Source organism: Rhipicephalus microplus, chromosome 8 (genome assembly GCF_043290135.1).
Source record: "Rhipicephalus microplus isolate Deutch F79 chromosome 8, USDA_Rmic, whole genome shotgun sequence".
In the NCBI taxonomy this organism is placed as follows: domain Eukaryota; kingdom Metazoa; phylum Arthropoda; class Arachnida; order Ixodida; family Ixodidae; genus Rhipicephalus; species Rhipicephalus microplus.
This window is the reverse complement of record NC_134707.1, coordinates 64,870,452-64,936,905: the sequence shown is the minus strand read 5'-3', so window position 1 is coordinate 64,936,905 and position 66,454 is coordinate 64,870,452. Positions and strand designations below refer to the sequence as shown.

The 66,454-nt window shown below is 47.1% G+C and overlaps 1 protein-coding gene across 1 annotated transcript; it reads right to left on the bottom strand.

The window, feature by feature from the left end:
- Positions 1 to 5,862: 5,862 nt before the first annotated feature.
- Positions 5,863 to 16,985, bottom strand: fj (four-jointed box kinase). The gene has a single exon (XM_037416751.2). It carries the CDS (start codon positions 16,381 to 16,383, stop codon positions 15,160 to 15,162), a length of 1,224 nt encoding a protein of 407 aa, XP_037272648.2. The 5' UTR covers positions 16,384 to 16,985; the 3' UTR covers positions 5,863 to 15,159.
- Positions 16,986 to 66,454: the final 49,469 nt, after the last annotated feature.

Sequence of the window (66,454 nt, the reverse complement as noted above, 5' to 3'; positions counted from 1 at the left end):
TCCACTCCTTTCAAGTTAAAGGAAACTTTCTGTAAGAGAACGTGCGAAGTGTTCACGTTGCACTCTGGATGACTTCACACCAGAAAACATATTCGATTCGACACAGCTGCAGGTTTGACCCGTCAAATAGAAGCGGTCGGCTTTCGTGCTCCATTGGGCTCGAAGTCGCATAGCTACGCTGGGCATAAACTTCTGGTGCTGAAATATACACGTGTTGTTGCTGGTTCCAAATCTTATTATGCAAAGTATTCCGCACTTTTATGCCATTTCTTGTCACCATTTTAAATCAGGCATCACACAAAGAACATGCTTCTGGGTGTCCGAACACGTCGGCAAATACAGAAATACATAAACTTAAAACTCGACACGTCTGTGAGGTTGCTATCGTTGTTTTTAAAACAGGGGATGGTTTTCTTGCTTCTGAAGCGAAACTGTTCTTAGTGAAGGCTTTCATGTTCGGGTGCTTTCATATCAGTTACTACGTACCTTCCACAGAAAGTCGATGAATCCCGCAAGATAGATGTGCCATCGCTGCTCCTAACACTTCGACTACTCATTACTCTCACGACTCACCACTAAGCCTACTACTACTTTCCCAACTCCTCCCATCCACTCCATTCCAACTTAATTCTACTCCACTCAACCCCCCTGAATTCCGATTACCTAGCCACCACCTCCGCGGGGCCTTCCTACAAATCCTATTCCATTCAAATCCCACTTGCTGCATATCCCACTTCGTACAACCAGCTAAAATATTTGGCGAAACGAAGGCGTCTTTGGAAGCCACCAGCTTTACTGTTTCATCAGTATTCGCCAAGCAAAAGTGGCTGAATTTCTTGTTGTTTTAGCATGCCGCTTTGACAGTATCCACGCTCTTCACGTTAATTCAATTGTTCTGTGCATGTATACTTGCCACAACGTCACCGTTTCTTTTTCTTTTTTTTGTTTACTTAAACATCACTTCACAGCTCGTTAACTGGACTCCGTCCATCTAATGGGCTGTTTGCTGCTTATCAATTCTTTTTCGTTTTACCGAAAAGTACGGAAACTGCTCTTTATAACATCACCAATATCACAGACATGGGTGAGCTATAAATGAGCCAGGACCTGTTCCCGACTCGGTGATTATGTTCTACGTTCGTGATACTTTTCCACCGCCAGCCGTTTGTGTATCTGACGATTCTGACTGCTTCATTCACTGAATACCCATTCGTTTCTGCCGCCTGACGCGAGCAGTGGATGTTGCGATACCGGTGTTGCTATTGCACTTTTTTCTTGCGCGCACGAAGAAATAGGGAGGCCTTGCACCGACGTTGTCTTAAACATGGGGCACCGTAAAGCGAAATAGTACGTCCAGGTAGATCGATGCGATGGTAGATTGCGAGCGCGTGTCAGTGTGTCGCTTTGTTTGAGTACAGAACATGCTTCAAGCATAACAATAAAAAGTCGCACTCTCCTACGTTCACCACACCACACGTAACGCTTGGGTACAGTTGAAACATGTCCTGTCTGTCCGTCTCCATAACGGTGCATAACGACAGGAAGAATATATTCTGAAGGCGGCACTTTGTTTGCAACGCGACGTCAGCTTGGAGCAGCAACAACGCCTCGACGAATTGTTTGCAAGATATATCGCACGCGCAATGCGCAACACGAAAGTGCGCGCTGTTTGAATTTATGGTTGACTGATTGATTGATTGAGATTTGATTGATTGATTGATTGGTTGATTGATTGATTGATTGATTGATTGATTGATTGATTGATTGATTGATTGATTGATTGATTGATTGATTGATATGTAGCAGTTAACGTCCCAAAAATACCATATGATTATGACAGAGTTTGAGGGCTGCTCGCCTTCACAAAACTTCGTGAATGACCCTTATGTGCATATATGTTTTTCTGTGACTCTATGTATATTTGTATAGGAAGGCAGGAGGGCGGATCAATGTATAAATCATCGCCATTACGCGACCCTTGAAGCAGCAAGTAAGGCTATATAATCAAGTTAACATACCCTGAGATAACATTAAAACATGCTTCTTCTCATTCCTTTGATGTGCCCGTGCCGCAACGAAAAATTTAACGTAGTACGTAATAGACTAGTGACCTCACTGCGTTCTGCTCCATGAAAATATACCGGCTGACTTCTTGCGAGAAGTTACACAGTGTAAAACAAGCGACACCACTGTTAGTTGATGTTCATCAAAGCCTCGCTTACGAAAATTTATCCCTGTGCTACAGTGAAGTTTTCGATACGACTGAACATTATCTTTCTGTGTCTCTGTAGAATGCGGCTCGGTCTGAACTTAACAGTTTGTATGAGCAAGGCAGCACATCCTTGCCGATAGTTGTCCCTGGCTCACAACACTACAGGGCTTACGAAAGAAACAGTTTCAGTGGAATATTCGTGATCTACCTACATATACTGTTACAATGTGAGGTCAGTGTGCAAGGTTGTGCAAGTCATCTCAGAGGGACATTTTTGTGTGTATAAATATACGTAAAGGAGGAAAGAAAGCAGGTATTTTTTTTATGCCTGGCTCATGGGACAAGGTTTCTGTGGTAATGTCACATGCACTTCAACATACAACAAAATCTTAAACCTCGTTATTTAGGCTTCAATATATACCAGACCAGAAAGCTGCAGCTCCTTCAGCTGCCTGAGAATGTAGAAAACCACAGAGATTCCTGTGGCGACATGAGTGTGGCAAATACAACGCTGCAGTTGCAGTGGCCGACGTGTTGACAAGTCCTGGAACCGGTATGCTTAGCTGTATAAACGTCAGATCATATGGGTATATACGCGGTGATTGAGAAATCTGTAGATGAATAGCCCTCCAGCCTTTCTGGATTGCCTTAGTGGGACTCTCATAATATAGGCACTCTGCAGAAGCGTGGAAGCTCACGTGCTGGCAAAGTAGTCCGAGTGCATTTTCTGTGTAGTTTTTTTTATTGTAGTGACCTAAAAATATAGTACAATTCGAAAACTCGATTGTCATCTCTTAGTTCGCACCACATTATCTGGACTCTCGACAAGCAACTCTATGATCTATCAGGCTGACGAGGATCCTGGCATACACAGTCCCTTCGTCAAGTCCTAAGTAGGAAGGAGTCTTGTACAGTAATCTGCCAGTAATTAAAACTACTTAGCTCACTCTATATCTGTGTAGATGATGTTATCCAGTGCTGCATTTCACCATTGGGTGTTTGCGATTTCACCCCGCGAGATAATGAATTCCTTCGACTCAATTGGTGGCTACATTTTAGTCACACTTTGACGTTATAAACGCTATGGTGTGCATCATGCCCGTTTTTGGAAACTGTAGCCGCAACTGCATATATATAGCTTTTCATGTTACGGTGGTACATCTCATTTTCTTACTTCATTAGGAAACAGCCGACGGGCTTTAAAACGCCTCCAAAGTTTGGCCGCAGGTACTAGGTGAAGATTGTCGGAGAAGCGATGTGCTCCCAAAATGACAGCCTTGCTTCCTAAACAAGTTCGCATCCATATAGGCCAATAACATCGTGGTACGACCAAGCACTCCTTCTGCCTCGAACCTGCCCTGCATATCGGCTGATGTGTCTGTACTGCCATCTAGCTCAAGGTCTATCACTGTGTCCACCGAAGCGTTACGTCCGGGCTGTCCCAGTTCAGCCGGTTATACCCCCGTTAGCAGCGTTTCCAGCAAAGCTGGTAATAGCATATAATACATCCAATCACCCACTTCGCGTGATCTAACGTCGCACGACCGTCTATTCCACAGACTGCTCAGTAACGACTGGCCCGAAGCTGCCTTCATTCTGCAGTGGTGCCGTCTTTTGCCCGTGATGTAGAGCGGAGCATACAGGATTGGCGGCCGATTTTCCGTTTTGCGTTCAGTTCATGGTCATCTTCTCGCATTGATTGTTCACTTGATGCAGTCCACCTGGTGTGCTTCCTACTGCCAGAAAACACGCTTCAGTCTGCTACTCGAACAATGATAGGAAAAGAGTACGAAAACAAAGCTGAGTTGCAAGACAATTACGCCACCCAAAATCATAACACAGGCACCGAACGAGCTCATTAAGATGAATTGGCTCACGAGTTTTTTTTTTTTATGCCCTACTTGTGTTTTGCGCTTGGGCGGCTATTAATCATTGAAGAGGTATTCGCGAAATAATAATTACAAAGCGATAGTTCGTACAGGAAACGGCTGTCTCATTTCCGGGATGTGCCTCTGTCGTAACAAGCGGGAAGTTATTACGCCGAATGTCGTAACAATCGCCTTCGCGTTGAATCGCGCCGATTGAATATGCCCCCGGGATTGAAAGACGGCGCGTCAGGGAAGCAAAATTGCCGAGAAACTAAATAGAAGACACCATTTCAATCATCGGGCAAAGCCTTCCATGATGCGCACGGTCTTTTTCTGCCTCGTAATGGCTATAGTTCTTTTTCAGATAAATAGCAAAATACAATAACAATGAATGTGCAGCGGGCCAACAGTATATTCATATGCACTAATTGCTGCAATCAATAGAACCTGCACTACCAAATGTTATGTCGTTTAATTCCATAGTCACACTTATGCCATTACCAAATTTCAAGGTCGTGCAAGAGTTCAGGCTCTTTCGCGTTGTCTGGCGCTTACAATCTATTTTACAACATTGCGCGTACACGCGAAGCTTTCGACCAAACTTATGCAAACAATATACTACTGCGAAAGTGTCCGAACTTGGCAACAATGATTTGATCCCTATTGATGCATCCGCAAGGGCCGCATCAACTACAGAAACTTCACAGCCACGTTTGTGGGAACCTATTTTCAATTCTGCTCCCCGTTCCAATAAATTGAGAACTGTGGGGCATTCGTTAAAGAATAATATCAGCAACCGATTCATGCGACAACTCAGTAGTTTACTTAGCCATTGTTGCAATGACGGTGTTTTAATTAAGTTTGTGCAATACTTCGTAAACACTGGTACATCTTCATCTCGCTTATTGAACATAACAACGCCAACATAATTGGATGTTGTTGTATTTGTTGTAGATCTGCGCTTTCCGTTTAAGGTATGTTTGTGAAGCAATTTTAATTCTGAATAATACCTTCTTTTATGCAAGTGTTTCAGACAGTTCCTAAAGTAGGTGTTCTCTTTGTATAATCAGTGATGACCAAACGTTTTTGTGAAGGCGACTCGCTTGGTCGACACAACTGAAACTTGAAATTTGAGCTCGCCTCTCTTGAGGCGTGCAATAGGCGTGCATGTAGTTATGTTTCCTGTAATAGCTAAACACGTCAACTACAACTGGTCACGTTTAGTTTTCGAAAGCTCTACTGTATCCACCGTGTCTTGTATTCGCAAACCGACAGGCTCAGTCACAGAACACAGTCGCAATTCGTTTGAAGACTCATATCGCCATCACCGTAATTTCCTTACTTTTTGCAAGTACGAAACGCTATACAAAAGACAAATTCTTACTTAACACAATATCTATGAATATGATCGCTTTTGAATGTATTCAAACATAGACACAAACGCTCTCCTTCGTATACTCTGGGCCAGGCAGTGAGTGAAAGAGTTGGCGTTTTTCTATAGTTGCTTTGCATTTCTCTCTCAAATTTTCTGTGAATCTTTTTTCACTCCTCTTTGGCTTCTTCTGCTCCAGGTGTGGGCGTCTGGTTTCAGTAATATTGTTGGGTATCATACGACTTCAGGTGTTGCGGTTTTGGCTTTCTGTCTGTTTATTCTGTGCTGATCGCTCAATGATCAACGAGCTTAATGAAATCAAGTCACCCAATTGTCAACGACGACAGCTAAAACTCCTCGAGTGGGCACGTTGCAAACCGACAAGAGGGAATGAAGATTTCCATGCTCAGTTTGTCTTGTAAAAAATGTTGATTTTATTTTGTTTCTCATATTTACATATAGTTTAGGAAAAGAAAAATCTTCCTTGTTTTTTTTTACAATATTTCGCGGTATAAATTATACAGGACAAATACATACCCTTCAGAACAATGGTTTGTTTCACTGACGTACAGTCATCTCATGCGGATGCGCCCATTTCGACCAAGCACACTCGCGATGCCCAACAAGTACGTAAAGAGGAACAAATGTTCGTGCAAGGACTGAAATACCACGTGACGTAATGTTATGTACAGGGACTAGCACATTTTTTTTTTCTTGCGTGGTGTCAGCCTTTGCATGAACGTATTCGCGGCAACAGGAAAATACGTATATGGGTTCCTTTCAGTCAACGCTGCCCTTCCAACAACGCATTCCGGTAACTCCCAATAGAGGTCTCCACAGTAGCATTCTGAACAAACAAGTCAATCGTTTTACTTCGCATGTCACTTAATTTTAAGCCTACAGGAACCACCAGAAGTACTTCATCCTAATTGCATGCAGAAGCATTGATTTCTACTCTCGTACAACATAAAATGATTTCTGGTATGCACTAATAACGTTATGACGATATATTACTTCGACAGTTCTGTAAGGAACTGCACGCTTACATTACCGCAGTCAAATCTTACTTTTGTACGCGTGAATCAATCGGTGAATCAGCAGAGTGCAGACCACAGGCTTGTAATAGTTTGTTAGACTACTATAAGATGCAATTTGATATCATCTAATACACATAAAGCTTTTCTGTAAACATTCTCTCATTCCTATATAGGCAACAAATACACTGGCTATCAACTGCAACTGCTCTACTCTAATAACATCCAGTTACAGCTGACATACAGCTCAAGGTTCTGAAAGAATGTGTGTAAAAAAACATTTACAATCCCACATTTAGTACATAGAAGTGCTTACAGTTTCTGCTGCAAGGCTCCAAGTAGGCTTTTACTGCCAACCATTGATAAAAGTAACTTCTTTAAATGTTAACCTCAGCGGTTTCTTGTGCTAAACTCACATGATAATGATGTATGCCAATGTCAGGGATTCCCGATTAATTTTGACCACCCATAAAATTTGTTTCAGCGCATCAAGGTAGACAGGAACCTTTTTTTTATCTTTTGATAGACATATGACAGTCCCAGCCCGTATCGAACCCTTCACCTTGAGGTCTGCAGAGAAACTGCGCACACTTGACAACGTCAAGGTCAGCAGAGAAATTGCGCCCAACTGACAACGTCGAGGTCAGCAGAGAAACTGCGCACACTTGACGGATCTCCACTCAGCTGTCATGGCAGATAATCGAGTCACAAATGTTCCACCAAAGACGAAAGAAATACTGGAAGGACAACATCCACGGGGCATAATTTTTCGTCGTCATATTTTAGTTATTCAGCACAAAAAAAGCCGAGTCTGAAACTGAATGCTCGCAACCATTGATCAAAGCTACAAATCCCAGCCGCAATCCCTCAATTACAGTTGCTCCTTAAATCAGTATAGGTAGGTAGATACTACACCTTAATGAGGTCCTGAAGGACTCATCCCTTAGTTTTCCTTTAGGGACCACCGAAAGAATATTGATGCCTTGCGTAACTTGGGCAATGAAATGAATGTGAGCTTTGTATTCTCTTCCGAGGAGCAATTGTGAGAAGTCAATTTGCTATTGCTGCGTAAGATGCACTGGACAAAGCTTCCTGTAATGAGATACTAAAAAGTGGTTCTCGATCAAATTTCTCATGGTTAATGAGCATCGTGGTTTCCTATGTCAATTGGTACAGAAAAAGAAAAAAAAATGCCATCGAAAAATCACCTGTACAAGATTTCTTTAAAACAGGTCATACCATTAATCTTTTTTTTTTTCAAATTTCAGAACAGTAATCCCAGACCTTCAAACGCACAGGTTCTTTTTTTTACACCGTCTTTTTACACTTGTTCACTGCTTCCAAGATTGATGAGTATATTCTAATTTGTACTGTATACGCCATGTCAGTAACAGTAGCAATCAATTTTTCAGCTATGGGCTGAATCTCAATATTTTTCATTAAAAAATTCTAGTATTACAACAAATTTAGAACGGCGGCGTTTGCTTGCCCATTGGGGTACGAACGAGTAATTGAAGCTTGGCCATGTTTTTTTTTTTTTAGTTGTTGTGCCCGCAAGTATTAAAAAAAGACATTTGAAATTCCCCAGCCCTTTCTTTTTCCGTTTTGTCGCACTTCATCATAATTGGAGCAGTGCATCTGCGTAATCTAAATGTTTTATCGTGTTTGCTGCAGCCGTCCGAATTGGCAATCGTCGATTATCTCAACGATAAGATCGCGTTTGTAACTCTACTCCCCTGCAAGATAGAGGTTCGGGGCAGTACAGTAGGTACGCACGAGTAAGGGCGACGACATTATGAATCTTGATGACGCGTACTTAGATTACCACCACGCCTGTTCTCATATGTTATAATGTCGAGAAGCTGGTCACGCATCACACATAGTTACAATAGTTTGTTTTCTGTATACGAGGTCACACTAAAATCAGTTCTTATATTTGTATTCTCCATCACTAGACCTGTCATCAGTCATGTTTCCAGTATGCCTGCTTGCATCGGTTTAGCTGTTAGCCCTTATCTGGCAATGCTAGTAGCACAGCGGTAAAATTTCTCCATCTTCCGAGTTTGAACCCGGCCATTTGAGCCAGTATATGTGATTCTTTTTCGAGAGATCGCCTCGTACTTGAAAGCAACACATCAACTTCCTAATGTTGTAAGGCTCAATACAAAACTTCCCGAGCGAACGCAAACTTGAAACAATTTAATCTCGTTTTCCTGGACAACGTTGCAGCTTGGGTAAACGTATAGCGCATAACGACAGCTGCATTAAAGATACAGCGCTGTCCCGTATCTTCATTATCCATACATTCATACTCCCTGTCCTGCCCAGTTACCCACGAACCAACTTGCTCGAGCCGGAGACCCACTCGGGAACAGAGTAACTCTTTCGCGTCATCGAATCGGGAGTACCGGGAGTCGCACTCGCACGCGTGAAGAACGAACGGGCATCTCTCCGCATTCAGAGTCGCCCCGAGCGACTCAACGGTATGCGAATGAACAAGGTGCACCGCGGATGAAGAAGGAGAGCAGGAACAAGCGCAAAGGAGAGACGAGACGCGAAAGTAACGAAGTGCTACAGCAGCCAAGGCTGTGCGAAGAACGAAACAGGCAAGTTGCGAAGGAGAGGGGGGGGGGGGGGGGGAGCCCGTCGGGCCGACACCGAAACGATTAGCGCCCTGCAAAGGTGCGCTTGCTGCAGGCTTGCTCTTCGAAAGCGATCAAAGAGAAGCGTTTGAACAAATGAAATGGCGGGAGTAGGAAGGTAAGGGGGTGGTCGAGGTGAGGTGAAGGCCTCGCCAGGAACGTACTAAATGAGCCCGGCTCTACGTGGGGTCATGACGTGCTCTTTTTATTTGTTTCGACCACTCCGGGCGGGCCGAGCGGGAGCGGGTGGTGCGGAGACGAGGAATGCGCAAAAGATGCAACGAGGAAAAAAAACGAAGCAAAAGGTATGTAGAGGGTGGGGGGGGAGACAACGAACGGACCTTCGGAAAGAAGAAAGGTTGTTTCGGCGCCAAACAAAGACAGTCAAAATGAGCAACAAATATTCGGAGTGGCATTTGAATTGCTATAGACGGGGCTTTCGCGGTGTTCTTGCGGGTTTCTCGCCAAGAGCGAGCGAGGCCCATTAATTCTACCACTCCCCAAAAACGTCTCAATTTCTGTCGAGTTTGGAGCACGCCTGCCAGGTGATTGAACTGAAAAGCAACAAAAAAAAAAGGCCGCCTGTTATAAAACGGGGAGTCGGGTGTGACAGACACAAACCACATGCCGGTGTGTCGTTAAGTATCAGCAACTAATTAGGAAGCCTAGTTACGAATGGTAACGCAAAGATGTCGCTACGGTCGCTTTTGAAAGAGCACATGGAAGTGAACCTTCAAAAACTAAACTGAATGATCAGGCGGCTGTGAACCTTCTTTCAAAATTCTTGCTTCTAATTTCACCATTTTTGCTGCTGGCTATGAAAATAAAAACGACGCTTCATTTCTGCGCCTGGATCGCAGCACCACTGCATCGCAGTAACGTCAAGGAACTATAACTACCTCTTCAGGGTTTCCTGTGTTTGCAAGCCGTCAAGCCAACGGTCTCATTGAAGATGAGCGATTAGCTGCACTCCAAAAGGTGTTGTCTACTTGATGGCGTTACTGCGAGTAGGAGTGAAACTTTTCAAGACTGCCGTCTCCACATCAGTCCTTTCTTTCTACATCGCATCTCGAGTATTTATCCTCGCCTCAATGTAACAGTAAACGAGCTTACTTTCCCAGAGGCGTAATTTACCCGGCAGCTAACTGTAATGATGCTCGTTGGCATCACCCAAGAGCGCTTATAAAGCACATACAGCTAGGGCTACTGTCCGGTCGGTAATCCACAAAGTCGCACGCACGGCGCGTTCTCTTTCACTCTTTCGGAGGCTGTAAAGATGACAATCGCGCTATACTGCGGTTGTTTACGACCCGGCGATGCTTTCGTCGAGCCGGCCACTGCGGACGGTTGCAGTTTTTACGACCGTCGAGCGAGGCTCTTCCGCATCCGAAGCCGCGCGAGCTTGTTAGGGAAGGCGCACTCTTAACTAAACGTAGCCATGGCTAAGGGTTGCTGTCTCCTTAATGGGCACCTCGCAATCCCCCGTGAGGTATGTATGATGCCAGCGTATTGCATGTTTACAAAGGAAACGCACTTGGAAGTGCCCGAAGACGGACGAGCAGCGATATTGTCTGCAGTGTCTGCCATCAGTCTGTAGTCCTTAGCTGTGTCCTCAATTTGTTCTCCGTTTTTTTCGGTCTAGGAATCGAACTAAGCAGGTATACCGGCATCCTCAAAACTGCATGACCTTTGCGAATATGGCTTGTGAACAAATTTGCAGCTTACTACTTTGGTTCGCCAGTTTTTTCTTGCTTTTTTTTTCCTGGTTAAAACTCTCGAACCACTTTTTCACTGGCGACCTGGTCAGAATAGTCTCAACAGTCAGGCATGACAAATGACAATAAAGGCAGCGCGAGCTCCAATGCTGAGTAAATGACAACGCGACGTTTTCAGTTCCCTAACTTATTGAGAACCCTCAGATGCTTTTAAGTTTACGAGTTTTCGTAGAAATGTTGCGCTGTGTTGTCTGCACCAAATAAAAATGTTCCAGCAAAACGTTTACCCGGTTGTTTAGTCTATAATCAAATTTGTGGACATGCCTTAGATATTCTGAACACATGAAAGAAGCTGTCTTTACCGCTGTCTGAAGTTACCTATATATTTTCTTATGGCATGTGAGGCACTAACGACCACATAGTAGCAACAAACCAAGCATTTTAGTTTGTTGTCCGAAAAACGAATAATAATTTACTGAAGGTCTCGTAATGCATCGAAACAATGAGCTAACCTAACGAAAGTTTGACGCCCCTTTACGCTCCTTAACATGGTTACCGTAAAATGTAAACTTTCTTGGAATGAATGTACTGTCAGTGGCAGCCCTCTTTTTTAATAAACAAAAATTCGTTCCGTTATTGCTACCATTATGTAAGTGGTCCTGCTTTTCGATTCTCAGTGATTACTAAGAAATGTTTAGCACCAGCACTCAAGCGAACACAAAAGAGACGCAGATCTGGAGAGGAAACAATTTTTCTACGAGATATAATTTCGAAACCTTTATATTTTCCTTCTTTCTGGATGAAACACACCTTTATCACGAAGTTTTGCCCTTCACTGGACAACGCTTCGAGTCACTGTGATTTTGATATGAATGGCAATGCAAGGCCGGCTCCCATTTTACTTTAACTGACATATTCCTGTACCGAGGCAATCCAAAACTCAAGTTCTTGTTGTATTCGTTTAAGGCAGCTTTTCACACCCCCAAGAAAATTCACGACTCAAAACGAATGCTGGTGGAATGTTTCATTCATGGAAAAACTTCAGACTGGAAGACAACGACCAAGAGTGTCCAGCACACTTCCATCAAACTGTTAGATTCCGCAGGTGACCAGTCAGAGAACCTAAGCACTTGTAATGGAAAGTTTTTCGGTCCTTGCATGAATCACCAACCAAATTTTAAGGCACAATGATTCGTCGGCATGACCCCATGACGTAACCAATGGCTTTACCACACGCCCCTCAAGCATCTGTCGCTAAGTCCATGTGCGTGCAAAGAATTCGCCACGCAGGACGGTGCTTTACGACCGTAAATCATACTCGCTCATAGAAGGGCTTTTTTTCCAAATTACAAACCTAGCAAATATCATACCAAAGAAAAGAACAACGTGAAACGTGGGTCAGCATTATTGTAACTCAATAAGCGCAGCTTTGGGGAACTGTAGTTGTGCCATAACGATTCGGCTGGTATTCGCGCCTCCATCAGAGCCGTGGGAAGGCCCGAAAAAATCACTCTCAATACAGCTTTTATCTTTCTTTTTTTTTCGGAATGCACCAATATGACTTGCTGGACCCCTCTGAGGTATTTGCAATTTCTGCAGAACAATTATTTGTGTGACTCCTAGGATTACCTTTCACCTAAGTTAGCATCACTAATAATTTATTCTAAACTGTCTTGACCTTAGAGAGAAACGCCGAAAAGAAGAACACGAAGAACATCTGTAAAATACTTTTGCACCAGCTGCTACAACCCGCCTGCAATATGCTCAACTTGGCCGGAATCCCTACGTGAAATCCTTTTCATACGATATCTTCGAGCCATGACTAGCCGAATCCCGCGGCTCTTCCGCGCATGTCAGCGCCCCTCGAACACGAAGCACCCCGGAGTCTCGAGGCAACATCGCAGAACGGGACTGAACAGCGCACGCGGCATCCAGCGTTGATTGCGTGCGTGTTAAGCGCCAAGTCGTGACCGACGTGGCACAACGGTAGCAACGTCGTGTGCGAGTGCCTATTGGCGGGGAGGGCGCCCGATGGAAGTCGGGGTGGATTGTGTTGAAGGGAACGAGGAGGGGTGCGAGTGGCGCGCCACGGTCAAACACTGGTAATTGATAACGAGACGCGGGTCACGACACCGCGCGCGTGCACAAGACCGTTGCAAGTGCCAGGGGTGAACGTCGTGAGCGACCTGTTTGGGCTGTTCGTTCCGAAGGGGTGCCGCTTCCCCCGTACAGGAGAGTACGTTCAAGCAAGCGCGGACGGCTGGGGTGAGGGGAGGGGGTGATCGCCATGAAATCCTCATTAAGGGGCGGGCTGGCCGACACCCCCCGTTCTTCCTCGGCTCTCTTGCAGACGGGACGATTTCCCAGGAGTCAACCTCCTCAGCCGTCGTCTCCTTCCTTGTTCGGGCTGCTCGTCGCTGCATTTTTTCGGTGGTGCTACAGCGTTAAAGAACTCGCTACTAGGAACGTCGGAGACACGAAACAAGGAAGGAAAAGCGCCAGAATAAAGTAAGGGGGCGAAGAAGAAAGGTGCGTACTGAATAGGGGCGTGCGCGCTGGTTCACGACTCCTCGCATCGCCCCTCATATCTTGCGCTCCATGCGATTGTGCTCGTTAGCCTTTAACCGCGAGCTCGCGGCGTGCGTGTAGACATTTCAGCGCCGTGCTAAAGGTGGGGAGGATCTCTACGGGGCCTTTCGATAGTGATCTCTCTTTGAGGGTAACCTAGCCTGCCACTTGTGAGCGTGCCGGCGATGGTCCACTCATTGCTCGTCACGAGCTCTTACGGAGTAACACGGTTTCCTTAAGATGTGCACGCTGATTGAGCTATTGACCCGAGGGGTGAGAACAGTTTAGGCATTCGTGAGCTGGCTTGACTTATCTATTTGCGGAGATGGTAGGCGCGCTGATACATCTGTGATACGAGCGTGCGAGTATCGTGACAGAGCTTCAATCACTTTTCAATTCATTCTGTTTAAGTGACTATAACCGTTTTCAGTCGAAACACCTGGTTGATGGTGAGGCGTCGGCATTACTTAGTAATGCCTTCACACTGCCTTCGTGTGAAGGCATTACTTTCTAAAAAATTAGGCATTCCGTTTGTGGTACGTTTCGGCACATTACTTTGAAACAACAAACTAAGAGGGAAGCACGCAAAAAAAAGAGGAATAGGTGATCATGTAATCGAGGATTTCTTAAGTACAAAAACCTTTGTCCAGTGCGTTTGAACTAGGAGTCGTAATAGCACGAATGATTCTGACTTTTTAGAAACATCTATATGCGCCGTCTTAATTCCTAAACAATGCGCAAGAGTCTCGTTTTGCAACGAGAAAGACATTAGTTTGGAGCTTTCGTGGCCTTTTCGGCCCTTTGTTGCATTGGTAACAGATCACATGGTGATCTGGCATACCAATTACCTGAAGATACCTATACTTTCAAGCATTCAGCACCAAATCCTCAGCATAGTAATAGCAAAAGACCACTATTTTCATGCTTCATTGACATTTCATCTCTTGAACTCGCGACAACATAGCATTCAACTTTGTGAGAACGCCACGTTAAGCATAAAATCTTGCTCATGTGCAACAGTGATGCCCACGATGGCGGTCGATCTGCTGCGAAGATTCGCTAAGAAATTTTGGTTACGCTATCAGATTCCTCTACTGTGGAGACCAAGAGGTGTGTGCCGACTTTCATCAAGGTACTATTGAACTAGCAGCCGCTTTCCGCTTAGCGAAAGCACCCGACTATTATGGACTGCTCAGTCTTTTTCCAGCAGCAAACTCTATACCATTGATGCCTGTTAGTCGTGGCTGGCACACGAAAAATGTAAAAAACACTTCATAAACTACCTAACAAATACATATCCAAGTTCTCAAACGCTACAGCCCATAGAGCACATTCGAAGTTTGCAGCTTACTAGGGTAGATACGTATAAACAAATGTTTGGTCTACAGCTGCAGTGACGGTCATGTAGTCTCAATCAATTCATTCGGCTCGCCGTCAGCACAGCCCCAGCTACGTACAAAAGAGAACTGTTCCTAATTTCCCACGCCTCGCCACGCTAATCGCGTATACGTCATACTAACGAGGAAGTCAGAACAGACCTTGACTATCCATGCGCTGTCTGGGCCGAGACGCCTCTTTGGAGACCGCTCACACAGCGCAAGCAACACCTTGCCGGGCAACATGCAAAACATTCACTCCGGCATCACGTTGCGTACGTATCACAAGAGCAAACATGTGTTGCCGCACGTAACAACTCACCCCCTGCGAGTCGTCCAACAACGTACGACTGTCCTCTACGTGGAAGGAGTTCACCGTAGAACGTGGCCGTACTTATCCATGCACCTGCGTATCTGCGTGTTCACTTGGGCCAGTCGTTTGTTAAGGATCTTGACACTGCGCTCTGGAAGGAAGGGCAAGTAATTATCCATGCCGGGATCACTGCTGTTAAAAGCACTGTACAGTCTTCGGCCGACGTCCCTGTCACGGACAAGTCTGGCCACGGCGTCAGCCGTGCCTTTCCTGAAGACACAAAGAGAGTCCAGCAGGGACCGATGGAACACTTCGTACTTGTCCAGCAGTCTGTAGCCGTGCACGAGCCCGGACTCGTTGTCCAGGAACACTAGAAGACCTGTGGTCTTTTGCCGAACCAGGTTGTGCGCGGGGGCGTTCATCATGTCCGGATTCCACTGCAGGTTGAACATGTTGTTCACGATGCGGTCAAGGTTTGCGGTGAGGTAGTCGAAGACGATCAGGTCCGACCACTGGACCAAATCACGTATCTCTTTCTGCGTCTTGTTAGCGACGTCGGGCGGATGCAGCCGTCGAGTAGCGGGTGACCGGAACTCTAGCGGAATGAACGTGGGCACCAAATCATCCACGAATTTGGTCAGCACCACAGGTCTGTCCGAACGCCACTGGGCCAACTCGAGGCTGGACCTCACGGGATCCCAGCTCCGGCCGGCGGCTCGGGTCAGTAGCGCGGGCGGCAGATTCCGAATGCCCAACTCCCGGGACAAGTAGAACGAGAACAGTTCGCCCTGAATCTGGTCGTTGTTTTGCCGGTAGCGGGCGCAGCTGAGCACACCGGAGTCGAACACGATCAGTCTGTTCTGCATGCGGCCGCATCCTTCATACACGGCCCGGACGGTCGATCTCCTTGCGGTGGCCCGCCACCGAGACACGTCCTCATCGCTGCCCAGAGAGCCCGCGGCGACCAGTCGCTCCACGGGTCCCGCCCAGAAAATTCCTCGCACCGTGCCCTTCTCGGTGCGGCGAGGCAGCAGCGACAGGTCCGATCTGTTGAACGCACGGGAAGCTGCGGCGGCGCTCCCCGTCGGCGGCCGAGGGGCGCCGCTGGAAGACGCATTGCCTGGCCGCTCATGCTGCGAGCCGGCCTCCGCCTTGCTGCTGCTGTTGTTTCCGCTGCGAGCCAGCTCCCTCAAAGGGAGCAGCAGGCCGACGGTCATGCCGAGGCAAAAGGCGAGGCCCGCAGTGGCCAGCCAAGTCCTCCGCCAACGCATGGCTGCATCCATGGGTCTCCGCTGCCGAAGAAGAAGTGTCCGCGCTCGCTCTACAGCAAACAGATTGCGGACCGGGGAAACCGACTGCCTAAATGACGATGTTCGCCTAGCATGGCAGCACGTGCTCTTGTCGATCACCAGTAACAACGTAAGTCGGAGAGCATCCCCGAGATGGCCGAAGGAGCACAATCCAACCCCTAACGTCGGGGATCACGTCAACGACGACGACACTGCACCACCGACGAATCACAAGCCGCCGAGGCACAGCACTGGTGGACGCTCCGTATCGCACGACGATGTGTGGCAACGATGCCCGGGGCTGGTCGACTCGGCAGCGCGTAGGTAGTCGAGGCTGGCGCGTCGTGCCACCGCCGCCGGGATGACATGTCTTCCGGGCACTATCCGCCTCCAAGTCACACGGCTGACTGACGGCCCACACTGGGTGTGGGGGCGCCTTTATACCTAGGCCCTCAGCTGAAGTGGAGCGACCGCCACCGCCGCCGCCGCATCGACAGTGACTGACCGTACACCACCACTGCGCGGAGGGGTAAGGCACACGTCGGGGGAAACCGCGTGGTGAGTAGTGCGTACGATGCTGCCTACTCGCGGGCGCTGCGCAGCCAGCTCTGCACGCTCTCGCAGCGCGGCCGGCTAGCCACGCCGGCAAGGGGGTCTGGGGAGAGGATAAGCGCGCGGTTGGAAAGCGTTCGCTGGCCGGCCGGCAAGTTCTTTAGCCGGCAGCGCCCTTGCGCGAGGAAGAAAAGGGGGAGTTTGGTGTTAGGGCTTGTCTCACGCAACGAGTCTCCTCCCTCCGCGGGGGGAGTTGTATACGTCATTCAGAAGGGAGATCCGATGAGGAAGAGGTTGGGGGGAACACATTGGGAGAGGGTGTCACTTGGCCGGTGCTGGTATTCTCTCTTCCAGCTGGTGCTTTATTATTGCTGGTAGGGGGTACACTGCGGGGAGAGAGCGTTAACCGAAGGGAGGTATGGCTGCGCCTCGGTGCTAGTGAATGTGGAGGAACGAGGCAACTGATGAGAGAGGAGGTTTTTCCGATGGTTCGCAACGGATGCCGTCGGTTCTGGGCGCGGGCGAGCACACGCGGCGGCGATGCCTCTTCGGCATACTGCTCTGTTACTTTTTCTTTACTCTCCTTTTCTTTGTCTGCTTCCTTTTGCGCCGCGTCTCGTTGTCCTCCCGGAGGACGCAGCTACACTTCGGCGACCGACGGGCAGCGGGGAGCTGTAGCCCCGCGGAGTCACGCCCTTGCACAAGCGACCGACGAATGCGTTCTAGGTGTCGTCCATCTCATTCCTTCCTCTTATGTAGATATGTTGGCGCATCCAGTTCATTTTGTATATGAGAGGAGAAAGAGAACATTCGTGGAGAGAGCGACCAAGGAAAGAGGTTGGATGTGTGTATGTATGTTTGTGGACGGGCTTACCGCTGTTTCCACGTGCTTGGAAGCACGAATGTAAAGGAGAACGGCGCGATATGAACATTCCTTTCACGCATCGCCGCTGCCTCGGAAGAGGCAGGTGGGGCGGGGACAGAGAATGGAGGGACAGAAAGTTGGCTTGGGGGCTTCAAACCGAGTGCTCCTTCAAGCCGGGAGGTAAGGGAAGGGGTAACGATTGGGGGGGGGGGGGGGTGGTCACTTGGAAAGAGGGCTGCGAGCGGTATTCCATCACCCTAGTGGTCTCAGTTGCGGCCAGCAAGTGTTTACCGATTGCCATCGCCCGACGGGCAGCTGCGCACCGGCTACCTCTCAGACCGCATCGATGGCACAAACCTCGCGCGAGTGCCTTGTGGTGCGCCGAACAATGGAGCGAAGTCCTCTGTCAAAAAGGAACTGCGTACACTGGGAGCATCGGCTTCGTGGTGTCCTATCACCTCCCTCCTGGGAGAATCCAACCGTGTGACGGCGCGTTCTTGTCGCAATTCCGAGAAGGACGAAAGGAGAACATTGCGGGAGGGCATTATCAGCCACCCACTTCGTGCCGCCCCGCATTCGCACCTGAGCAATCCTTGGTCGTATGCGTGGACCACACACTCTACCCTTCTTCCTTTCTCAGGAACCTCCTCCGCCTCGTGTCTTTAGCGACGTCTTTCTCGCTTTCCACGTCTTTCTTTTCCCCTCAATTCTGGTCTCTCCTGCTGCAACAAACGGATCTAAACTTTCCGCGGTTCCTGGTTTCGTTAAGCTTACCGGGCCGATTTGCACCACCAGAGCATCCTTCGCACCTGCAAGACTCATGAGCTGACTTTTGACTGCTCTATGCCTATCGCGGTTGGCTCTCTGGTCTTTCTTTGTGTTTGTTGTTTATCGACCGTTTCCGGCCCATGAAGAAAGGTCAAGCGCCGACAACGAAAAAGTGCGACAGCGACGGTTGCTCTGCGACCTCGTTAATGTCCGGTACACCACGCCTGTACATCCAATTTTTTTTTCTCGCCCGTTTATGTGGTGCATACGTGTTCTTTATATCTGCCTTTATTCTCGTAAGGGGACCCCGCTCTGGCAATTTTCCACCGGATTCGTTTGTTATCTTTATCCTCGACCCGGAGAAAACATATTACGAGGGAGAGAACACAGCTAGAGAGTACCTTCTTCAAGATCACCCCCCAGCCCCATATACCCCCCAATCTTCATGAAAGAGGCATTACCGGTGTGTGGAACGCCATTTTTCCCCTTTCTGGAACACGCCGCAACGTACGAGCCAGCAAAAGGAGCTCTACGTCGATTCCATATTAGGGGCGTCTACTCGCGAAGCCTTCACCCTCTTACTCTCTAAGACAAGTATTATAGCTGTTCGTATATAAATATACATAAGGGAAGAAATTCGGGCAGCGCATCGAATTGGCACGATTTATCGGCGTGCGCAAGGCAGCGAAGTCTTCTCCTGTCCTTCCCCGGATGCCGGCCGATAGTTGCCAGAGACGAATGGCCTCGCGCGAAAGCCCAAGCATGCCATGCGACGGAACGCCATTTTGTGCCCAAAGAATCTCGAGGTGGTGGCGCTCATTGAAACGACCCTAAATGAGCTTCTCTAAGTACGCACCATGTGTCCTTCCAACGCACCGACGGCACTCTCTAGGTACCATAGAGATTAAAGAAAAAGAGGGAAGAGAGGAGTAAAAAGTTGCTCCCCTCTCCTAGCAGTTGCGGCAGTACAAAAAGGAGGTCGGAAAGATATAGCAGGAGATATAATCGTGCGGTGCGGTATTGGAAGGCTGCAACCTCTCCACCTCCCACGTCTTCTGCCGCCCCGCTTAGTTGACTTGGATACAGAAACGTTTTACGTTTGCAGAATGTCTTGTATATGGCGCCCGCAATGGGCTTGTTTCCACAGCAAGAAGCAGGGAGCCAGACTGATATTTTGTACTACGCACTTGGAATGGCCATCGTGAGGTTCCGTAAGAGATGTACTGATCAAAATGGTTTGGCGGCAGGCCTCACATGGTTTTCTATTTTCAACCAGGAGGGAAGCAGTTCCTGTGAGACTGAAGCATAGTGCGTGTGATTGAAATTTTCGTAGGGAGCAACTGCACGACGTAAAAAATTCAAGCACTAGAGGTCAAGGCATTAGAAGACACTAAAAGGCATATCTGTTTGAGTTTAGATAGGCGCAACGTCCTCGAGAGATTCTGATACCATTATTTGTCATGAAGAGAGTTAAGTACAAAATAATAGAACACTGATTACCTCCCCCCCCCCCCACCCCGCAATGCCCGCATATCTGTGTAAGGTCATTTATTTCGAAAGCGCTTTCAAAATTTACCGCTTCAATTGGGTCACCTTCTGTTTGCGCTCTCCTGAGATATCATCAAAATCCCTGCTCATTCATAAGTTTGGGGGTTTAACGCTGTCCAGGTGTACGATGTTAAGGGAGCAAGGGCAAACGCCATTGAGGGAGGAAATGTAGTTAAAAAGACCCATAAGGCCAGGGCACCGGCCTTCGCGAACTCAACCCCTGCGAAGCCATCGCATGCGTGTTTTCTCTCGCGGAATGTTGACCCCACGGGTGACCCATCTTTCCTGACATTCATCGAGCTCTTGCGCACACGTGTATTCGCCCGCCTGTGCACGTTTCATGACGTGTTTTCGTAAGTTACGTCATTAGTTGTGAACTCATACGTATACAGTATGTGATCTCCTTCGCATTGGGAGAGTGCAGTGGCAGTCACGCCCGTTGCCATGTTTTTTGAGGTCATGAGGGAATACAGGAACCTCATCTTTGTAAGATCTTGCATACTGAGTTAACCAAGTGTACTTCCGCTGCAGGTTTGCTCAAGAAATTGACGAATCGTCGCCTATCGGGGCGTGGTCTCACAATTTTTTAAGGGGGCAGAGGGGTGCGGGTGGGAGCCACGACTGGTGCCTCTGTATATATATGCCATCGCAGGCAGCATATACAGTACCTCTGCACACGACAAGCGATTTCCTTCGGCGATACAGGGAGGTGGTGCGGAAGTGTCATCTTTTGTCTGTTCTAGAAGATGGTTGGTTAGCTCCCCCACCCCGTACCTGGTCTTGCACCACTCCTGCAACTGCGGTGACATACATGCATGTTGACATGCATACATACACTATGTATGTATGCATGTGACATACATACATAGTGTTCAAGGACGGTCTTCCGTTAAATTTGTTGGCTCTCATTGATGAGGATATGTGTTCTGAACTAAGCAGAGGTTCAGAACACATGAATATTCCTGAACATGAAGTGTCGCTGGAGACCACGTTTGGAGAAGTTGTCTTGTTAGGGCCCTGAATGAAATGAACTAAATGAATTTCCCATAACTGTGCCCCGCCGCGTATAGTGGCTAAGGTACTCGGCTGCTCACCCACAGGTCGCGGGATTGAATACTTCCTACGGCGACTTCATTTTCGATGGAGGTGAAAAGGCTGCACGCCCATGTGCTCAGATTCGAGTGCACGTTAAAGAATCCCATGTGGTCGAGATTTTCGGAGCCCCCCACTATGGCGTCTCTTATAATCATGTGGTGGTTTCGGGACGGTTAAACTCCATATATAAATCAGCTTAGATAACTGTGGTCAACAGTGAGTTCCAAACTTGGTGAGTTTAAAACTGTGAAAATTTGGCGGACGTTGTTTCGCAACAAAATGTTAAAATTCCTTCAATCCCTTGTAATTGACCGCACGTACAGGCGCTCACAATTCCGCATGAGGTTCAAAGGAGTCATGTCGTCTTCCGTCTCACCAGCAATTCACCACCTTCTTTCCACAAGCTAGAATCACAAAAGATCTAATATAGTAATATTAAATACTGTGGTTGAACATCGCAAAACTATATATACGATATCATTATGAGAGACGCCGTAGTGGATGGCTTCAGAAATATTGACCACCTAGGGTTTTTTTTTTTTAACGTGCATCGATATCCATACACAAAGGCCTCAAGCATTCTTGCCTGCATCGAAAATGCGACAGCCGCGGCCAAGATTTGATACCATAACCTGCGGGTCAGGAATGAAGCACCATAACCAAAACCACTGTGAAAGGTGCCTCACAAAATATATTGGAATTATAGGTATCAAAGTGTGTCCGGTTTAGCCTTCTCAGTGGGCCTTAAATTTCCAGCTTTCCCAGTGTCCATCACATTCCCAGTGCCTATCATACATGCTCCTCTATAGCCTGCGGAGAATCGGAAGAACAGCCCCATCTGTCTCAAAGCGCTGAAATGCGGCGTCTTTGCTCTCAAAGAGAGTGACTCGTATTTTCTAGCTTTCTTCCCCGTCTTCTGATTTTAAATTCCACGGATCCGGGAATCCAACTCTTTGGAGCCTTCTAAAACTTCACTCGTTGAAGATGGAAAGCCATTGGGGCCGGACAGGTAGGCACGTATTGAGCGTTATATACATGCAACGGGTGTTCCTTAACAGCCATGTACATACTTCACGGAACGCGGCCGACAACTTATCTGAGAGAAAACGCCGAATGCACAGAATAAATAAGAGCTGCTTACGCCATTAGCTGGCTTAATCCTTAATGCATGGCTATTTTCCGGTGGCCCCGAGAGGCCGATGGCGGCGAGATAGAGCACGCTGCGGCGAGCATCCTATTGCGGCTAATAGCCTGTTTTCCAGGTGGACCCGTCTTGAGTTCTTTTCATATATTTTCTTTTCTATTTTTTAAAAACTGACCACTCGTCCTTCTCAAGCAGCCACCCAAGGTTAACTCGTGTCGTTGGCGGTATTTTTCGCCTTCGGTGCGAGTTGCCGCGCAAACGTACAGGTTCGGTCAGAATCCGGCTTTCGACCAAGCTGTCTCAGCTTCCTCAGAGCCCGAGTCAGCGGTATGCTGGCCAGCAGACTTGCCGCTAACAACAAATTTTATTTTTGGAGGCTGTAGTTTTTTTTAATTCTTTTATGAACACTTGCTTGCAGTATAGTAATTTTATTATTTTTATTTTATCTGTTCATTCCGCAGCCCAATTTGGGGCTATGGCAGGAATAAGACGTTTTTTTAATACTATAGGTAACAAAAAATGCAAGCAAATAGCACAATCACTAAAGCAAGAATACTGCTAACAATGCAAACGAGAACTTAATTACACGTTAATGACATGTTCATCGGCTGCAAGTGTGAAGCCTTTTGGCGGTAAGGAGCGAATGATAGGCAGGGAATTTCACAGCTCTATTTCGCGCTTTAAAAAAAAGTGTTTTTGAAGGCGTTAATACGAGAAATAAAAGGTGCCACGTTCAAATTGTGAGAAATACGGGTGCAACCTTCATCGGATGGTGAATTATTACTCGCTATGTGGTGGTTTGTGTGATTACGGCACTCGACTGCTGAGCCGAAGGTGGCGGGGTCGATCCTGAGTCGCGGCAAAATACCGGAGGCCCATGTGGTTTGATTTATGAGCACGTCAAACAACTCCGGGTGGTTGAAGTAGCCGGAACTGTATTGTGAGCAAAATGGCTAGTTGGATCACGTTGGCTTGGCGATGCGCTAGGGTACGAAGACGCAATGCGGGAAAGAGAACTGAACGGGACGTTCTTTGTTCAGCTAAACTACGTCCTGCCTCCTTTGTAGTCTTCAAAGCCATTTTGCACATTTTGAGGAGTACGGGCCTGTGGGAACTCATTTAGCTTTTGCATAGTGCCACCGCAGCATAAATGTCGGCACACTCACTGACCCTTTTTTTTTCTTCTCTCTCTCTCTCTCTCTCTCTCTCACACACACACCTATAAATGATGCTCTTTCTCATTCCCCAATCTTAGGGCAGCCAATTGGTCACGGTTATCTTGCCTCCATTCTCTATTATTGTTCCTTCTTTTTTTTTTCATCCTTCACCACATCCACAAGCGCATCGCCAGGCTAGCACATTTAGCCAGCATCCCAGGCTACCATGCTGTGCCCATAACTTTGGCATCAAATTTACATTAATATATGGCTTCTTAGACTGGGTGCTAAGGGTTGACGAAGTCACAGGGTAAATTAGAGTAAGAAATCGGCATGAACTCACAGTTGCTTCATTCACACCCAATGAAGCCAATCAAGGCCCATCAAGATGAAGGAGCTCAAGTTAAGAGCAAGGGGCCGCATAAAAGATGAGACGTCAATGTCTTACGAAGGTTTCGGAAAGGCTATAGCTGGGCAAACAAAGGCCGCCTATGGCTGACTTTCGTTCGTGAATACTGCTTAACTATTTGATTCTGCCAATTGTTCTGTAACATTGAGCAGCCTCAATGAGACAGAACATAGTATTATAGAACGATTCCATGGGTTGGTTCATTAACAATGGTGAATAATAGGCATTACATTCGAACTGCGCTGTGAAACGATACAGGGAGAAAGAAGCTTGGACAGTCAAGCGAAAACTAAAAACTGAGTTTATAGCCCCCTATGACCTGTGCCCCTAGGGGCCAAAAAAGGAACCACTAAAAGCCACGAAAACAGGCACGTTAAAGAGTTATCAATCAAACAGCTCAAAAAGATATCATAATGAACATTATTATGCAAAGGTAAATTAGTTGAGACCAACATGAGTGCTTGTAACGGTTATAGCTGGCGACCAGAGGAAACCTGAACGTGAAGGCAACTTGCCGGCAAGGATTCTTGTGCTGACGAGGTAAGAGGATCATGAACGTTTAAGTTTTGAGCAGGGCCTGCACAGATCAAACACGAGTCAGCTGCAAGCACTTCGGCGAAGAATAATTCTCCCTACAACTGACAGCATTGCGCACACTGAGAATGGAGAACAATTACCCAACAACTAAAGCCTCAACCCAACATTTCCACGGGGGTGGATATCTCAATATAGTTTATGTGTGTGGGGCGTTTGTAACGACTTGAAATGGCCGACAAAGAAAAAAACGAACAAGAACACGACATTTCTGCAGCTGCGTGCTTCTGCGAAGCTTTCGTTCGCAAACAAGGCAAGCATCAACCCATTGCAAGGGTTTTGCGAGTGCTGATAGTTGCGCAGTGCGCATGTTATTACATACATTGGGACTCGCAGTTGTAATCAGCTGTTATCACTGGCTTCCTCATTGTATATTCAAAGTGTTTGTGTGGACCTGAGGGGGAGCGTTCACTTTCGTTGTGCCGCTATTGCTGTGGTCAAAGCCGTCCATGTCACTTGCGCCTACCGCGTATGATGAGTTCTTTAGAGATCTGAAAAACAACCTGGCGCCGCCAAGGGCGCCATCCCCACTTTTTTCACGGGGGCCTTTTCATGGTTACTGTGAATATATGCGCACGCACATACAACACATGCATGCCCAAACATAAGCAAAAATGGATATCTTCCTTTTCAGTTTTTTTTTCCACCTTCTGAATAATATTGACTGATATCTGGGGTTTAACGTCCCAAAGCCACCATGTGATCACGAGAGTCGCCGCAGTGGAAAACTTGCACGTGCAAAACGTGCACCCATATTTGAGCACACAGGCTTACAGCATTTTCGCCTCCATCGAAAATGCAGCCGCCGCAGCCAAGATTCCGACCCGCGACCTGTGGGTCAGCAGCCGGGCACCTTAACCAGTGGACCAACACGGCGAAGGCCTCCTGAAAACCAACTGCGGCTGAACAGTGGGTACCCAGAGTTGGGGGCCACACTGGGCCCATGCCTCACCACCCCGAAATTTTTTCATGGTGTACCGAGCACAGAATGACACTGGACCACATTTTTCTGCCTGACCCACACTTCAGATCAAAAAGGGGAGGGGGCACCCCCTGAACCCCCCACCAAACTCATCCCCCCTCGAAAAAGTTCTGCCTCCCCCCCTGGGCCTGAACCTCAGTACGCTACACTGGTGTCACATTCAACCATCATGGCAATCCGGTGGTGCCGTGGCCAGAAATCGAACCTACGTTCTCGAATTCCTGTGACTGGTGCCGTCCACGATCCATCTGTCTTATAAACAAAAGCCCCGCAGATGCGCCGCATTAAAGGACGAACGACTATGACTGATCACCTCGCGTATTCTATGAAGCGCGATGCGTATACATCCGCGTTGCGAAACCCGATAATCGAAAGAAAAAAAAAGAAAAGGAACGGACTGGACGTATAGATTCGGAAGCAGCATCCCTGAAACAGAAAACGGCGGCAGGGCTCGAGACAGTTCATGCGCTTGTGAAGCGCGAAAGCCAGTAGGAACGAGGAAGTCGCACAGTGTGAAGTCGCACAGTGTCGCACTGTGTGGCAGCGAGAGCGCTGCTGCTTGACCGCGGCTACAAAGCGAGCAACGGCTGCAGAGGACGGCCCGACGTAGCCGGGAAGTATAATCGTAGCGCGATCGTCCGTATGCTCAGCGCAATTTATCATGCCCCAAAAGGCGTCATTTTTTTTTTCTTTCTTTTTTACTAGGCAGCTGCACGCCTGTACGAGCCTGGCAGGAACGCCGTTCGCGTGAATTAACGACTGCTCCGCTTGCTCCGCGCGCGCCCTTCTGCTTCCCGAGTTCTTGACGGTTACTGAAAAAAATATGAAAAGTGAAGAACCTATGAAAATAGTCCGAGGAGGTTGTAAAGCAGAAGGAAAGGAGAGAGACGGGGAGGCTGGGTTCGACGGCGTAAGCACGAAGAATGGCAGTGCGATAAACAACAACAAGGATGCCTGTAGGGGCATCGGAGATGAGACGAGAAGTATATAACGTGTGCTACAAGTCCGCTTGCTCCGCCTAATTCATACGAACATGGCACGTAGCGTCCCCTGTGGTATGCGCCCGGTCCCGCATATATATACGGCTGCGCCGAGGTGTATAGCAGCGCCACAGCGGCGCGCCAAAACAACAGTTCTCGAGATCGTAAATGGGCGCGCACGCGCGTCATAACACACTGGCTACGAATATGTTAATGCCAAGGATCTGGCGTCGGCTCGGCTATTCGGCGGATAAGGTACGCGCGCATTTTCAAAGCGAAACTAAGCCGTCGACGCCGCAAGCCGGCTGTGAATGCTACGTTGGTAAAAGGCATTCGAAAGAACGGAACGTTAGTGGCGAAAGCTGGTTGGCTAGCGGCCAGTCAGGTTTGGTAGTGGCCTGTGGTACGAGCCTTATGGCTTATATGTTGTGGAATAATGGCAGTTTATGAACAGAACAGCGCCAAAGGTGCATTTAAATGCGGTCATAATAAGGGGCAGCGCAGCCAAACATTATGGACCGTAATTTTCTTTTATTTATTAGTGAGATCCTTGCTTCGGCACGTATAGCAGAGTTCAGCAATGGCTCTTAAAGGATGCCTCTGGTGGGAAGGGCTGAAGGCGAGTAGGTATACTTCTTTGGGTTGTCGAGGAAAATGCGAAATGATTCTGTACACTACGCGACGTAAGCTAGCCTTCCTTTAGAGGTGGAGGTGAGATCACGGCAAAACCTCTTTATTCACTCGGGGCAGATGTGCGGTTTACGCAAGCTCGTATGTATGCCCATACTATGTAGCCTTTGCGCGTCTACAGCCTCAACGTGCGCTTTTTTCATAATAGCGCGTCTGCACGAGCGAAGGAGGCGCGCGCATAATTTGGGAGTTTGCCGTCTTGGGCGCGCCGTTTGTAAAGCACTCGGGGATTCGCTACACAGCGCAAACGTTGTTACATTGCACGCGCATAGCCGGGGCTCTAACAGGCGGCTCCCCATTTTCCGGACCTTGCTTACCCCGTTAACTAAGACAAACCTCTTGATGAAGTAGAAGAAAAAGAAGTTCCTAGACGCAAACATGAGGACGCTGAGCATGGAACGCAAGCGAAGTATCAGATTGGTTTTAAGGTGTGTCGTAATCGTCCGGCTACCCAGGCGGGAAAGATGTCGGAGAAGATGTGAAAACAAGTAACACCGGACGCAGCTCTGCCTTCTTTTTTTGCGTTTGTCTTATCGTTTCGGTTTTGCTGCCAGTGACGTTCGGATTCGACCTACGGATGAAGCACTTGCGCTTGCCGTTTGTGCTCAGATGCGAACAGGGCTCAAGCGAATGTTAAATGCAAACCGTGATAATAATGTCACAAAATGAAAATGCTGACATCCAGGATGCTTCTCGAGTTATCCTACAGCGACTCGCATTTGGGCTGTCTTGGGGATAAAATGGCGGAATTATTTCAGGGATGGTCGCAGTTCTTTGATCACGGGACAAAACCTCATGGGGCACACAGGCACTCACTCACAAGCATTCACTTACAATGATTAAAAAAGAAGTGCATCTTTTTTTTATTTTTGCTCTTGCGTCTTAGCCGTTCTGCTGTGTGATATTCTGCGTCACCAAGTGATCATAATTCTTTAAGAGTGAAGCTAAAACCACACAATATCTGTATGCCTCCGTCTGGCGTCAACAGCTGATTTAGCGTTGATGCACGTGAGCAAACCGGAACATCTGTTAACAGCAAAAAGGTTAGCAAAAGCAGTTAACGAGAACAAACAAAAAAAGGCTTCCCATCAGTCTAAATGTTTGACAGAACGTTAACAAGATCATAATAAAAGGGTCTTAGCCGGAACAAAATAGAAGGCAAGGATTTACGATCCGATGCACGCTGCATTGCCCCATCATTCTTCATTTCGTGGATATCTCTGTCAGGCACACGATTCCGCAACGCGGCCAAAGTTTAAGAAGTTGATGAACGTCCCGCTATCTTGAACTGTTGGCTGCGTTCGTGCTCGGGAACATTGTCAATCGAAACGCAAATATTACGCATATCCGAGGCGCAACATCAATACGCAGGTATTAATTGGTGTGTTCCCTCATGAAAAATACATAGATACGTAATTCAAACCAAAAATTAGTGTTTATTACTCTGCGCTGTAAATGTGGCACTGTGAACGCAACAGCCCTCTGCCGATGGTATGTTGCTGCCACCTAGCAGTGGCCCAAGGTTCTGCACAGGCTCATATTGCCCGACACTACTACCAGATGGCGTCCGTATCTCACGCAGCGTCTCCTTTATTTTATTCTCGGGCCGAGGCATGGGCGAGCTCATTGCCTCTAACTCTGCCGAGGCCGGGTATCCATATCAGCTGTTTCCATTCGCCCTCTGAGCGTGAGGACGAGAGTTGTGTAAGAAGTCGATGCACAATGGGGCCAATGTAGCCTTTACAAAAATTTTGGTAGGCTGCTTTTGAATCTGTTAGAGCGAAAGTGGACCTTGGTTTTCGTAGGGCAAGGGCGATTCCTGCTTCTTCCATACTAGTTGTGTCTGTGTCTTGGGCTGATATCAACCTGTTTCCACAATCAGCCTGCCTGTATCCAAGATCAACCTGTTTTCCACAATGAATGACGCTTGCGGTGTATTTGCCGTTCACTGGTCCAGCTGCATCGACAAAGAAGACGCCCTCAGTATCTGAGTAGTTGTCGTGAACATTTGCCCGTGCCCGACGTCAATGTTCGTGGAACTGAGGATGCATGTTGCGTGGAAGTGGTTTGATGGTGAAGTCCTGCCTCCATTCATGTGGTATACGTTGTTTTCCCCTTCTCTCAAGGGGGGGGGGGGCTGTGGCTTCGATGCCGAGTTCTGATAGTGTTTTCAGCCCCGTTTTAGTTATGGCGAGGCGCATGACTTGATTCGTGTGGTGTGCACATATCGCATCCACCCTCGGCTATGCGTATGGACCCGTTCCTAACATACACAGATATTCTAGAACATCGCAGACTCGAAAGGCGGAAACCTCCGCCCCCGGGGCCAGAGCTCAATAAAGAATCTCAGGTAGCGTGGCGTCGCCTGCAGACCTTGTCTTACCCCATAATCCATACATACTGTCCAAGATAGATCCCGACACATTCGCACCACAGTGCAGGTTCTGCGTCTCTAAAACAGCCATCCTGTACCACATGATATGGCAATGCCCACACAATCCACCTCTACAACCCAGAGCACAGCACAACACTGTAGGGTGGGAGGCAGCTCTTCGAATCTGAAACCCAAGAGGCCCTCGTGAGACAAATGAGACGAGCAAAGACAGCGGCCCGCGCCAATGGGATCCTGGACTAAGATGCCCACTCACCGACACTCCTTCCTCGGTTGCAAATAAATGTTTCATACTCTCTCTCCTCTATTTTATCAATACGAGTCAGATGCGGCTGATTCGACGCAGGGGAAGCGCTGTCTGAGGCAACGCAAAACATAAATGGCCGCGGATGAGACCAGGACTAATGTAGCACGGTCGGCAGAATATTTGTCTTTTGACAATATCTGCAGTAAAGCGCACAGACATGCGGTCATTTTTTACAACAACAACAATAACAACAACAACAACAAAATAATAATTTTCCACCAATACTGTGTTATTTATTTATTTATTTATTTATTTTATTTCGATACCCTAAGCGCCCGGAGGGCATTACATAAAAGGGGTATTTTTAAGAAATGAAATACAATCATATTTCATGCAGGAATACAGGAAACACAGAATACAGCAAAAGGAAAACTAGAAATATAATTCAGAAACAAAAACATTTCACAAATGAACACAATCAAAGATCTGTATAAAATACAATTAGGTGTCCTTTTGAAAAGTGTTATCATGCTCGAGAAACGAGTGGAGCACTAATTGAAAAGACTGATGATCGTTCATTGTGGCAATGCTAGATGGAAGTGAATTTCATTGATCTATTGCTAGTGCAAGAGGTTAATTCCGGTATTTTTAGAGTGAGCGAAAAGTGGCTTGATTCTATTGATGGAGGGAGCATCAAAATAAGCGACAGGCCACTTGACTAAGTTCCCACTCACCAATTACATCAGGCAAAGGGAGAGGCGCCAACAGAATACATAAAAAGGTCGCAGTATAGCTCACTTTCATTAAAAATTTGTAATAACGCACATGTAATGAAGGCATTTTAAATGGAGACAATACAGTATGGGTACACTTCATACAACAAAAAAAAGCATGGATGAGCATGCTCGCAAAAGCTTTGTGCAAATATCACAAAAGAGAACATTAAGAGCAGAATAGAAAAAGGCACATAACATGGCAACACTTTGCATGATATGCATAAGGGGGTGAAGGCTAATGATGTGCTTTAACAGGTAGATGTAATAAAGAGTTTACAGATCTGTGCTAATGTAATGTTTATAGTTTCAATACCTGCAAAATAGAGTTTATTTAATTGCAACGGTAACTGATAAAACTCTTCATACCATTATTTCTTCTTGAGTGAAGGGGTATTCAAAGAGGCTGATTACGATGTTCATAGTGTGACTTGTAAGTTTTCATGTGAGCCAAATCTGAAAATGTAGAAAAACGTCCTTTTTGTTCTATTTTATAGTATCGTAGCATATCATAACATATCTTATACTATCTAAAGCTCTCTTCTTACTGTAGGGCTTTAGATTATTCCTACATTAGTAATGGTTGTTTTAATCCCTCTGTAGTCGACGCGGCAGACCTGGATTGGTTCCGCGAATATTTTCAGCCTGACTAGTGTGTTCCTTTCGCCGATCATTTATTGACGCAGTGTTGTTTTCTGTGTGTTTTCAATTTGCATCTTCTGTTCATGGCAGTCTTCGAATGAGCTCAGTAATTGTCCCCTAGATGGGTCTGCCTTTTATCTGTGAAAACGAGAAGCACACGTGGCGATAAGAAGGGCTCTTTGACGTCATTCGAAGCCCGCGTATGAAGTACGAAAGTGTTGCCGCCTCATCTTTGCTCAGAACGCGTGGGAGGGTCTTCAAATAGTTTACCGGTGCCTTATCATACATCCTGCGGTGTCGACGCTTGTTTCGTGGCTTCTTTTTTTTTTATTTAAACGAATACTAATGTCACTTCTGCAAGCCTTATTCTAAACAAAGATATGCCGTTTGCCTACGATTGTTGAATGAACCGTAAACCACCCAATTAAAGGTCGAAGTTTAGTTGTGGCGCGTCGGTTGTGCACGATTATCCCCTAATATCCTTCTTCGGCACCCGAAGGAAAATTTTCAAGAGCATACTTAAGTGCAGCAAGTTAAGGGAACCTTATATCAGGTTAAAGGGCCCCTAAACCACGAATAGGCTAGCGCCTGTTGGTGGTTTAGGGCCCTTTTAAGCTGCCGTATTGTCGGGCTAGCACGACAAAATTTTCCGACTATCGAGGGCTATATATCTGTTCCATGTTTTTAAAGAGTGGTCGACATGCAGGAGCACTCATGGCAACTTCGCGGCGCGATGACTCAGCCCAGCGCAGGTCTCGCCACCGCCCTCTAGTATCACGTGACAACAGCCACCGTACCTTCCAAGCTGCTTCGGAGCACAGTGCGTCGTGGAGCCTCCTGCGTAAAATGTACCAAGAAAAAAGATATAGAAATTAAGATAAAGGAAGCATGAGCTGGAGAGACATAGCGAAATGTGGAGAAGAATGAATTGTTTGAAGAGTAGGTCGTATTTGCAATAAATATTTTCTTACGTTCTACATACATGACATCCGAAGTTCAGTATGTACTAACAAGCTCGCTATAACGCCCTACATCAAGTCGTGACAAAATTCCGTGATAAAAACAACCCCAATATTCTTGTGAAGCTCTAACCTCATAATTGAAAGACGCCTGACAGGAGGATGATCAAAACCAGCTGATACGAAGAGCTCCGAGAGTTTAACCTTGTGTAGACAAACTTCGTTGACTACCGATCACTTCGTTGGCCACCATTCGAAAGCTCCATCTACTGGATTATTCGCATTGTATATGTATTTGACGTGGCGACAATACAGTCTTTGTAACTGTCGGCTGGTGATCGTTATTGTGAGCTTTTCATGAAGTATAACAACTCATGGGCTAATAGAAGCCTTGACTAATTCACTCACAAATTTTTAGATATTACATGCTACGAGGAGTATTAGTGAGTTACACAGGTGCAGATGACTTTGCTACAAGCGAAACGCTTGGGTTGAGGGAGTGTCACGACTTGCTCCGAAACGTACGCATCGACGCCGCGCTTGTAACACGTGCTTTAGCTTTCTTCGCCGAGTGATCAGACCAGGAAGCCTCGGATGATAGGCACCACGGGTGCGCCCACCAACCACAAGCTCATATTTCACTACTCGAAGCGCCCCCGTTCGATCAGGCAGGAGAAACAGTGTGGCCACTCTTTCCCCACCTCTCGTAACCCGATCTCCCCTAACGAGAGTATCGCCCACAAACCATCACCATCCATTTTCGCCGAGCCGACCCATTGTTGCTATCTTTCGCAAGACACCCAGGGATGACGCCCATGAGCCGACCATACTATAGCTCACGCTCTGCCAACACATGCAGTTAGGCGTGACGGAATAACGCGATCGTTAACGTTAACGCAAGAGGACAATGCACCGTTCCTTCGGCTCTACATGTTACGCCTGACCATGTATCGAAGGCTGCGGGGAAGACTGCGCGGTATGGTTGCCTTCCAGATACGTGCCCGCCTGGGTCCAGCTTGGAAGAGCGCGCTCCCTGGTCTGCTATAGGAAGTACGCGTTATGCCCAAACTCAACCAACTCCCCTAGCGTTACACCCACCTTACCTCCACCCTCCGCAGCTGGGCCACTTGGGAACGTGGGCCCACTAAAAAAACGCGCTAATTCCGCCCCCTTCATAAGTCCCATCTCATTTCAAGCTTGCATGCATACATCACCGCTCCCGTCATCTCTATATACAAGCTGCAACATCGAAGACCGCTTACAAGCTGCATGACCGCGTTCGCACGATGCTCCTCGAAGACAAAGGAACGACGCAATAGGAGGCGAGGCCTTGTGCGCAGCCACGCAGTTCGGTCGAGGGCGGATTTCCTGCCTCGTCGACGGCAAGTCTCGCAAGCACTACACGCCCGCCACAAATGGGGCGTGCTTGCGCTCGCAGTGCGCGTATACGCGAACGCCCCAACGTACGCGTCCTCAGAATTCAGTTCCGTGCAACGGAGAACATAAGGCGAGCCCCGAACTTCAAATATCGACCTTTGACACGCAACTAGCACAGTAACATTACCCGATAAGCATTCAGCGCCGGGCTCCCCGGTTTATGTGAGGCACTTGTCACATAGACAATTGATCGAAGGCCGAATGGTCTCAGGCTTCACGCGCTGCCAGTTATTCATTCGTGAACGTCAGGGATAAGCAGGCTCCGTACAGTACAGGAACATTGTGACCATTTCCTGTTTGCCTGTGATAAACCACGTGTCTCTAACTGAGTAACGACACATCGACCATTAATTCGTACCGTAACAACTAGGTACTGTCGAAGCGCTTTTATAACTGCATGCGAGGGGTGGCTAAACAAATGACTTGTGAATCTCTACACGGCTGACTTGCTTCATCTAAACGAATGTCCACGAAGCGCTATTACCCTAGGTAATAATCGTCTTGCTACGCATGTTAATCGAGATGAGATGTGGTCCTTTGCAGAGGGCACCTTTGGATTAATCTCTTTGGTCTCCCCATTCAATTATTGTCTCATTTTGCTCAAAAGCCTACTACGGTCACTTTCCAGTATAAAGAACTGCAAGTTATGAAGTTCACGAATCACTAATCTTTTAAGAACCTCAAGCAAAATCTTTTAGTCAAGTGGTATATACCCCACTCCCAGTTCAGAGCTATCGTTTAGTCTTCTGAGGCTGTATAAAGAATGGCCCCTGACGCAATACTTCGAAAGAGCCACCGCAAGAAACTGTAGCAATGAGCGCACTCACGGGCATAGTCCACCACAAATGGTGCTAGCTTCCATAAATAACTGAGACTCCATTACAGTTCTTATAGTTTTTTGTTGTTATATGCAGCATCAAGGCGGAAAGAGGAAGCGGTCTGTTGAAGGAGGAGACGGGGGGTGGAGGGGGGGGGGGGGGGCACGGCTGACGGGCCATGAGGTGGTTCATAATTGCTGCCATAACCCGGAACGATGATATCCATGCGCTTCGGGGGTCCCGAGTTCTCAGTGAACCCCCTTTCCCTCCTAACCCCCCCCCCCCCCACCCTGCTTTCATGAACATCAAAATGGCCGAGAGAGAGAAGGTATGCCGGATGCGTCTGGTATTAAACTCTCTTCGAACGTCCACTTGTAGTTTCGTCCACGCCGTTCGACATACTAAGAATTACGGAATCAACCTCCAGCCCTGAACTTGTACATTTCAGCAGTACAAGCATTTCCTACTACGAGCAATAACGAGTCATGAAGAAATATTTCTTTATTTTTAAGTGGTCGATGTTGAAAAGACACGACGTGAAGAACTATTTCAAGTGACATGAAGAACAATGAGACATAAAAGTAAAACCAGTACCTCAATATTCAATACAGTTATCTTTTTAAAGTCTGTAATTGAATTATATGAGTCAGGTGATTCCGAGAGCGTATTGAGTCAGCATATTTATTCTATCGAACTTATAATTTTATGTCGGAGTCCTCAATCTGCGTGTGTGCAGTGACTTTCACAATGAGCATGAGTACAAAAAGCGCTACTTACGAACGAGCAAATGTGTCATTGCACTGTGCTTATGAGTAAGTGTCCATGCGTGGTCTCCGTTACCCGTAGACCAGCGCCGAAAATCATTTGGAGAGCGAGTTCCGTAGGCTGTAGCTAAATATACCAAGGGACGCGCGTTCGGTCAATCGACACATGAATGCGGGGCAGTTATGGGAAGAGGAGGAGACAAAGGAGAGGGTGAGGAAGTGAGTGTTGCAGCAGGCGCAGTACAGAGAGTAATACTTGCACGAGCTACTGACATCACTTCGATTTCCACTATAAGCTTCTCACTAGTCATCTTGCTTTTCCCCGCTAACCTCCCGATCATCCTTCAGCAGCTCCATCCATTCCCATACACCGCCAAAGAAGTGTATCAACTTCAACAACGGGCGTTCAGATAGGCAGCGTGGTATCACCTTGATATCCCGGACATGGGTTGTCTATAGGTGAGAGCCTTAAATGAGTTAGAAGCGAAAGGTGACAGCCAATGGCAGCGGGATGATGCAAAAAGCTTATCATTATGTAATGGCATCACCTTATGATATATGGATGTCATAAGTAGTAAATATGTCTAATATTATCACGGCGTCACGTTTGACGTCTTATTCCTACGCCATTATGACATTTCGCTTGGTCAGCTGATCCCGGATGCACTGGAACACCAATCCTTAAGTGCGGAAAGCTATCAGGGGGATGGCGTTGATCATTATCATCATCATCAGCCTGACTACGTCCACTGCAGGATAAATGCCTCTCCCATGTTCCGCCAGTTAACCCGGCCCTGTGCTTGCTGCTGCGAATTTATACCCGCAAACTTCTTAATCTCATCTGTACACCTAACGTTCTGTCTCCCCCTAACCCGCTTGCCTTCTCTGGGAATCCAGAGATCTGGGAATACTCCCACATGCATACGTCAAATGGCGTTGATATTAACAAATAAAAAAGGGATGGTATATATAATGGGGACAGCGGGTATGTTCCTTGGCTGATCAAGTGCCATTGAACAACTTCAGTTTCGTTTGGGTAATATGGCTCTCTTGATGAAGCGAGAACTGCCCACGTCACCCAATGACCAGTGAACAACTAAGGGAACTTTCTCGGCCGATAGCTTTTAGTGACAGGAAGACTGCCGCACCACTTCGAGATACTATAGAAAAAAATTCACTGTGTTCGTCAGGTGACAGCATTCCTGAGCCCATTTGCAATCTCGTTCTGTATGTGCACATGACTGTACAAGCCGACGCATCCAATTGCAATCACGCCACCCGTCACGCAACTGCAACAACAAATGCTGCACTTGAAGGCGCTATAGGATGCAGCGTTCTCTAGTAAAAAAAAAACGCTCAACTTTGATACAGAGCGTGACACACTTTCTTTGGGCATTTCAGCGTCCCACTTCGCACGTGCTTCAGAGCTTTGCTCATTGATGATTGGTCACCATGTGCTATTTCTTCATATTTGGCAAGGCTTACTATGGAGAATTCCTGAACAGTTTGTGTGTGGTGGTTGTCACATGGCAAGTGATATTAGTAACTATTTTCAACCACAGTACTGAGCAAAACCGCGGACTTCTGCTTCCGGAAGCTGCATTTTTAACAGAGAGCCCGAAAACAAGTTCCGTGGCACTGGGACGTGTATTGAATGCAGCAATGCCGTTTTTCGGGTGTGTTGTGCCACCAGTCTATCCACTAGCCAAGCAAAAAAGCCCTCTCCCGATCTAAAAGGTCAGCTGATGCTGCACGCACACACGTGTCACGATCGCCAGCGATAGCATGGGCCTCAATTATCTCTCAGACGTCTTTATCTCTATGTTTCATTAGTATACAGTGCAAGATTCATACATAGGCGTGCAACCTCATTCCAAGCAATGTACTGACAAGTGGCCGTAATTATTCTTGTTTTTAACATTTAGCTTGCATTCGCGAAAGCGATCGTTAAGTCATCTACCCATCTGGACGGGTAGATGGCAACGGAAGCTCATGTACCACACGTTGCATAGAATCCACAAAAGTGTCGCTATGGTTCTTGGAGCACCCGACAGGTGGCCCTGCGGTGCGGGTCTGTCAGGTGACTTAACCTGCCAAGTTTTTTGCGATGCTGAGAATACTACTTTGATGTGCCCTCGGCTAGTTATTTTCTTCCGATTATGAGCCGTTTTATACAGCTAAGACACTATACTGCCACTCTGCTTCTACTTTCCATCTGTGGGATGGGCGCTTCCCGAGGGATGCTGTCCAAACAGCCTCTTTTAGGCAAACCCTCGACAACCGACAGCTGTACAGACTCTGTAAAACCTGTCGCAAATAATTTTTTGAACTGACACACAAGACTTTTATGGATTTTATGGTGGCTGGACTTCCACATTGCGTTTTCAAAGAACAGAGTGTCAATGCTTCATTTAACTAGCTTCGAGTGAGCAGATTGGTATGGCAACAGGGGCTTATTATCACTGGATTTGTATTCCAAACACGTGTGCTGTTCCATGAATTCAAGTTCACCGCCTAAAAACTGCAGCACGATGTTGGACGGCTCTGATTGAAGAATATGTGGGGTTTAACGTCCCGAAACCACCATATGATTATGAGAGACGCTGTAGTAGAAGGCTCCGAAAATTTCGACCACCTGGGTTTCATCAACATGTACCCAAATCTGAGCACACGGATCCACATTGCCGCCTCCATCGGAAATGCAGCCGCCGCAGCCGGGATTTGATGCCGCGACCTGCGAGTCAGCAGGCGAGTACCTTAGCCACTAGACCACCGTGGCGGGGCTATTGGACGGCTCTTTGACCGTTTTAATGAGTAGGCCAAGCCAAGCAGAGAAAATAATTTTGCCTTGATCTACTATAATAAGTGTACTTCCGTCTCGAACAGGACAATGTAATCATCCGCATATATCTCACAGCTTTGGCGACTCTTGGCTCCCACATGTGCCAGATTTCTGTTATGGTGGGCCAGAAAAATCTCACTCAGCACCGGCGCCAAACTAGAGCCGATACAGACGCCCTGCTTCTGAAGAAAAGTTTTTTTTTTTCCATTCCGCGTCGCATATATTAAGCGGAGACACCAGTGAAGCAAATCTAAGAATCATTGAACAGATATCCCGGCTGAGCTCTGAAACGCAACCGCGCCAAAGTTGTAATGCACTCTTCTACGTATATAATTAGGTCAATTTGAGGCATAGAATAATGTATGCCCTCGATGTCAATAAGCAGGCCAACAAGTGCTTCTCTGGGTTATTGCTCAGGGAATCTACAATTCTCCCGGAATGCTCGATAAAAAAAAGGGTCGTGAATTTTGAGCATGCTCAGTCTTTCTTGCAAGAAAAGAGCTATGTTCTTCTGTCATGACCCTATTTCTGATACCATCACCCTCAAAGGTCATTAGGACTTGTGCGTTTTCGCGCTAAACATGATTTCATGGCTATCTTTCTTGGCTGCGTCAATATCTTGGAGCAATCTACGTCGGGCCATGGTTGAGTACGCCGGAACTTTTGAGCCGTGGGTGACGTATACCAGAGTGTGTCCCGGAGGGTGAAGCAAATCAATGTATATTGAAAGTGGTATATTTGATCTCGCGAAAAAATCCCGCTGCTTTACATGTGCCCGTAAAGCAGATCGACTGAGCGTCCTGCAAGCGGATAAAGAAGGCGGGTTTGTTGTCCTAGGGTAAAGTGACTATAACGAGAACGCCTGCTCTGCAGTTGCCAAAGTTTTTAATGGTGTCATGAAGTGTCCCTTAGGAAGTTAAAACTAGAAACAAAACATCTTTGTAAAAAGGTGGGCCTGAGTGGTAGTGCTCAGCCCAGCCATAGTATACTATGGGAGATCATAAAGCCGTCCCGACGTTCCCACACTTGATGAGGCCGTGTTGGAAAAATTACACATAGGGTAAGTACAGGCATATGGCTGTTGTCGAAGAGCACAAGCGCACCATGGTATATGCACGAACATGCATGGTCGAACCGGTGATCGGTCCCCGCGCCTTCGAGTCACCGAAGCCCACAATCAAACAAAATGTTTGTGTGTTTAGAAAATGTGGTTAACGATTGAGAGCGCTTGGCACTGTACTATGGGTGAGCACAAAGCCGTCCCGTTGGACTCCCACTTTATGAGGCCGTGTTGACAAAAATTACGAGAGGTGAATAAACCGGCAAAGGCAAAACTGTTTCCCGTAGACTTATGGTTACTACAACACCGATGCATAATAAAAGCTGCCTGAATTGATCATACTCGGCGCATTATTACCCGTCACGGGTTTTTCCTGGAAGCATTAGAAATGCGCGCCAGGCATGGTACAAAACCATGAAGCCTAACAGCAGCCATAATCTATTTTTCGACCTATAGCAGTGATTTGTTATTTTGCATACCAAGAAAAAAGATTTTTTATACAAAAGTATGCTTCAATCGGCAACTAGTATTTTTTCGAGCTATTGTGACTAAACTCCCCGCCTCAAAGATGGTCTCAGCAAACTAGTGTTACTGTATATGCATATACATCTACAGCAATCAACACACCCGTTTCGCAAAGGTAAGACAGTGCTAAAACTGGGAGTATAATTATAAATACACAAACTGATGAAATGATTAACAACTTTCGATCACTGGGTCGTGCATCGAGCTAGGGCTGCGAAAAAGCCTATTTTCCTCGCCGGAAGTACTCTTCTTTGCCCCGCTGCGGTGGCCTAGTGGCTAAGGTACTCGGATGCTGACCTGCAGGTCGCGGGGTCGAATTCCTGCTGCGGCGGCTGCATTTTCGATGCAGGCGAAAATTCTGTAGGCCAATATGTGCTTCGATTTATGTGCACGTTAAAGAATCTTAGCTGGTTGAAATTTCCGGAGCCCTTCACTACGGCGTCTCTCGTAATGATATGGATGTTTTGAGACGTTCAACCCTACATACCAATCATCGAACATGTCTTCCTTTTCCTAACAGCTGACACATTCATGATGCAAAATCTAGCTTTTTCAAACACCTGATGACAAGAAGAGAAAGGAAACGATTCAGGATCTTTCGCTATGTGAATGTGTAAAACCAGCGACATTGTTTTTTTCTGTTAGCTATACTTAAAGCTTTCTTTCTCCACAAAGTCATTTACCTAACCACGTCGACGGTTGTCACATGATACCATACTGAAAACTGCTGAGGGTGAAACAATGTATACGCACACAAACAGAAGTTATGTTCAGCCTAGCCTTTCCTCGAACACATTAATTTTTGAGAGGTCGTCTGGAGCGGGGAAATACACGTTGCCAATTGGTAGTGGCGAACCATGGCACGAGATCCTGATAGGAGTACTGAAACAAATTTTAAATATTTTTGGTTTGTTCCTCTAAACAAAACAACGGGTGTCAAGAACAACAAAAAGAGCGTCGCAGTGCTCGAAAAGGAGTTGAATATATTTTTTTAGTACAGCTATTTTAAAACAGCCATATCGGATTCGGTATCGAGATGGTTCCTTAACAATGGTGTATATATACCGCTACCCTAAAACAGCCATATCGGTTTCGGTATTCAGATGGTGTCTTAGTATGCCGTGTCAGCGCGTCTGACATCACGAAAAAATGTAACTCGTGACATACTAGAAAGAGCTGTTTGTGTTCCATCAGTCACACAATGTTCACGCAAACAGAGATTAGTTAATTGTCCAGAGACTCTGACAGCGATTTGTGCAATTTAGGCTGCATGTTGGCCGCAGGTTTCGCGAACCCTGCGAGCTGTGTCGGCTTGTCGTGGCAATATCCTGTTGCGATCGGGCTGGCTTGCTAGGTGACAGAAACATTCAAATCAAAGTAAAATATTTTTCGTATACGTGTTGCCTGTCCGCGGTGTGGGGATATCATTGATAGTACATACCATAAAAATGAAAGATGTTGTTTTAGGGGTGCCTCAAGATTGAAACAGTACTCTACGGGTCTCAACACGTACCGAACATCGGTACTCACTTGTGGCAGACCAATGACAAAAACCGCCGGACCTTTGCCGCCGCACAGTCACGCTCCATGCTCAAGGGATGGTCGTAGTGGCGATAATGTGAGGAAGAACACATAGTTCCGGCCTTTCGTCTAGGTTCCTTTCGAAGTGCCATGGACCCTACCGCGTTTTTGCGCAGAACTCTCCTGTTCATTACGTGGTTGAATTCGTTACGCCACCTACCGACCTTCGTCGTCAGACGAAGGTCGGACGGATGTCGACAAGCTCAGGCTGCGGCGTGGGCTCGCCGAACCAAGGCCTTTTGGGCCTGATGATGAAAAGGTGCTTGGCGAACTATAGGGCATTGCACTCGCCTCAAGGTTACCCGATAGAATTCTCTACCCACTTCTATCGAAATGTTGCTGAGGCTCCAGGGAAGCGTTCGTCAGGGAATCGTGACCAACTTGTCTTGAGTGGCACCGCCCCACTTCGCCAACAGAGAACATGGAGCGAGGGAGCATGTATGAGAGATTTAAGGAACGTTCGTTCACAAGCCCAATAACTGCCTCAATAGCTCAGTTCAAAGAGCATCGGGCGCCTTCTGTCTTTTTTCATGTGATCAGAGTTTTCAAGCACGAGGAGGGCGGGGGGGGGGGACTTTTTATTCAATGTTTATTTGTTTTCTTTCAAATTTGCTAGCATTATTTTACAACGTGATATCCGTGACCTAAATGCGTCACTGGAGTCTTGGTGGACTCCGGCATGAAACACTTTCGGGTCAAAAATGAGCCATATATAAGATATTGGAAAGGCTTTGTTTATGTAGGCGACATTCTATTCTAATACCTTGCCTGCTCTCCTTCACCTCAAAGTTCATTGCTGCGGCCTTTTTCGGGACTGTATGTTGCGGCTGTGGCCAGGTAGCTGACCTGAGTTTGAGACCCCAGCCCTATACGGCTGCTAAGTGGGCCCCTCACTTATTCACAAAATGAATGAATAAATGTGGTATAGGAGCTTTGTCTCTTCGCCACAGTGACGGAAGGGTTGCCGTCACCTTGGAAGACTTTACTAAGATATCTAAGAGATTCAGATCGTGTGACCAATGTATACTCCTTTTTATTTTCTAATTCACTTTTTTCATCATTTTTATAATGCTTTTCTCAAACTACCCTCCTCAACATTACTATCTGAGATTTTTTATACATCTTTAATACTAGCAATTTTCGTGACAATATTGCTATTTAACCCTTAATCAGATGACATTTAAATTTAAGTCTTTCCTGCTAAAACTACTTGGTTCTTAGCCGATGACTCAGCGTGTATACGTGCCACTGTTCTTGCTTCTACTCTGATCGACTCCATTTAACTGCTGAGCTTGCACCAGGCTCAATGATACTTAGAACACCTCAATTCAATTCAATGATAATTTGGAACGCCAATGATACACGCACATTCGTTCGTTTTCTAACGGCACGGTTGAGGCATGCACCGAGAACGAAAGCATGCTACCAGTTAAGATGGCGATGCGTACGAGGCTTGATTACGCTTTCGAGGAGATACGGTGGCACCACCTACGTGATGACATCCCTCATAGGATGCCAGGTATTGTTGTCTGCGAGAACACTGCATTTTCTGCACTCTTGCTGTGGACCCCATGCATGCTTCCCTTTATTTAGAAGTCCATTGCCTAAAGAAGTGGTAAGACCTGATAATAAGGGCCAGCAAACTACGAATCGATGCCCCCGGCGGCACTCTCGTGTCTAATTTGCATCGTGAAATTGCGACTTAAGACCGGTGCAGCCATGGGGGACGATGTAAGTGGTGCCGCGAAAGCAAAGCTGCCGTATTATTACTATCCTATCTGTGACGTCAAAATGATCGCAGATTCTGTACATTTGTCGTCAGCACTGATGGTTGTATCGGCCTCGGGACGGCTTTAAGCTCTCCCATAGTAGAGTACCCTGTGCTCTAAATCGTTACCCCCTTTTTCTACCCCCCCCCCCCCTAGTGGAGTCCTTCGCCGCCAATAGCGAACTGCTCCTGAAGGCGAAGCTCAAGCGTCCTGGATTTTCAGGGAGCGAAGCTCCCTAGGCCCGAACCCAAGGAGGATTAAAGAAAAATTCCTCCTTGCCCGCCGTCCACGTCAAAGCTGCCTACGCTGGGTGAGCGCGCCGAGAAGACCAGTTGCGCGAGCCCGACGCTGTGTGTGCGGCGGCAGATGGCTCGAGCTGCGCCGCGCACTCAGCCGTTCACGCCAACAAGCGAAGCAGATGCCTTTCCCACCCCACCGCCTTCAATGAAAGCCACCAGCGAAATCAGGTGCGCAGTCGTTTGCGTTCCATTTTGGTTGCATTTGTACACCAATTAGTTTTAACTGCTTGAGGCCGGCTGCTGAAATAATAACGCACAATGAAACGTACAATCCTGGGCATTTTTGTTATTTCACTGGCATTATGTTAATGATGTACGAGAAACAAAACTTCTTTTTCGCAACACTTCTTGTTGCAATGATTTTTAAGTAATGGCATTGGGTACAGCAGCAGAAATTTTCATTGTAACCAGATCGACCAAGAAGGCTTTTTCACGTGAATTAAAAGAAGTGTGTTTCGTGTTTTCGGCATTGTGTGCAGTGGACGATCGAGATAGCTTTTATTGACGTCAAAGTGAGTGCGGACAGCAGGACGGCTCAATGCTCTCCCATAGTTGAGTACGAAGTACTCGAAATCGTGAAACATTTTTTTTAAACACAATTGATCCAGAAAACGGGTCGGCTCTATGCTCTCCCATAGTAGAGTACCAAGTACTCAAAATCGTTAACCACTTTTTCTAAACACACATTTCATCCGTTGTTTCTTCGTCTAGCTCTCCCATAGTAGAGTACCCTGTGCTCTAAATCGTTACCCCCTTTTTCTAACCCCCCCCTTCTCTTAATCATTCGGGGTCTCAAAAAAGACCTGGGATGACGTACTTAGAAGACACACCGATGTCATATCAGCATCCAGTCCTTTTAACCTGTCACTAACGGCAAAAGCAACAGTCATCAAGACACAGGCATGCGCTTTTGCGTTTTACATAGCAAACATCGCCCTTCTACCTCGGTGTGTTACAGGATGCGTCACCTCCATTGTGGGAGCCTTCCTCTGGGGAGGAAAACCAGAAAAAGTACAGAGGAAATTTTTACAGGTTCCCACAAACCGGAGAGGCCTGGGTCCCCCAGACATACCAACATTCACGAGAGCGCTGGCTGTAAAAAAACAAGACAAAAGCTCTTCGATGACGAAAACTGCCCCGGGTACAGGGTCTTGGTGTACTGAAGCAGTACACTAATAGGAACTTTCATGGCAAATCTATACATTGGACCACGAGTAGAAATTCCGCTTAAGTTTTACAGAGCTGCCAGTGGCTTAAAACAAACAGTGGAATCGATAGGTTCATGCAGTCTGGAAGCTGCTTCATCACAGAAAAGAAGCGAAATAGTGACAAGTAGCACACTGAACAAAGAGGAAGAAAAAGCATCCTGCCCGGAAAAATGAAAACGATGGCGTTGCAATCGCGTATCTAACCATGAGCGCGAGTATGACTGGTTGAGAAGATGGAGGACAATGCCTGTGCGTGACCGGTCAGCATATAGAGGAGCTGTTCGAAATGACCGCTGTCCAAACGGCGGCAAAATAAAGACGGCCCAACATGCTCGGTTTCAGTGTTCGGCGGCGAAAGGCGTCTGGCACATGGTACAACGCCTCTTTGGCTTTCGCATAGTGCGCATGCAAGCAGAACATGGGCTGTTTGCAAGACTGGTCTTTACAGCGATCTTGTACGTACTATGGCGGCGACGCTGTTTAGCGGAAGTACGGCACGAGCCACATAGAGGCGCCTACCCCGCACTCCAGAAAATACGGCTCATTGTGTGAAATTACCTCGATCAGCAGCTAGAAACGCATGGCGAAGAGGCTTTCCTTCGATGATGGCACACACGTTTTTTCAGAGTAAGGTAGGGACAGCTGAACTTTCCAGTTGTTCCGTACTAGTTATGCGCCCACTCTAGCATCTAGCACGCATGTATATGTGGGTTTCTGTCAAATGTGATTACTTTCATTCACTTTAATTTTCATTTGACTCATAGCATTTGGATACCCGGTGATCAATCAGATTTTGTTGCTCATTTGTAAGACGTATACACTCTGTACTTGTTTTCAATGTTTCTTTTGTGTATGGAAGAGTTGTGTGTACAATAAACTTCCCTTTCTCAATCATCTTGCTTATTTGGGCTAGGTTTATTATGGAAGGCCACAGTGTTGCCACGGGCAATCCATTTGGTGTGGCGGCTCACCTCTTCCACCACGGTACAACAGTGGTGGTGCAATATTTGTACACTTGTGGCACTCAAACCGTTTGTCGATGAACGATATTTTAAACTTGAGTGGCTTGCATGTCTCATCATACACTTGAAACAACTTTAATGCCTTGGCGATGCCCCTGAAGCTTCAACCCCGTATCCTGTCATCTACAATATGCTTCGACACGCCACCAAGCAAAAGCCTGCTTCCCCGGGTGCGTAGCCGGGTAGTCTACGCAGACAGCAAGCTACTCTGAAGGCGGAAGTTCGGGAAGCAGCGCACTATCGCTGTGTGGCTCTCGTTCACGAGCATTACGCGTTTAACGCACGCCAACAGGCGGTCAAGTGCTCAACGTCCTGATAGACTTTCAGAAAACAAGCTCCTTGAAATATGCCCCATGACGCAGCCATCGACGTGTGCAGAATGTGAAAGCTGATAAGCAAGCCCTTCTACGATTCCGGCCTTGTGAAGGAACAAAACATTCGCGCGAGGTGGCAGCACCTACAAGACTCGCTCCTCTATAAATATCTAAATAGAAAAATTCACAGCATACGCACGGAGTGTATGACTCTGAGTGGGGCAAAGCGTCCGTCCATGTGTACATTCGTCCGTGCGTCCAGATGGACGGACAGAGGCACAAACAGGCGGACGGACGGAAGCATGGAAAGAGCGACGCATGGACGGACGGACGTATATAGGCACATACGGATAGACAGATGGATGGAAGCATGGATAGAGTTATGGACGGATGGATGGAAGCATACTCAGAGACGTGGACCAACAGACAGAAGTACGGATGTACGGATGGACGCTTCGCCCCACTCATCATCATTCACTGCGTAAATATGCTCTGAAAATCACTAACGCCATCTAGTTATAATATTCCCAAGGAAATATACACCCAGCGCCATCTATTTAGTCACCTCGTCAACTCGAGGTGGCTACATACTGCTACAACTACAGAGGTGGGAACGACCCACGACATAAGAAGCTTCGCCCATAAAAAAAACGCGCATAGATCTTCTCTTTGTCAACTTAAGGCTAGATAGGAACAAAGAAAAATTGGCTCTACGTTTCACGGACAACAAAGTAGTAATAATGAAGGGAACACGGAATGCAAAACGCCTCAAAACATACAAGTTATGGTCAATAAAAAATATTGTATATGCTGTACACGTGATTCGCCACTCATTTACATGCGCGAGTGGGCGGGTAATTTAACATCTAAGTGCTTCGCCCACTCGTCATGAGTCACTTCTTGAAGACGCGTGGATTTTTCGGCATCGCAGATCAAACACAACATGACACTCCTCCACAAAGTGACCATTCACCACTGAAGACCAAAAAGTATCCCCCTCACCCGAAAAAAAAATGGCAGCATATCCACGGAGTGAATGATGGAGAGTGGGGCGAAGAATTCGTCCGTCCATGCGTCCGTCAGTTTGACCATCCATGCGTCCATCAGCCCGTCCATCCATGCATCTGTCTATGTGTCCGTTCGTCCATCTATTCAACACTCCAAGTACCACCATCTCGCATCTTTTTATCATATATTCCCCATATAGAAGCACCGCCATCCAGCGGACATTCCATGGACTAAACGAGAGGTGGCACACGCACACTTTCTTACGGCTTGCGCTTCGGGTCCACTTCCCACCTTTAACCACCTCGAGTTCATGGTATATACTATAGTTCGCTGTATTCATGGCACTCCGGCCGAACGCTCGCTAAACCTTTCGAAAACCAAGGAGGTTACGCCCAGCGAGTATGACGTAGCAAATTTTTCAGTCAGATAGTGCTCAATGTACATGCCAATGGCTGCTAGTGGGAAATGAGAGGCGGAGAATTCGGCTTTTACTTTCTTACGGCTTGCGCTTCGTATCTACTATCCATTTTTAACCACCTCGAGTTCATTCATGGTATATACAAGTTCATTGTAATCATGGCACTGCGGCTCAACGCTCGCTAAACCTTTCTAAAGCTAAGGAGGTTACACCCAGCGAGTATAACGTAGCAACCCTTTCTTGTCAGATAGTGCTCAATGTACATGCCAATGGCTGCTAATGGTGATCGCAGCCTGCGCGTTAACTAAAAGCCGAACGCTCCTGTCTCTCATTCCCCATTAGCAGCCATTGACATGTACATTGAACACTATTTTTCATTGTTCAACAACGCACAGAAGAAGTCTCTCACCGGCACCACCATGGAGGTCAAAATGTTATACTTGTTACAAACTACAGGGGACGAACGGGTGCTGCTATAAGGAGCTTCGCCCCTAAAATAGTGGAGAAGGTGGTCTATTATCACCTACGCAATCCGAAGCATTCACTACATTGAGGAAAGTCACAACACATCCACGAGGTAAATGGTGACGAGTAGGGCGAAGCGGGCGGACGGGCGCACGTATGGACACACTAATGGACGGACGGACGAACGCATGAGTGCATGCATGGACGGACGCACTAGTGAACGCACAGACGCACGGGTGGAAGCACGGACGAACTGATGGGCGCTTCACTCCACCCATCATCATTCACTCCATGGATATGCATTGACTCTGCTTTTATTGACATGCAATGCAATGCAACTGGCTACTACGACGACTACGATGACTCGACGACACGGCACATACGACCCATGGCGTAAAAATGTGTGTGTGCGAAAATCTCTATAATTGTGTTGATACTTGCGAAGTTTAACCTTGATGCACTAGATCTTGATGGTGTAGCTTGCGGACGCTTGGACAGATAGACAGAATGACAGACGGAATCACGGATGGACGGATGAACGGACAGACGCATGGACGAACGCATGCCCTGAAGCTTTGCCCCACTGACCATCATTCACTCTGTGGATATGCTGTGATTGTTTTTGGTCCGCGTTTATGTTCCATCCCATGATGATTGCAGGGTAATTTGTGAAAAAAAAAAATCCTCAAGTCCAGACACGTCTGTGTAACTCATGATTTTTTATTAACAAAATGAAAACGTATACATGGGAGCACCGCTAGCAACATCTCCGCCTTCTCCGTGTTTCCAGACCCTCTCACAGATTCTGCGCCTATTAATATATGAACATCGTGCGTACGTACTCCAAAGATTACAATTGGCTGAACACTGGTGTCGGAATTGCAGTCGGAATACTTGCAGAAGTCGGTCAGAAAGTCTGTTTTCCACCAAAAACAATCAATGTGAGCATGGGTCTGCATTGGAATGTCACCTACCTGGTTTACGGTAAATGTGCTTGACAATAAGGAGGTGCATGCATGTGTTCGGATGGGACATCTATATGTAAGTCCACTCTAGGAGATACAGCGACGGTTGCAGGCGGCGCCAAGCCCTTTGCCAGGCTTAGCCCCCCCCTCCATCTACCCACAGAAATACGAATGATGGTTGGTGTTTTAACGAGGACAAATAATAAATCAATAAATCGAAAATTCATTTCAAAGAAGACTGCTCTGGTCCGCAGTTTGGGAATAGGTAAGGAAAAAATTGTTGGGTGTACAGCGTATAACCACAATAAATCAACATCATCTACATAATCATCATCATCATCATCATAAGCCCGACTACTTCCACTGCAGGACAAAGGCCGCTCCCATGTTCCGCCAGTCAACTCGGTTCTGTGCTTGCGGCTGCCATTTTACACCCGCTAACTTCTTAATCTCATCTGTCCACCTGACCTTCTGTCTCCCCATAACCCACTTGCCTTCTCTGGGAATCCAGTTAGTTACCCTTAATGACCAGCGGTTATCTTGTCTACGCGCTACATGCCCAGCCCATTTCCATTCCCTCTTCTTGATTTCAACTATGATATCATTAACCCCGGTTTGTTCCCTGATCCACTCTGCTCTCTTCTCGTCTCTTAAGGTTACACCTACCATTTTCCTTTCCATTGTTCGCTGCGTCATTCTCACTTTAAGCTGAACCCTCCTTGTAAGTCTCCAGGTCTCTGCTCTATAGCTAAGTACCGGCAAGATGCAGCTGTTATATACCTTCCTGTTGAAGGATAGTGGCGATCTACCTGTCATAATTTGAGAGTGCTTGCCAAATATGCTTCACCCATATTCTTCTAGTTACTTCAGTCTCGTGGTTCGGATCCGCGGTTATTACCTGTCCTAAGTAGACATAGTCTTTTACAACTTCAAGTGCACCATTACTCATCTAAAAGTACAGTCCTCTTCCGAGGTTGTACATTACTTTCGTTTTCTGCAGATTAAATTTAAAACCTACTTTTCTGCCCTCCTTGTCTAACTCCGTAATCATGAGTTGCAGTTCGTCCCCTGAGTTACTCAGCAATGCAGTGCCATCGCCGAAGCGCAGGTTACTAAGGTACTCTCCATTACTCTTGTGCCTAACTGTTCCCATTCTAGGCCTCTGAAAACCTCCTGTAAGCACGCGGTACATAGCATTGCACAGATTGTATCCCCACGCCTTACACCCTTCTTATTTGGTATTCTGCCGCTTTCTTTATGAAGCACTTTGGTAGCAGTTGATCCCCTATAGATTTCTTCCAGGATATTTATATATGCTTCGTCAGCGACCTAATTTTGCAGTGTTTGCATGACTCCTGATATTTCTACTGAATCAAATGCCTTCTCGTAATCTATGAAGGCTTTGTATAGTGGTTGGCTATATTCGGAGCATTTCTTTATACCTGATTGATAGTATGAATGTGGTCGATTGTTGAGTAGCCTGTTCGAAATACTGCTTGTTCCTTTGGTTGATTGAATTCTAATTTTGTCTTAATTCTGTTAGCAATTAGCTTTGTTAATAGGTTGTATACTATCGAGAGCAAGCTGATCAGCCTGTAAATTTTCAAGTCCTTGTCGTCTCCTTTTTTATGTATTAAGATGATGTTAGCATTCTTCCAAGATTCTGGTACTGTTCCCGTCAGGAGGCACCTCGTAAACAGCGTGGCTAGTTTTTCTAACACAATTTTTCCTTCATCTTTCAGCTGATCTGATGTTACCTGATCCTCACCAGAAGCTTTGCCTCTTCGGATGTTCTCCAAGGTTTTTCTGACTTCTTCTATCATTACTGGTGGGGTGTCACCTAGGTTACTGCTAGTTCACCGTAGCTGTGGCATTGCACGTACGCGTCCGCTTCAGCTACGGGAGGTGCGGGGTTCGATCCCCAGTGCCGGCCGGCCACCCACCGGTAGCTAAACAGGGTACAGGCGGGCTTCGAGGGGCTGTGACGCGTCGCCGCAGTGGTGAAGCTTAATCTGCCTGGATACTCCCAACACGCTGCGTGGGGACCCCGGTTACTGCTAGTTCTTATATTAGGGTCATATTATATGAAACTAACATCTTTTCATACTTTTTTTCTTCTCAATTACATTACAATTTGGTATAATACCTTCCTCTTTACTTTTCTTGGCTATATTGTCTGTTAGATCTCGTTAATATTGTGTCGAACACGGAAATACGAGCACTTAAGTATACACTTCTTTCCGTACTTCATTAACGAGGGTCTCGTACTGGCAGACTTGGTACCTTAGGTTGTATACGACCACTATTGGTCAGCTGCCAGCTCATAATAGGTTCGCGTGCTACGTGACTCCACACAGGATGAAAAGAGTGTGCCACACTCGCCACCATGGCTACTGGTGGCACTGACTGACACTCCCACGTTCAAATTCACATATATGCCCAATAAAGCAGTTAAGGGGATAGCCTCTGTGGTTGCTCAGTTGGTAGAGCATCGAGTGCGTTATTCGAAAGTCGCAGGTTCGATTCCCTCCCACGGCAACTTCTCTTTTCTCCTACTTTTCTTTCTTCTAATTTACATTAAAACTCGGTCTAATATCTTCCTCTATACTTTTCTTGACAGCATTGTATGTTAGCTTTCATTAACATTGTGTCAAACACAAAAATACGAGACTTCTTTCCCTACTATATATATATATATATATATATATATATATATATATATATATATATATATATATATATATATATATATATATATATATATATATATATATATATATATATATATATATATATATATATATATATATATATATATATATTAAAATAGAGGTGTTGTACGTCGAGAAAGGTTCAGACGTAGCTTGGCAAAATGTCCTTTATCAGGCAGGTCTGGCTAATGGCGAGCGGCGTGCGCGAGCTACTACTGCAGCCACCGATCATCATCGTCGTCTTCATTACCAGCAGTGCGTCCGTTATTCAGATTCATTACAATTACTCCCCGCGAAATAAGGAGCCATCCTGGCGACCTATGAACAAGTAAACACGGGAGGGTCGTAGCAGGGCTTAAGTCTCGAGACGTGGACAATTTCCTCGCCACGACGACGTTGGTCAGAAGATGGTTCCAGTGGCTCGATAAGGTAATTCACCGGTGACGTTTTTTGTAGCACACGATATGGGCCGTGATACTTCGGGACCAACTTGGTAGAAAGGCCAGGTGTAGCAGAAGGGACATGCAGCCAGATGAGTGAACCTGGATCGTAGGAAGTAGTGTTACTTGATGCGTCATGGTGGTGCTTTTGGCGTCCTTGGTCTTGGGTTGTGAATGATCTTGCCAGTTGGCGGCATTCTTCAGCGTATGTAGCGGCTTGAGACAAAGTCGTGGACTCCTCATATATATATATATATATATATATATATATATATATATATATATATATATATATATATATATATATATATATATATATATATATATATATATATATATATATATATTGTTGCGAATGTATTTACTACTTTAGAGTAGAAAAGTACTCCAGCAGTCAAGATGGCAGCCGTTGTGTATTTCGAACAGCCCAAAAACGTCGTCGTCTTCTTCTTCGCACCGCCCGCATAGCTGCATAGCCGCGAACCCGCAACATCGACCTCCGGCGGCGAAAAGCGCCGACCCGGCGCTTGTTAGCAGGTGTTGGACGAGATGTACGGCTTGAGGCGAGCGACGTGGACGATGTCGGAAGATGTGGAAGGTATCGAAGGGTTTAGAGGTGCTATTTCATAGGTAACATCAGTTACCTGCCGTAGCACACGATAAGGTCCGGAATACTTGGGTAGAAGCTTTTCAGCCAGACCAACATGTCGCGACGGAGTCCACAGAAGAACGAGGTCACCTGGACTAAAGTGGACGTCCCGATGGTGGCTGTCATAGCTACGTTTCTGACGGAGCTGCGAGTCCGAAAGGCGCTGGTGGGCAATCTGACGGGCTTTCTCCGCGGTGCTAATAGCGCGGCGAGCATATGCTGTGGACAGGTCGGTAGGGTTGGGTACAAGCGTGTCGAACGGCAATGTCGGGTCTCTTCCATACAAAAGGTAAAAGGGAGAATATCCAGCAGTGTCGTGGCGTGAGCTATTGTAAGCGAAAGTGACAAAGGGTAGCGCAATGTCCCAGTCACGATGATCCGTCGACACGTACATGGCGAGCATGTCAGTGAGTGTGCGATTCAGACGTTCTGTGAGGCCGTTTGTTTGAGGATGGTAGGCCGTCGTAAGCTTGTGCTTGGTTGCACAAGAACGAAGTAGATCGTCAATTACCTTAGATAAAAAGTAGCGACCGCGATCGGTGACCAGTTGACGAGGAGCACCATGATGTAAGATGACGTCTTGAATCAAAAAGTCGGCGACATCTGTAGCGCAGCTGCTTGGAAGAGGTCTCGTAATTGCGAAACGGGTCGAGTAATCTATGGCGACGGCGACCCACCTGTTACCGTCGGTAGAAAGAGGGAAAGGGCCCAGCAGGTCGAGGCCGACACGATAGAAAGGCTCGGCAGGTACGTCGATCGGTTGAAGGAGCCCGGCGGGGTGTACCGCTGGCCTTTTGCGGCGTTGGCACGACTCACAAGACCTAACATAACGTTGTACAGAACGGTAGAGGCCGGGCCAGAAAAAGCGTCGGCGGACACGGTCGTACGTTCTGGCAACACCAAGGTGGCCAGCCGTTGGTACATCATGTAGTTGCTGAAGTACGGTCGAGTGCAAATGAGTGGGTATTACGAGTAGTAGTTCGTTTCCCACATGGTGCATGTTGCGGCGGTATAAAATGCCGTCTATGACAACGAACATGCGAAGCGAATTGTCTGTACAGCCTGTGTTCAGGCGGTCGATTAGCTCGCGTAGGGACGCGTCACGCCGTTGCTCACATCCTATGTTGCCGAAAGCAGAGAGCGAGGAAATACAGATGGACGCGTCGTCGGTTACTAGATCTGGAGCGTCAACGGGGTACCGAGAGAGGCAGTCGGCGTCTTGGTGTAAACGGCCAGACTTGTAAACCACTGTGTATGTGAATTCCTGGAGGCGCAGAGCCCAACGAGCAAGGCGCCCCGTTGGATCTTTGAGGGCTGAAAGCCAGCATAGAGCGTGATGGTCAGTGGTAACTGTGAAAGGCCGGCCATATAAATAGGGGCGGAATTTACCAACTGCCCATACAAGCGCCAGGCACTCGCGTTCCGTAATAGAGTAATTGCGTTCGGCAGGAGAAAGGAGCCGGCTGGCATACGCAAGAACTCGATCGTGACCGGATTGACGCTGGGCTAAAACCGCGCCAATACCGTAGCCACTAGCATCAGTGCGGACCTCGGTTGGAGCAGACGGGTCGAAGTGGGCGAGAATCGGTGGCGTGGTCAGAAGTGTTATGAGCTGGGAAAAGGCCGTGCCTTGATCAGGACCCCACTCAAATGGTACATCTTTCTTCAAAAGATCAGTGAGGGGGCGTGCGACCTCTGCGAAGTTTCTGACAAATCGTCGGAAATATGAGCATAGGCCCACAAAACTTCGAACGTCCTTGACACAAGTCGGTACAGGAAAATCCAGGACAGCTCGGACTTTGTCGGGATCGGGGCGGATGCCGGAGGAGTCAACGAGATGCCCTAGAATAGTAACTTGGCGATGCCCAAAATGGCATTTCGAGGAATTAAGTTGGAGCCCAGCCTCTCGAAATACTGAAAGAATTGAGGAAAGGCGCTCGAGGTGAGACTTAAAGGTTGGGGCAAACACAATCACGTCGTCCAGATAACACAGGCAGATAGACCATTTAAAGCTGCGCAAAAGCGTGTCCATCATCCGCTCGAACGTTGCCGGCGCATTGCACAAGCCAAACGGCATTACCTTGAATTGGTAGAGACCGTCAGGCGTTACAAAGGCGGTCTTCTCCCGGTCGAGGTCGTCCACGGCGATCTGCCAGTAACCGGAGCGTAAGTCTATCGAAGAAAAATAGGTTGCGCCATGAAGGCAGTCCAGGGCATCATCAATACGAGGAAGCGGGTAGACATCCCTTTTGGTGACCTTGTTTAAATGCCGATAGTCCACGCAGAAACGCCAGGTATTGTCCTTCTTTTTAACTAAGACTACAGGGGACGCCCACGGACTCGATGAGGGCTCTATGATGCCTTTTGTGAGCATCTTATTCACCTCCTGTTGGATAACTTGGCGTTCTGATGGTGACACTCGATAGGGACGCCTGTGAATTGGAGCTGCATCACCGGTATTAATGCGATGTTTGACTTGCGATGTTTGACTTATGGGCCTACCGTCAAAGTCAAATATGTCCGAATAGCTCGTGAGAAGATCAGTGAGGTCTTTGACCTGAGACGGCAAGAGGTCTGAGGCAATCATCTTAGTTACATTGTTGAGCCGTGTAGATTTGGCTGCGTCGGTGCTATGCGGGTTCGGCGAGGCGACTGTGGCCAGTTCACGTGACACTGATGAGATCTGGCACTCGTGTGACGGTGAAAGAGTGGCGAGAACAATGCCTTGTGGTAGGATTTGAGGGCTGAGTCCGAAGTTCAGAAGAGGAAGGCACGTCTTGTTCGCTGTGATAGTTAATATGGTGTACGGGGAGGAAACGTTGCGGGCCAATAAAACACCGGGAGAGGGAAAGACCACGTAATCCCCATCCGGAACACTGGGATATGGTTCAACTGTGACACAAGTTAGGGCTTGGGGTGGGAGGCGAACAAACTCAGCGCACGAAAGCTTGTTCTGTACCATCTTCGACTCTTCGGTGGCCGCAGGCAAGTCAAGTTGCACGACGCCGGCTGAGCAGTCAATTACAGCGGAGTGGTCGGACAAAAAATCGAGTCCAAGGATGACGTCATGTGGACAGTGAGCGAGAACATGGAATAGAACGGACGTCTGGCGGTCGGCGAATCTCACACGCGCGGTGCACATTCCGAGCACAGCCGGGGTCGCTCCACTAGCGACACGTACAAATAGGGACTCTGGCGGCGTAAGGACCTTGTTTAATCGTGCACGGAGGTCAGAGCTCAGAATTGAAATATGTGCGCCGGTGTCAATAAGGGCAGTAACAGGAAGGCCATCCACTTCTACATCAAGCAGGTTCTTGTCCGTAGTCAAGGTCAGCAGAGGGTTTTCAGGTCGGGAGTCCAATGCAGCGTCACCTCCGGGAGCTGCATTGCTCAGTTTTCCGAAGAAGGGCGTCCACTAGGGTGGGGCGACGAATAGCGGCGGTGCTGAGGTGACCTGGAGCGACGGTCATGCGGGGACGGCGAACGGCTGGACCGGCGGACTGGTGTCGCAGGAGTGCCATTGTACGGTCCATCGTCACGAGCGCTGTACTGCAGGGGCCGGTGGTTGTCGTCACGTCGATAGCCAGGAAACTACCGAGGTGGATACGTGCGGAAACGACAGTAGCGGGAGATGTGTCCTACACCATGACAATGAAAACATATAGGCTTGTCGTCCTGTGTCCTCCACTGAGCAGGATCACGATAGCGGCGGAATCTTTCTGGTGCAGGAGAAGGCGCTATGGTACTGACCCGAGGTTCCGTCAACGAACACACAGGCTGCAGCCCAACGTTTGCCAGCTCCTCTCTCACGACCTGTTGGATCAACGAGATCGTTGGTCGATCATCAGATGGGCGGGTCAGAAAAGACGGAGACGCGGCCTCGATTTCTCTACGAACGATGCGAACCACACTTTCGTTGTTATGTGGTTGACTGCATGGCGGCTGAAGGTCCTCGCAAGATGACGTAGCGGCCGTGTTCGGAAGTCGCAAGAAATTCTTGGCGACCCGGCGACTCTTCAGCTCTTCGAATCGGCGGCACTCTTTGATGATGTCATCAATGGTGGAACAGTCTTTGGAAACCAGTATGTTAAAAGCATCATCTGCAATGCCTTTAAGTAAATGGCTTACTTTGTCTTCCTCGGACATGTTGGGGTCGGCACGATGGCAAAGGGCGAGAACGTCAAGGATGTAGGTGACATATGATTCGGTCGTAGTTTGTGCCCGACCAGAGAGTTCTTTAGAAGCGGCCCGCTGGCGTCCGACGGCCTTACCAAACAGGTCACGAAGCTTCTGTTTGCAAGTATCCCAGCTGGTTATGTCCGCTTCATGAGCCTCGAACCACGCGCCAGCTGTTCCGCAGAGATAGAAGCCAACGTTGGCGAGCATCATCGTAGGGTCCCACCGGTACACTGCTGCAAACCGCTCGAACTTCGGAATCCAGTCGTCAACGTCAACATGGTCGGTGCCGCAGAAGTTGCCAGGGTCGCGCGGTTGCGTCAATACGACCGGCTGTACAGGCTGCGCCGGAGTCGCGGCTGAAACAGGAGCGGCAGAATTGGTTTCTGTTGCCATGGTCGGGCAGTCGAGAACACGTCCGCTTCGAAGTTCCGTCTTGCGTCGTACCCAGCGCCACCACCAAAATGTTGCGAATGTATTTACTACTTTAGAGTAGAAAAGTACTCCAGCAGTCAAGATGGCAGCCGTTGTGTATTTCGAACAGCCCAAAAACGTCGTCGTCTTCTTCTTCGCACCGCCCGCATAGCTGCATAGCCGCGAACCCGCAACAATATATATATATATATATATATATCGCCCAGGAGAGCTAAAAGTCGTTGGCGGATAGATAGATAGATAGATAGATAGATAGATAGATAGATAGATAGATAGATAGATAGATAGATAGATAGATAGATAGATAGATAGATAGATAGATAGATAGATAGATAGATAGATAGATGCGCTCAAAGTCGCTGAAGTTCGTTAAGAAATGCGAAGCATTTAATAATCTATCTATCTATCTATCTATTCATCTATCTAGCCGCCTACGACATTTAGCTCTCCTGGGCGTTTCGATAATGGTATCAATACCAAACTTCGTATAGCATAGCATGACTGTATGAAGAACATATTTGAGTAGTCACAACATGAAAATCATAATATGTATGTCATAAACGTCATGATTTACATGTCATGGTCCTGCAGCTATTGCGTTGGTTTAGTTCACATGGCATGTTGCAAAACTGGTATGGTATGACATCATTGCATGGTGAACGCAAGTGACAGACCCTAACATAAAAATCATGACATGCATGTCATGTAACAACGTGACTACATGCTACGCTGATGATGCGCTCGCGGCCGTTTTGATAGCGTCATATACACCAAGTTTGGTATTACGGTACGTGAATGGATGCCGAAGGTATCTGACTGATGCAAACATTATAATCATGAGTTGCATGTCATGTAACAACATGACTACGCCACGCTCATGATGCACCGGCGGTCATTTCGCTAGCTTCACTTATACCAAATTTGGTATTACGGGACGTGAATGGATGACGAAGCTATGATATTGGCTCAAACATGATTAACATGAGATGCGTGTCATGTAACGACATGACTGCATGCTATGCTCGTGATGCACCGGCGGCCATTTCGCTAGCTTCCCATATACGAAATTCGGTATTACGCGACGTGAACAGACAACATAGGTAAATGACACGTTAAACATTATAATCACGACATGCGTGTGACGTAACAGCATGACTACATGCCCACGCTCATGATACACTCGCGGCCGTTTCGCAAACTCTACATATGTCAAATTTGGTGTTACGTGGCGCCAATGATTGACGAAGGTAAGGGACTGGTGCAAACATGATAATCATGAGGTGCGTGTCATGTGAGAACAAGACTAGATGCCACAGCGCCAATACATTTCTACATGACGCAGTGCACGTGCTCGCTGGCGTTAATTTCGTCGCGTTACGCCGGCTTTGCCATGCCAGGCGCCGGTCCTGCAATACACTCGAAGGCACGCGCCGCGCTGCATTGCTTTGACGTATGCCCGTTTCAGCGCGTCCGGCGGCCCTCCGTCACAAAAAGAGCTCCCTCTTTTCGTGACGGAGGGCAGTATTCAGGGTAACGCATCGGCGCGAAACGCAGCATGTCGCATTTCGTGCTGGTTGCCGTCGGGCCGCGCCGACGGACGCTAGTCGCGCCTGGCGTCAGACCGCGCCTGGCGTCAGACAAAGGATCGGTGTATTTCCGAGGGCGTTGATGTCCTTGAAAAGTTCAGGCCCAAGCGTCAAGTGTTGCCCATCGAGAAGGTGGTCACATACTTCAAAGAATCGGGACTTTGTGTCATTCCTTCTGACAAAGAAGGTGGGTTCTGTGTTTTCCCGAATGGTTCTTTTTTTCAAAAAGCGCAAGTAGCGATTGAGTCGGTATTTGATATTAAGCCAAATGTGTCACTGAAATCTGTTCGAACGGCTGCAAAAAACCTGTGCAATAGCCTTCTATTGCATGATTTGGCTAAACAGATCATGAAAACGGATAAAGTGGGCTTAGACTTGTTTTTTAGTTGCAAGATGCACAAAGATGGAACGCCGTTCCGGGTAATTATTTCGGAACAAGGTTCTTGGCAAAAAAATGTGGCGTTTTTTCTACAGGAAAAGCTGAATCTCCTTCATATCAATGACCCCTTTCACACTAAGAATTCTGAGCAGATTGTGAAATTTTTTGGTATCGAATGCCAAAACTGTCGTTAGGGCGTTGTCCATAGATGTGAAGGATTTGTACTATTCTTTACCCCATGAAATGCTTCTAGAATTTGTTGAGGAGTGCATACTTGAGCATAGTGCAGTGACCTTTCAGAACACTTGTGGTATGTCAGTGAGAGGTTTTCTAGATTTACTGGCTTTGTATTTAACGTCCACATTCGTAAATTGGAATGGGAACACCTATATCCAAAAACAGGGTATTTGTATTGGTTCCGCCATTGCACCAGTCCTTAGTGATATTTTCATGACCCACTTAGATCGATTAATTGATGAGAGGTTGTCGGGAACTAAGGTTTCAAAGATCTTCAGGTTTGTGGATGATTATTTAGTTTTTTGAAGTGTGATGCCAAAGAGTTTCAAAGTGCTGCTGTTTCGACACTTGAAGTATTTGAGACAGTTTGCCAGCCTCTGAAACTTACACATGAAATGCCCTATGGTGACACGCTCAGGTTCCTAGATCTGTCGTTGCAATTTCAAGATGACCACGTTTGCTGGCTTTATGAGCCCAGGAGCAAAAAGCCATTGTTGCCTTTCTCTTCTGCCCATACCAAAGTAGTGAAGAGGTCTGTTGCGCGAATGTGCCTTTTTAATTCGTTGAAAAGTCATGTTTTCACCTCATGCAGAAGAGCTTTGAGCAACGGGTTTTGCGTCTGAAGGCAGCAGGCTACCCACAACGAATGGTTATAAGCGTCGCTGAATCGCTACATAGGGACCTAAAGAAACAAAGTAGGCAGCGTATTAACACTTCCCTGCAGCAGCGAAAAACGGCTGTTGTCCCCTATATCCATAGTGTGGCGCACAATCTTAAAAAGATTGGTAATAAGGTGGGCGTCTGAGTGGTTATGTCTGCTCCTGAAAAACTGTCCAGTATATGTCGCCAAACTTGTCCTGTTTCAAAAGAAAAGAAAGGTTGCCAAATTAAGCATCGCAATAAATTTGTTGAGTGTGCACAGTCTGTTGTTTACAGAGTTCCCTTGTCATGTGGTCTTGTTTATGTGGGAACAACCGAAAGATGCATCAATGAAAGGCTAAAGGAGCACCACAATAAAGTGCAGAAGGGTACTGATGGTCACTTGGCGATCCACTGTAAGGAGTGCGGTTGTGTGCCTTATTTTGATAACACGTGCGTGCTGTATCGAGACAGAGATTTGTTAACCCGTTTGATAGTAGAAGCGGCTGAAATGACACGCGATGATTTTGATCCTGTTAGTGCACCCTCTATCTCGCTCACGCGGAAAGAACTATGTTTTTTGGATGGGGTGATAGACAATAACGGATAGCGATGTACGGGACTGGCACGTGTGTTTTTTTTATCTACTATTTTTATCTTTTTTATTCACTTTGCTCTTTTTCTCTTTTCTTCCCCTTTATATACTCTGACGTTTGAAATAAACGTTTAGTTGAAGTTAAGCGCTTGTGTTGTGTGTTCTTTGTTATAGTGGCTGCGCTTCTTAGCAAGATGATCATCATGACACGCGTGTCATGCAAGAGCATCACAACATACCACGTTCATAGCGTGTTCGCGGCCGTTTCGCTTGCTTCATATATACTGAATTTGGCATCACGTGACGGGAATAGATGACTAAGGTAAACGACACAGCCAAACATGATAATCATGACGTGGAAGTCGTGTACGGCATACTTTACCTCCATCTCGTAACATTGTGGTGATTTTAAAGTGACATATCAACCTTCCTTATTCGTGCTTCGCATATCATCGATTCCCACTGTACGTGCATCTGCCAATTCTTAGATAGATAAATATGCTCAAATACACCGAAGTTCGATAAGAAATGCTTCGCATTAAAAAAAAAACTTGTCCCAACGTGGGAGCAGCCCGCGATCCTACCCCTATAAAACGGAGGTGGAATCCTTCAGGACCCCAATAAAAGTTTTTCATCCATCCATCCATCCTTTTTTGTCGTATAGTGCCTCGCTATAGTCATTGTCGTAATTATTATCATCATCCTTGCGTTCCGTTCTTCCTCTCATTCTGTACGACATCGTTCCTTATTAAACTATAGCCACCTGCCACTAGCATTCTTCACCATGGCCTTTGAGTGACATTCGGTGGGCGATCCATGAGCTGAGGCTGTCCCACAAAGAAGCATACGCCTGCCGAGTCTTCCACTGGCTCCAGCAGACGGAAGGGAGTCATCTTTCAGACGCGTGGTACCGAACGCCCCATCGTGCCATGTGTCTCCTGCTTGACAGCTGGACGTGCAAGCTGTCCCGGAGGTTCGCCGCCGCCACGGCAGTGGCTTGTCGAGGATATCCCATAGATATTGCACTCGCGTCTTCTGTTTACTCACCGAGCGGATGCGGAAAAGGTATCGCTTTTTCGCTGCACTCTTCCAGCCGTATCATTCTCTCTCGGTCACCCCCGATGCCTTTCCCCTCTTCCGCTGAAGTCCTGTCCCCATCTAGACAGTCCCGGGTGAAAACAGTCTACGAAGCTCCACGAGAGGGGGCGCAAGCTAGCGCAGTTTTCGAGGCATATACCTCGTAATTACGGTGATTACGCGCTATTAGCAGCCCTCCCGTACACTCGCCGCTGTAAATCAAGGAAATGTACAAAGTGTACTACACCCCCCTCTCTTTCTCTGCGTTGCCAGTCTGTGCTCGGAACTACCAAAACATATATATGTCTAAAGCAAACCTGCCATCACGCGTGTTCAATGTTGACTTTTTTTCTTCTCCTGGTCTTTCTCTAATTCTCTTCCTTCTTTTAATGACGCTGAGATCGCGTGCGTGGAGAAGTGGACAGTGTTGGATGGCATATGGTGGCGCCACGTAGCGGAGAGTCCCTGATCTATGTGTGTGAAGCCGTCCCCGGCCATACGCGGCGTCACCCCTTTGATGACAACGGTCGCTGCTGGTCCGGTGCTGGCGGTGGTAGTCATTGTGCCAGAGGCAGTGAAACAGGGGGTAATATAATTGAAAAACCACGGCATATTGTCTAAACTTATCATCTGGTCAATAAAGTAAGTCACGCATTTTACTGCCTCTTTGTCACTTCTGCGTATTAAGGCTTGGTGATACTAGTACTTGCGATGGAGCTAGCCCAGCTGGAGGTGAGTTTCAAGCACAGTCACAGTTCCCTACACGTGTGACCTGTTGCTATTGCCATTCTTCAGCCAAATGTATTATGTCAAAGAAAAAAAGTTATCTATGTAATATGGGAAGCTTGCATTGTTCTAATACTGAAGCAGCAAACGTTTGCCCTTCAGAGGTCAGGTGCTTTTATGCTACGATTGGGCTGATGCTTTATTATGCCTACATGAACACCAAGTTTCTGAATATGCAGCTAAACGACGTGTTTCTTCTTTCTGCCCTGTTCGCAACATGGTTCCGTATAGACCCTGAACTATACCTTCCTTTGAAAGACGTGTATAAATCCGCAGACTCGCATTTAGTCAACACTCATATCTTTTACCTTCTCTCTCGTGAATCACGTGGTCGAGCAGAAGGTTGCAGGACGTGTAAATGCCGTACCTGATGCAAGCACCATTTTTGTGAAAGGAAACACGCGAGCGCGTGGCAAACAGCCTCGAACCGCACATGTGGCGAGGCGCTTAGCCGTGCTCCCAACCATGCTGCAGAAGTTAAAGCTCGTGTCCTTCATGTCCTTCTTGTCTCTGTGTTCGTTCTGTTCTCGCGCTATACCTATCATCATGTCATACCAACTAGACCAAGCAGCCACACTTCTAAGTTACAGAAATTAGACGCCTTCTTCCTCTTGTAAGCACTACCATGTGCAGCACCACATGCGGCGTGGCACAGTGGCGAAACATCAAAATAGAGGGGGAAATTGTGACGACCCTTCTACTGCCTTTACTCCCTTCCCAAATGTCTTTATTTTACGCCTTCTTTCAAATCAATATCTTCTGTTCGAACATTTCAGTGATGAATACTAGCTTTCGATAAGCATAGCTGCTACCACAGCTTCGTCTGCCACAGCAGAATCATATCACAAAACAGAAGGAAAACTACAAGAAGGGCTATTTTCACATTCCACCAATGCGTCGCTCACATACGTAGGAGGCTATTAGCCGCGCGCTCCTGTGTTCCGTTTCATAACGGCTTCACCTGACAACAACACCGTTGACTCTAATTTTGTCTGTCTTAAAGCGCGTGATCTCAACATGCCACCTTGGTCGCGGTTGTATTCACGGAAGCAAAGGTCAGGGCATTGTTTTTCGTGAATCACACCAAATAAGTTTCCATTCTATACAAGTGTTGGTCGGACCAAGTGCCGCAGCCACGACCTGCAAACTTGCTTCGGCAAAACCATTATTGAAAGTGCGCACCACGGAAGTCTGGCTATGTGCTATAGTTCCACAGTTCTCTGTGAATACACAAGGTCTCATTGAAGCGTAAGCCATCAAACATGAATCTAAGCACAACGATCCAACCAAAGAGTCTGCCCCCTAATAATCACGTTTACAACATGGCTGCGATTTGACAAGAAGACCTCTACTCTATAGAGTAATTATTTGGTACAGATACTGTGTGCCACGTTGGTGTATACAGTGGTTATGGTACTTGACTGCTGACCCGACAGTCGTGGGTTCGATCCAGTGAAAATGGTATCCGTACTTGTGCTGGGCGATGTCGGTGCACGTCTAAGAATGCCAGACGGTCCACATCTTCGGAGGCTTCTACTACGGCGTCTCTCACTATCATGTCGTCGTTCTGGGATGTAAAACAGTAGATATTATCATTATTGGTATACAGAAACTGGTAAAGAACGACTGAGTTACAGAGTTTTACGTGAATTTGTAGCAACTGCACATGGGCGGCACGACTTAACACGGAATAGAAAAGTAAAGAAGTAAGAATGAAAATGTGTCAATTGTTAGATCACGATCACCTATAAGTCATTATTCTTACTTTCTCGCCCCAGTAACTGCATTGCCAATGTGTAAGTGGCAAAGAACTCAACATATGTTTTAAAATCTACATTTCATTTTTATTCTGTGCTATAGCTAGGCCTGGTAGTTTCTCAGTGACATGAGCACCGCGTGGCACTCTTGCTTGTCTTTCAAGCACTTCTAGTCGCACTGTTGTTTCCGGCTTTCCCAGTAATCAGAACACGTGTTTCAAAAAATGAAACTACAGTGGAATAGACGGTTCTGGTTCAAGTTAATAGCGGCATTGTGTACATATGATATCAGGGCGTCATTGACATAAGCGTCCATCACTAGTCATGTTAAATAATTGAAGCAAATTGAATGAGTTCACTGAAAGTATAGACGCTTTCTTGCGAGCTGCTGAGACGGCACTGCTGCAGCACCTAGTGGAGTACAGAGATATGTTGCAATTCCCTTTACGCAGCCTCTGTGGGCAGCCAATTGATTGATATGTGGGGTTTAACGTCCCAAAATCACCATGTGATCATGAGAGACACAGTAGTGGAGGACTCCGGAAATTTCAACCACCTGGGGTTTTTTAAAGTGCACCCAAAGCTGAGCACACGGCTCTACAAGAATTCTGTCTCACCCAGCCGTGGTGTTCTAGTGGCTAAGGTACTCAGCTGCTGGCCCGCAGGTTGTGAGATCGAATCCCAGCTGCAGCGACTGCGTTTCCGATGGAGGCGGAAATGTTGTAGGCTCGTGTGCTCAGAACAGGGTGCACGTTAAGGAACCCCCAGGTGGTCGAAATTTCCGGAGCCCTCCACTACGGTGTCTCTCAAAATCATACGGTGGTTTTAGGACGTGAAACCCCACAAATCAATCAATCCAAGTTTCCGGCTTCATCGGAAATGCAGCCGCAGCAGCCGTGATTCGATCCCGAGACCTGTGGGTCAGCAGCCGAGTACTTTACTCACTAGACCACCGCGGCGCGGCTCTGTGGGCACCCAAATGCAGACGTGTGAGAGCTATTAGCAAACATGAGAGCCAAGGATTAGGGTCACCTCCGCAATAGATTGTAGCGTAAGCCACACTAGCCGAGGCTGAGCAGTTTCTTCAGGCTTACGCTAAGCAGTGCCGCGCGTGCACGAGGAGCAGTGACGTCACAAGACGGCCTAACATGCCAGAGAAGCCCTGGAAGCTGCTGGAGTGGCATGTTATTAGTGGACCGATGCTTGACTAGCATGAGCTCACTGGCTAATCTGCCCATCTGTCTGTCTGTCTATCTCTGTCCGTCCCTCCGTCCGTCCAGCAGTAAGTAATATAAGCTAATCCTAGACAAGCAGGAGAGCTAAGAATAATGAATGAACCTCAACTCGCACTACGCATGTCTCAACCAGTGGCATAGCCGAGTTAAACCATTACTGATTTCTATCTTGTTCATTTGCAATGCTGTGTGCTTGATTCGCTGCAGCTTATCTACTTCCACAAAACCTGTGAATTTCCTTATTTTGCTGCTTTGTTGTTGTTAGCTCTACGCAGCACAAGCCTTAGCAGATAGTAGCGGGAACGATAACTTCTAACAGACGTCTATCTCCTTATATGCTTATGACATACCCCCATCTTAGGGTGGCCTTCCCGAACGTCAGCTGATTTTGAATCGGAATGTCCAGCGGCCCGACATTTATTTACTGTAGCGGCGAGGAGACAATCACCCGCCTTCTCTGTGAATTTCCTCGCTAGTGTTGGCCTAGAGAAGAACATTAAAAACTGTTGGTTAGACTTCCAAATCACCCATTGTCAACGTAAAATGTCTGGGGACACTGTCAAGAGCATACTGCGGATGGAAGTCTTCGATAGCGTTTTTGCGTTTCTTGCACACAACTGGTCTCCGAGACTGACTTGAAACTGCGTCGCTTATCGTATCGTTTTTTTTTTCTTTTTCGAAATATTCTCACTCTCTTCTTCTGTTCCCCTGGCCCTCTGCCTACGGCTAAGGGTGGCCAGCTACTCTGAGAACTGGCTAAAACGTCGCTGTACTACTATCTTTCTCACCCGACTACTGCTCCTCCGACAGTCATATTTGCAAGTTCTGGTCGACGGACAGCTATGGTGAACGTTCATGAGTGCTTTCATAAGCGACCACTGCTATTAGTATTCGATCATTCCAGCGACTATAGGCAGCGCGACGGTACGTCGGAAATGGCGGACGAGCTAGTGCTGAGGTGCGTGTCCCCGGCAGAAAGGCTCGTCAGGTCATCTAGTTTCGCTGCAGACCACACTTTTCCTTGCTAAAGCTTCACATAGGTGTTTGAATGAAAACGAATCAGCACTCATG

Coding starts and splice junctions, on each gene's coding strand:
- fj (XM_037416751.2), bottom strand. CDS start 16,383: ATGGATGCAGCCATGCGTTGGCGGAGGACTTGGCTGGCCACTGCGGGC.